At 51.1% G+C, this 63,597-nt stretch overlaps 4 protein-coding genes across 4 annotated transcripts; 1 reads left to right on the forward strand and 3 right to left on the reverse strand.

The window, feature by feature from the left end:
- Positions 1-12,112: 12,112 nt before the first annotated feature.
- Positions 12,113-13,435, reverse strand: LOC135666216 (uncharacterized). Its single transcript, XM_065177785.1, has one exon. It carries the CDS (start codon positions 13,433-13,435, stop codon positions 12,113-12,115), a length of 1,323 nt encoding a protein of 440 aa, XP_065033857.1.
- A 10,934-nt stretch (positions 13,436-24,369) lies between these two features.
- LOC135666217 (probable leucine-rich repeat receptor-like protein kinase At1g35710) lies at positions 24,370-26,468 on the reverse strand. The gene has a single exon (XM_065177786.1). The coding sequence runs from the start codon at positions 26,466-26,468 to the stop codon at positions 24,498-24,500; it is 1,971 nt and encodes a 656-aa protein (XP_065033858.1). The 3' UTR covers positions 24,370-24,497.
- Positions 26,469-29,243: 2,775 nt separating this feature from the next.
- On the forward strand, positions 29,244-30,212 carry LOC135666218 (uncharacterized). Its single transcript, XM_065177787.1, has 2 exons — positions 29,244-29,444; positions 29,513-30,212. The coding sequence occupies exons 1-2, from the start codon at positions 29,244-29,246 to the stop codon at positions 30,179-30,181; spliced, it is 870 nt and encodes a 289-aa protein (XP_065033859.1). The 3' UTR covers positions 30,182-30,212.
- A 6,759-nt stretch (positions 30,213-36,971) lies between these two features.
- LOC135666219 (uncharacterized) lies at positions 36,972-58,185 on the reverse strand. Its single transcript, XM_065177788.1, has 2 exons — positions 56,880-58,185; positions 36,972-37,156 (listed from the first exon to the last, which is right to left on the reverse strand). Exons 1-2 carry the CDS (start codon positions 58,183-58,185, stop codon positions 36,972-36,974), a joined length of 1,491 nt encoding a protein of 496 aa, XP_065033860.1.
- Positions 58,186-63,597: the final 5,412 nt, after the last annotated feature.

The following is a 63,597-nucleotide window of genomic DNA, read 5'->3' on the forward strand; positions in this document are numbered from 1 at the left end:
TAGGCGATGGATTGTCCTAGAGCGATGCTTCAACTAAGTGTGACCTAAGAGCGGGTGGATGAAGGTCGATTGTCAAAAGAGCGAACAAAACGAAAGTGGAGACCCTGCGATGTATTGGCAGAGGCTACACATAGAGGGTTCACAATTCAAGTTCATCCCACAATGATCAGAATGCATTGGAGATGTCACCAGGAGGCGACATGGTGCAGCGGATCGTGGTGGAAGCAGTTCGTGGCAATGCGATTCACACGACACAGTCCCGTGAGGGACTTTATCATATGGAGGTATGATCGGGAGCTACTGGGAGCTCCACTTCGGTGAACAACACGACGGTAAGAAGAGCGAGTTCCTACCTTATCGGTGCGCTACCTTAGTAGTTGTCGTTCTTGTTTCTTTAGTCCCTTCAGTAGTTCCTATACCTGTCATGTTTCTTGGATTATTTACAAGTGGTATTCAAGCTCTTATTTTTGCAACGTTAGCTGCGGCTTATATAGGTGAATCCATGGAGGGTCATCATTGACTAGCTTTCAAAATAGTCTTTTTATTATTACAAAATAGTCTTATTATTATTATTATTAAGTAAGTTTATCCCAATTCATGCATGGTTCAAGATAATCCAATTGGTTGGGGAACATAATAACGTATTACTATATGACTTAGAGTTTTAGGAGAAAAGATGGACGGTATTACAGAATTGTAAAAAAAAAAAGAAGGGTTGGGGAGGTTATACTAGATGTATGTAATGTCTATAAGCTCAGACCCGTCTATGTTTCTAGGAATGATTCTAGAATCCGATTTAATCTAAAAAAAATACGGGTGATTTACGTTATGGAAGAAACAAATATATATGTTATATTAGAATGACATTAGATATTCATTAGTTATATAAGGCTATCCCTATCATCCTATATAACATCACTATATTACATAATTACATGCTATTACTTAATTACATACTATTACTATTTTTTATAATCATAACTTCTACTCTGTAATCATAATATAATCCTATACATAATATAAAATATAATCCTATACATAATATAATCCTATAATGATAATATAATATAATAATAATATTAATATAATAATAATATAATAAATAATAATAATATAATAATAATATAATAAATAATAATAATATAATAATAATATAATAAATATAAGTAAATAAATATAAGTAATAAAATAAGTATTAGTTAACATTAATAATTAGTTTAATAGTTAATATTAATATAAGTATTAATATTCATATGTAAAATATCTAAGTATCAATTAAGTATTAGTTAATATAATCATTTATAATTATATTATCGATAATTATTAGTATTAATTATTACTATATATTGATATTGGTACTACTTCATACTTTTATATTACTACATATTGATATATTGATATTGATTTGTATTGGTATTAATTTGATTGATATGGATTGCAGCTCACACTGCATTTAGTCACACTCCATGAGCGGGGCCTTGCTGGAGGAACTCCGGGCGCGCTATAGCATCTCGGAGGACCATATCCTCAGTGCTCCCGAACCGGGCCAACGGGCGTATGACCCAGTCCAAAAGGGCTTCGCCTTGACCCTCGACGCCCTGGAGGCGGGCTTGCGTTTTCCTCTTCACCCCCTCATAGCATCCTGCCTGTCTCTCTGGCGGATTTCGCCATCTCAGGTGGCGCCAAACTCTTGGCGTTACCTGGTGGTATTCCTGGGGGAATGCCATTATGCCAACATCACCCCCACTCTTAACCTCTTTCTTTCCTGCTACCGCCTCTGCAGGGGTTCGTGGGGCTATTTTTTGTCAGCCCGGACGGGTTTTCGAGTCGGTGGTGCCCCTTCCAGTAACAAGGGATGGAATGGGAGGTTTTTTTATGTCAGCCGTGCGCAGGACTGGGGTTTCGAGGTTCGGTGGTCCGCGAGGGCGATCGATAACACCACCCCATGTTTGGGCGAGGCAGAGCGCCAAGCTCTGGTGAGGCTCAAGGAGATTCTCCCTAGGTCGCAGGCCATCCGTACCATGACCAAGCAATGGCTGGTCGAGGCGGGCCTCAGCCCGACGCCTATGGGTATGTTTGGTTACGTTTTGTCCGGGCGTTTTGCGTGGTTGGCTCCGGGTACTAACTTCTTTTGTTTTTCGTAGATATGGTGAACCTGCGCTCGCTCCTGGGGGGTCAGGGTTCGGAGCCCCCCCTTCCAGCTTCGCCAACCGATCCGCAACCTCCTACTCCCGCTCCGTTGACCGACCCGCTACCCGGCTCGGCGGGCGCCCCGCTGGAGGTCGAGGCTGGGCGCCCTTCGAAGAAGGCGAAGACAACCCCGTCGAAGGGGCCCGAGGCGAGCTCTCATCGTGGAGGGGCAGTCCCCAGTCGTCGGATGGCCGGGAAGGGTCTTCGCTCTGTCTCCGTGCGCGACCTCTGCCGGCTTCCTGCCAGAGACGGGGAGCCGTACCTGACGCGGCTAGCGAGCGAGATCCTACCCGGTGAGCTCAGCGACCCTCTGGTTCCCCGCTGGGAGGGTTTGTCCCGAGGGTCTAAGGTGTGGGCCGGAGGGGATCCCTCCGCGACGTTCCTCCGAGGCGCGCTCCATCCCGATATGGCTCGGGACTTGTATGTCCTGCCCTCGGAGGCGTTGCTCAACAAGTCGGCCCAGTCACTGACCTGGGTAAGCGTGCTCCTGCTTTGCCGGTTCATTTGTCCGATGCCGGCCTCCTTGACCTGTTTCCTTCTATGCAGGGTCTCCACTACGCGGTGGCCCTGATGGACAGGGTGCGCGACGCCGGCCGGGTCATCGGGGGCCTGGCCAGCCGCAACGCTGAACTCGTCCTGCCAGGTTGAAGAGGTTCGAGCCGGAGCTGGTCCAGAGGCCGTGGTGGCTGCCGAGCAGCGTGCGTTGGACCTGGAGGCAGAGGCGGCGTGCCTCCGGTCGGGGCTCGAGGCCTCTAAGAAGGCGAATGAGGGACTCCAGAAGACAATAAGGGTGGAGCGGACTGAGCTCCGCCTGGTGAAGACGGAGGCGAGCGCCCTCAGCAAAAAGCTGGAGGAAGCGAAGGTTGAGGCGAAGACGGCCTCGGAGGCGCTGGCGGAGGAGGCCCGTCTCCGACCCGCGAGGGACAAGGAGCTCCTCGAGGCCTACAAGAGGTCGGAGGGGTTCGAGCTCGGGCTGACGCGGACGGGGCGGGTATCCTTTGAATATGGATACCGTATCGCTACGTCCCGTTTCTGTGCTCGTCACCCGGGTCTCGAGGTGGAGGAGGACCCTTTTACCCCTCACCCCGAGGACCGGGGGGTGGATATGTTAGGATCGAGAGCACTAAGAGGGGGGGGGGGTGAATTAGTGCAGCGGATATCTTTCTGTGATTAAAAACGAAAGCTGCGTTTGTTCGATAAAAACGATTTCGATGTAAAAGCTGATTCTAAGATTACTTAAGATCAAGCGCAGTTTACGTCTAAACACAGTTTACGTTTAAACTCAGTTTGCGTCTAAATACAGTTTGCGTATAAACGCAGTTTTGTGTCTAAACGTAGTTTTACGTCTAAACGCAATTTTGCGTCTAAACTCAGTTTACGTCTAAACGCAGTTTTACGTCTAAACGCAGTTTGCGTTTAAAAGTAGTTTTACGTCTAAAACACAGTTTTACACAGTTTACGTCTAAACGCAGTTTTACGTCTAAACGCAGTTTGCGTCTAAACGCAGTTTTACGTTTAACGCAGTTTGCGTCTAAAAGTAGTTTTACGTCTAAAACACAGTTTTACGTTTAAACACAGTTTCAAAGAGATCTGATTTTAGAAACTCGTTCGTAAAAGCGCAGAAGACAGTTTTGCAGAATCAAAACGTAAATGTAAATTGATCGTACGAAAAACAGAGATTTACGTCTGAATGCAGATTCGAAAAGATCAGCACTTAGAACTTGTTCGTAAAGGCGCAGAGAGCAGTAGTTATGTAGGAGGTTTGCAGCAATGATAAGGAACTCAAAAATAAACGCAAACCAGATATTTAGAGTGGTTCGGTCAGTCTTGACCTACTCCACTTTTGGCTTCCTCTACCGACGAGGTCACCGACGTCAACTAGCTGCCTTCCTTCAATGGGCGAAGGCCAACTGCCCTTTTACAGTTTCACTCCTTTTGACGGGCTCAGGAGACAACCCTTACAGATCCTTTCTCTCCTCTCTTTACAACTCAAGACTTGAAGAACAGAAAGAGGAGAACTTTTGGACTTTACACAAGTTTGAGCTCTTAGAATCACAGAAAAGATCAAGAATTCGTAGTGGATCTATATGCTTTCTATGCTGAATGGGTGGGGTATTTATAGGCCCCAACCCAGTTCAAACTTCGAGCTCAAACCGATCAAATCCCGGAATTCCGGGATCAGGCGGTTGCACCTCTTGACTGGAGAGGTTGCACCGCCTGGCAGAGCTCGAAGTCTGAGCTCAGGCGGTTGCACCTCTTGACTGGAGAGGTTGCACCGCCTGGCAGAGCTTGAAGACTGAGCCCAGGCGGATGCACCTTCTCTATCAGGGGTGGTTGCACCTCTCTGCCAGAGCTCGAAGACTGAGCTCAGGCGGTGCATCTCCTGATCAGAGAGGTTTCACCTCTCTGCCAGAGGTGGTTGCACCTCTCTGCCATAGGTGGTTGCACCTCTCTGCCAGAGCTCGAAGACCGAGCTCAGGTGGTGCATCTCCTGGCCAGAGAGGTTGCACCTCTCTTCCAGAGCTCGAAGACCGAGCTCGGTGATTGCATCACCTAGCAGAGCTCGAAACTTGAGCTCTGGCGGTGCTACCTCTTGACAGAGGAGGTTGCACCGCCCAGTCTCGTTTGGAGACTAAGTCCTGGGCGGTTGCACCTCTTGGCTGGAGCGGTTGCACCGCCCAGTCTCGTTTGGAGACTAAGCCCTGGGCGGTTGCACCTCTTGGCTGGAGCGGTTGCACCGCCCAGTCTCGCTGGGAGACTTAGCCTGGGCGGTGCTACCTCCCTGCCTGGGCGGTTGCACCTCCCACAGCTTCTTGGGTCCGAATGGGTTGAACCATTCGACCCAACATGAGTTCTTCAGGGGCCCAATTGCCCCAGGATTAAGCTAATGGGATCACCTCCCATTTCTAACTTAATCACCGTGCTAACTACGATTAAATTTAAGACAATTTCTGCAGCTTTGCTTCGGTACGTCAATCGCTTCTTCCGGCGAGTTTCCGGCGAACTTCCGTCGATCATCCGATGAACCCTCGGTGATGCTTCTGCGGACTTCCGGCAAACTCCTGGACTTTGCGACGATCCACTTGGCGAGTTCCAACGAGCTTCGCTTGGCAAGCTTCCGGACTTCTCGGATCTGTTCTCGCAGAACCTCCGACGACCGTCCGAACTTCCGTCGAACTCTCGAACTCCCAACGTGATCATGATCTTGACTCTGGAGCAACTCCTGCTGCTTGTCTATCTTTCATCGTAGTTAATCCTGCACACTTATCTCAACACACAGATTAAACAACAAATGACAATTGACTTCATCATCAAAATCCGAGATTCAACAGGATATGCCCGAGGAAGTCCCCTTCGACGATCGCCTAGAGGTCCCCCAAAAATAAAGGGTTTTTGAATTTGTTTTTGTTGGTCGGGTTTTGTAAGTCGGGTCCTGTATTTTGGTTTGCTGTCTTCAATAAAAGGAAAGACTTTTCTCCATCCGCTTTATTGTTCCCTTCTTCGTTTCCTAGGCAAAAGCTTCTTCCTTCGGGAGAGAGTTCTTCTTCTTTAAACGGAAAAGGTTTCTTCGTTTCAGACGAAAAAAGGTTTCTTCGTTCCAAGGAGAGAGTTCCTTGGATTCATTGTGCACGAGAGAGGAATCGATGCCAACCTGGAGAAGGTTCAAGCGATAATCAATATGCAGTCTCCCCGGATGGTCAAAGACCTACAGCGACTTAACGGGAGACTTGTCGCCCTGTCTCGCTTCCTCGCCCGATTGGGCGATCGCTGCCTCCCGTTCTTCAAAGCGCTCAAAAGCCCGAAGAACTTCCAGTGGACATCAGAATGCGAGGAGGCTTTCAAACAAATGAAACAGCACTTGGCCAGCCTTCCCCGGCTCGCCTCCGTCTCTCCGGGCGAGAGGCTGGGCCTCTACTTGGCGGCTTCCCAGCATGCGGTCAGCTTTGTCCTGGTCAAGGAAAGCTCCGGCCAACAACTCCCGATCTACTACGTCAGCCACGTCCTGAGTGGACCTGAGGAGCGTTACCCGCCGATAGAGAAGCTCGCGCTCGCCCTAGTGCTCTCAGCTCGGAAGTTGCGCCCCTACTTCCAAGAACACCCGGTGGAGGTCGTCACCGACCAACCCCTTCAACAGGTCTTAACGAAATTTGATGTTGCGGGACGGCTCCTCAAATGGGCGGTGGAGCTCGGCGAACATGACATAAGATCTCAAGCGGGCCCCCGAAGCTTGGACCCTACACGTCGACGGCTCGGCCAACTCAAAGGGCGCAGGCACAGGGCTGGTCCTCCTCGCCCCTGACGGACGCTCGTTCGAGCGATCCCTTCGCTTCGGGTTCAAAGCCACCAACAACGAGGCGGAGTACGAGGCACTCTTAGCGGGACTAAGGCTGGCCCTTGAAATGCAGGTGGCCGTGATACGCGTCCTCATCGACTCACAACTTGTGGCCGAGCAGCTCAATGGCGGATACAGAGCTCGGGACGCGACCATGGCGAAATACCTGGCACGGGTAAGGGACCTGACCCCCAAAGTTTCGCTACTTTACCTTATCCAATGTTCCGAGGAAGAAAAACGAACGAGCCGATGTCCTAGCTAAGCTGGTGTCAAAACCGACCTCCAAGGCACGGCCAGAGGTTGAGGAGCTCCCTGCTCGCGCCATTGAAGTGGCGACTACGGCCTCAGGCAACGCCCCGATCACGTGGGTGCAGGAGCTACTACGCTTCAAGCGGGACGGAACCCTTCCCCTCGACGAAGCCGCGACTCGGCGCCTGCGTCGCACACACGTATGGTACACCGAGGAGAGCGGCCGACTTTACAAACGGTCCTTCACCTATCCCCTCCTGCGATGCTTGGAGCCTGACGAAGCCCAGGCGGTCCTAGCCGAAACCCACGAAAGGGTTTGCGGCGAGCACATCGGCGGGCGAACCTTGGCGCACAAAATACTTCGCCAAGGCTACTACTAGCCGACCATGTGCCGAGACGCGAAAGCTTACGTACAGCGGTGCAGCTCGTGCCAACAGCACGCCCGCACTCCCCGACAACTCGCGGTCCCGCTCAGCCCCATCGACTGCGCATGGCCATTTGCGCAGTGGGGTTTGGACCTCCTCGGACCTTTCCCACCGGCTTTTGGACAGCGGAAGTACATAATTATAGGAGTGGACTACTTCACAAAGTGGGTTGAGGCTGAGCCGCTGGCGACGATCACGGAACATCAAATGGAGAAGTTCGTGTGGAAGAACCTGGTAACTCGGTTCGGGTTGCCCAAGGCCATTATCACGGACAACGGACCTCAGTTCGCCGGCAGAAGGTTCCAGGAATTCTGCGCCAATCATGGCATTCAACTGAGGTTCAGCTCCGTGGCTCAACCCCAGACGAATGGGCTGGCAGAGGTAACCAACCGATCCATCTTGGACGGAGTCAAAAGAAGAGTGTCCGCAGCCCGGTCGGCCTGGATAGACGAGCTCCCCAGCGTACTATGGTCACTGCGCACCACTCCTAAGGCCGCGACCAGAGAATCCCCGTACAGTTTGACGTTCGGGACCGAAGCCGTCTTGCCACCCGAGATGGCTGTCGCCACCCTTCGGACAAAGAGCTATGACGAGGAAGTCTCGAACGAAGGACTTCGTGCCAGCCTCGACGTGCTCGAGGAGCGACGCGCTGACGCGCACCTGAAAGCCCTCTCTTACCAGAGAGCCGTTGCGAGGGTCTACAATAAAAAGGTATGACCCCGACCGATCAAGTTAGGCGATCTAGTCCTACGAAGGGTCGAGGTTAGCGACCCGACCCGAGCAAGGGGAAAGCTGGCCCCCAAGTGGGAGGGACCTTATCGGGTCATCAAGGTAGTCCGACCGGGTGCTTACCACCTCACGTCGATGGACGGTTCTCCTTTGCCGAGAACCTGGAACGTCGGAAACCTTAAGAAGCGAAGGGATACGAGGCACTCTTAGTCCCGCTAAGAGTGCCTCGTACTCCGCCTCGTTGTTGGTGGCTTTGAACCCGAAGCGAAGGGATCGCTCGAACGAGCGTCCGTCAGGGGCGAGGAGGACCAGCCCTGTGCCTGCGCCCTTTGAGTTGGCCGAGCCGTCGACGTGTAGGGTCCAAGCTTCGGGGGCCCGCTTGAGATCTTATGTCATGTTCGCCGAGCTCCACCGCCCATTTGAGGAGCCGTCCCGCAACATCAAATTTCGTTAAGACCTGTTGAAGGGGTTGGTCGGTGACGACCTCCACCGGGTGTTCTTGGAAGTAGGGGCGCAACTTCCGAGCTGAGAGCACTAGGGCGAGCGCGAGCTTCTCTATCGGCGGGTAACGCTCCTCAGGTCCACTCAGGACGTGGCTGACGTAGTAGATCGGGAGTTGTTGGCCGGAGCTTTCCTTGACCAGGACAAAGCTGACCGCATGCTGGGAAGCCGCCAAGTAGAGGCCCAGCCTCTCGCCCGGAGAGACGGAGGCGAGCCGGGGAAGGCTGGCCAAGTGCTGTTTCATTTGTTTGAAAGCCTCCTCGCATTCTGATGTCCACTGGAAGTTCTTCGGGCTTTTGAGCGCTTTGAAGAACGGGAGGCAGCGATCGCCCAATCGGGCGAGGAAGCGAGACAGGGCGACAAGTCTCCCGTTAAGTCGCTGTAGGTCTTTGACCATCCGGGGAGACTGCATATTGATTATCGCTTGAACCTTCTCCAGGTTGGCATCGATTCCTCTCTCGTGCACAATGAATCCAAGGAACTTCCCGGAGGGGACGCCGAAGGCGCACTTCGCGGGGTTGAGCCGCATGCCGAACTTGCGTAGCGTGGAGAAGGCCTCGGCTAGGTCGGCGAGGTGTGCTCCGGCCTCCTGGCTCTTCACGATCATGTCGTCCACGTAGACTTCCATGTTCCTTCCGATTTGATGGGCGAACATCTTGTTTACCGTCCTCTGGTATGTGGCCCCGGCATTTTTTAACCCGAACGGCATGACTTTGTAGAAGTACACGCCTCGATCAGTGAGGAAGCCTGTGTGCTCTCTGTCGCCGGGTGCCATCCTGATCTGGTTATACCCTGAGTAGGCATCCATGAAAGAGAGTCGCGCGTGACCGGCTGTTGCGTCGACCAGCTGGTCGATCTTTGGGAGGGGGTAGCAGTCTTTAGGGCATGCATCGTTGAGACTGGTGTAGTCAACACACATCCTCCAGCTTCCATTGTGTTTCTTCATGAGGACTACATTGGACAGCCACTGAGGATATTTGGCTTCTTCTATGAAGCCCGCGGCCAGGAGCCGGTCCACCTCCTCTTGTATCGCACGTTGTCGATCAGGGGCCTGGCGCCGGGCCTTTTGTTTCACCGGGCGGGCGTCAGGTGGGATGTTGAGATGGTGCTCTGCGACCTCAGGGTCGACGCCCTGTTAGGATCGAGAGCACTAAGAGGGGGGGGGTGAATTAGTGCAGCGGAAATCTTACAGCGATTAAAAACCAAAAGCTGCGTTCGTTCAATGAAAACTATTATGATGCAAAAGCTAATTCTCAGTTTGTATCTAAGTGCAGTTTGCGTCTAAGCGCAGATTGCGTCTAAGCGCAGTTTGCGTCTAAACACAGTTTGCGTCTAAGCGCAGTTTGCGTCTAAGCGCAGTTTGCGTCTAAACTCAGATTTACGTCTAAACGCAATTTTACGTCTAAACGCAGATTTACGTCTAAACGCAGTTTTACGTCTAAACGCAGATTTACGTCTAAACTCAGATTTACGTCTAAACTTTGAAACTCGTTTGTATACTCGCAGAAGACAGTATGCAGTTGAAATCAAGACGTAAACGTGAACTGAGAACTAATGATTGTGAGAGGAAAGCCGATTTACGTCTAAATGCAGTTTTACGTCTGAATGTTGAAACTCGTTCGTAAAATTGTAGAGGACAGTTTGCAGTTATCAATAGGATCAAAATGTAAGTGTAAACTGCAAAGAAACTCTTTCGTAAAAGCACGGAAGACAGTTCTGCAGAATCAAACGTAAACGTAAACTGTAATGTACGAAAATACGAATTTACGTCTGAATGCAGATTCGGAAGAACAGCACTTAGAACTTGTTCGTGAAAGCGCAGAGAGCAGTAGTATTGAAGGAGGTTTGCAGTAATGATAAAGTGCTCAAAGATAAACGCAAACCAGAGATTTAGAGTGGTTCGGTCAGCCTTGACCTACTCCACTTTTGGCTTCCTCCACCGACGAGGTTGCCGACGTCAACTAGCTGCCTTCCTTCAATGGGCGAAGGCCAAACTGCCCTTTTACAGTTTCTCTCCTTTTGACAGGCTCAGGAGACAACCTTTACAGACCTTTCTCTCCTCACTTTACAACTGAAAACTTGAAGAACAGAAGGAGGAGACTTAAAGGCTTTACAACACTTTTGAGCTCTTAGAATCACAGAAAAGATCAAGATTTCGGTGTTGGTCTGTGTCTTTTCAGTGCTGAATGGGTGGGGTATTTATAGGCCCCAACCCAATTCAAATTTCGAGCTCAAAACGATCAAATCCCGGAATTCCGGGATCAGGCGGTTGCACCTCTTGACTGGAGAGGTGGCACCGCTTGGCAGAGCTCGAAGTCTGAGCTCAGGCGGTTGCACCTCTCGACTGGAGAGGTGGCACCGCCTGGCAGAGCTCGAAGACTGAGCTCGGACGGTTCCACCTTCTCTGTCAGGGGTGGTTGCACCTTCCTGCCAGAGCTCGAAGACCGAGCTCAGGCGGTGCATCTCCTGACCAGAGAAGTTTCTCTTCTCTGCCAGAGGTGATCGCACCTTTCTGCCAGAGGTGGTTGCACCTCTCTGCCAGAGGTGGTAGCACCACTCTGCTAGAGCTCGAAGACCGAGCTTAGGCTGTGCATCTCCTGGCCAGAGAGGTTGCAGCTCTCTGCTAGAGCTCGAAGACCGAGCTCGGTGGTTGCATCGCCTGCCAGAGCTCGGAACTTGAGCTCTGGCGGTGCTACCTCTCGACGGAGGAGGTTGCACCGCCCAGTCTCGCTTGGAGACTTACCCCTGGGCGGTTGCACCTCTTAGCTGGGGCGGTTGCACCGCCCAGTCTCGCTGGGAGACTTAGCCTGGGCGGTGGCACCTCCCTGCCTGGGCGGTTGCACCTCCCACAGCTACTTGGGTTCGAATGGGTTGAACCATTCGACCCAACTTGAGTTCTTCAGGGGCCCAATTGCCCCAGGATTAAGCTAATGGGATCACCTCCCATTTCTAACTTAATCACCGTGCTAACTACGATTAAATCTAAGACAATTTCTGCAGCTTTGCTTCGGTACGTCAATCGCTTCTTCCGGCGAGTTTCTGGCGAACTTCCGTCGATCATCCGATGAACCCTCGGTGATGCTTCTGCGGACTTCCGGCAAACTCCTGGACTTTGCGACGATCCACTTGGCGAGTTCCGACGAGCTTCGCTTGGCAAGCTTCTGGACTTCTCGGATCTGTTCCCGCAGAACCTCCGACGACCGTCCGTACTTCCGTCGAGCTCTCGAACTCCCAACGTGATCATGAACTTGACTCCGGCGCAACTCCTGCTGCTTGTCTATCTTTCATCGTAGTTAATCCTGCACACTTAAAACAAAACTTCGATCGAGACAATTAATCCTAAGCAATTAACCAAGTTGTCCGGCATGTCATTGGTCCCTCGACGCTTCGTCTGATTCTTCGGCGCATCGTCCTCTCCTGCGGCCTATTGCCCAATCGGCCAGTTGACTCCGCAACTCCGATATCCTTGGCACAATACCCGCTCTTCTTGGCCCGATGCCCGAGTCCACGGCCCGAAGCCTTCTGTCGATACGTCGACCGATCCACCAGCTCGACATCCAATCTTCTGACATGTTCCTCCGGCACAACATGATTTTCCTGCTTTAATTGTCTCATCCTGATCAAAGAATCCTGCGTCACTCAAAACGCAGATTAAATCATAAACATATATCAAGTAGTTTCATCATCAAAATACGAGATTCAACACGCCCGTCATGTCCGATGGGGACCATGCGAAGACGTCGGCATTTTCCCGTAGGAGACCGACGAGCTGCTCTCGTTCCCGCTCTGGTAGTTCCGATCCGATCTTCACGGTCTGGTCCGACCGAGCTTCTTGCAAAGGAATGTCAACGGTGGACCCCGTCGGCTCGGGATGGGGAGTCAATTTCTTCTTTTCCCGCGGATCTTCCAGGGGCGATTTGGTCCTGGCTCTCTTGCCCAATGATACGGCGGTAAGGTAGCACCGCCTGGATTCTCGGGGGCTTCCCGTAGCTTCCCCGACTCCAGCGTGAGTTGGGAATTTAATGGTCTGGTAGTAGGTCGAGACGACCGCTCTAACCTTGTTGAGGGTCGGCCGACCGAGTATGGCATTGTAGGCGGTAGGAAGGTCGACCACCAGAAAAGTGGCCATCACAGTCTTTGACTTCGGTGGGGTCCCCAAAGTCAGGGGCAAAGTAATGGCCCCCAGGGGTGATATTGAATCTCCCGTGAAACCGGTGAGCGCCGAGCACATCGGGCTCAGATTCTCCCTGACCAAGCCCAGCTTTTGAAAGGCGTCGAAGTAGAGTACGTCGGCCGAGCTCCCCGTGTCAACCATGATCCTCCTCATCTGTGCGTTGGCTACCCTGGCTGATATTACCAAAGCGTCGTCGTGGTCGGGTCGCTCAGTAGCTCCGGTTGGGAAGGTGATCTCGGGCTCCGGCTCGTGCCCCGAGGCTTCGTCAGGCGCGGCTCGGGCATACGCCTTCCTGCCCGACATGGAACCTCCCCCTGATGCGAGGCCCCCGGCTATCACATCGATGTGCTGCTCGACGGGACCTTCTGGGCGAGGCGACTGCTCTTTGTTCGGCCGGAGGTACCGGCCAAGGTGACCTCTGAGGATAAGCTCCTCGATTTGCCTCTTCAGCTCGTAGCATTGCTCAGTGTTGTGCCCGTGCTGCCGATGAAATCGATAATATCTTGATCGGTCCACGAGCTCCCGCGGGTTCCTCATCGGGCGAGGGTCCTTGAGCAGTCCCTTCCCCTTTTCGTGTAGAAATATTTCAGTCCGGGACGAATTCAAGGCGGGAAGAGGAGGCCTCGGGTCGGGTCTGTCCAACTTTCGCCGAGAGGCGGCGGGTTGTTGCTGTCGGGGCGGTTCTGTCTTGACCTTTTTGTGTTCCTCCCGCCTTCCAGACATCCAAGTCTCCGCGGCGATGAACTGACTGGCACGTTGGAGCATCTCGGGGACCGCGACGGGGGGTCGCTCTACGAGCGACCAAAAGAACTTGGAGGGGCGCAGGCCTGTCATGAACGCCTTCATCAAGAAAGAGGGGTGAGCATCCAACAATCCACGGATTTGGGTTGTAAATCGGTTCACAAAGTGGGAGAGGGGCTCGTCCTCTCTCTGGTTGAGCCCGAGGAGTAATTGCTAGTCATAGGTGCCCAGCAAGCCAATCACGTGAGTGATGGCACGTGTGACTTGATACATAATCTTTTTGCTTATTATATTTTGGCGTATATCACTTTATAACTATTGCATAAATGCATATATATTGTGATGTCCTTGGATTTGTGCAATGGGAATCGGATCGTGATGAGATCACGATAATGAGATCGATTCACCTTTAAACACATATCCTAAATAATCCCGGTCATAGGTTACTCGAGAGGGACATCGTGATAACCGGATAGACTGGTGTGCTGTATACCCGTCCATATGATGGATGCAGCTGGTCTCATAGCTGCTCGTGTAGGGACACTAGGGATACAGTACAGGTGCTCATTGGAGAATGAGTTCACTGATTGATCCGCTTATGGAATGCTGGATGGTTGATGATGCCTTATTGTTAGACAATGATTCCGTAGTCCTAGTGGTGTATCTGGTCCTTAGACTTGAGACACCAAGGATGTCCTGTATGAGTGCTCCACTCTTTGATACCAGACTTATAGGTTTGGCTGTTCCCAGATCTAGTACAGCTGGTCATTGGGAGTGGTAGTCGACCTTACGAGGGCTATTGAGTGTCGACAGAGGATCATCCACTCTCGGCATCATGAGAGGAATATCTCATGTGTTCTTGCTCAGACAAATCCCTGGCCAGGGTCATTCGGGTTGAGAGAGAAAGAGTTCTCCGGGAGAATCCGATTAGAGCGAGACTCGAGTAAAAACCGTATGGGTCTGACAGCACCATGCTCGATATACGGTCTCTGGGATATTAGATGGATGAGGGACTATAGGTACATGGTAACTGAGGACAGACAGGTCCAATGGATTGGATTCCCCTGTATCGTCTGGGGACTACGGCGTAGTGGCCTAGTACGTCCGTAGTCGATGAGTCAAGTGAATTATTATAGAGATAATAATTCACTCAGTCAGAAGGAGTTCTGACAGGTATGACTCACGGCCAGCTCGATATTGGGCCTAGAGGGTCACACACATATGGTAGGCATTGCGATGAGTAGAGGTTCGGATATGAGATATCTGACAGAGCCCTTGTCTTATTGGATGCAGATCCAATACCCACTAGGGAAGGACCCATTAGGGTTTGACACGGGATCTCTATAAATAGGAGGGATTCACAGCCTCATAGGCTAGAGTATTTGCTTGCCCTTCCTATTCTCCTCTCCCTCTCCACCTCAGAGCAGGCCTGGAGTTTTTGAGGAGCGTCGTCGCAACCCTGCTGTGTGGATCACCGCTAGAGAGGAGGACGCTTGACCTCCTTCACCCTCTCCTAAGGATCTGTAAGGAAACAGGGATATACGATCTCCCTAGGTAACACAATCTCTATACGCAGTTTTGTGTTTTGCGGATTTTTGCGCACCAATCTTCGCACGACGACGAACATCTTTTTGGGAATCGGGGATTTTTGTTTTCTTGTTCTTCCGCTACGCATATGATGTCGCCCCCCATGATTTCCCAATAGTGGTATCAGAGCCAGGTTGTTCGTGCGAATGATTGATTTTTGAACTGCGTGTGTTGTGTTTAGAAAGAATATTGACGTCAAAATCGTTGACGCAAAAGCGAGGAAGGGCAGCAACAGTTGCTGCCCTCGATCTGCATACCTGCAGCCACCTGCAGCGGCAGCCGCAGCCGCACCCAGGCAGCACAGCGCCGGCGCATGCGCAAGCGCTGTGCCTGCAGCAGCCGACCGGCGGTCTGCTTGCAGCAGGCTTGCTGCTGGCGGGGCTGGCAGCCCACGGGCAGAGGCGCCGCAGGGCAGCGGCGCCTGCCGCCGCTTCTCCCGCGGGCGAAACCCCCCCACAGGGGCGGCCGCCCGGCGGTACAGCACCGCCTGCGGAGGCGGCGGCGCCCACCCGCAGCGGCATCGCCGCCAGCGGGCGTGCCGCCTGCAGGCGAGGGCAGTGCCCTCGCCCCGCCGCACAGGCCGCCGCCGGCAGGGTGGCGACGGCGGCAGCAGCGAAAGGGGGAAAGGGTATTAGGGTTTTCTGGGCAAAAGACAGTTTTGCCCCTCGGAATTTGAGAAATTCCAGTTTCTGTCTTTTGTCCAAATTACGAAAATACCCTTAGGAATTGAGAAATTCCCTACATGTCCCTTATTTCAGAAAAATATTAATTAATTAAAAAGTTTAGTTGATTATTATTTTTATTATTATCTAATAGTCCTACATGATGATTATTTATACATAAGATGTATGATGTGTGGACGGATGATCATGGACCGTGTGATGTGTGTACTTGTGATTATTATTATTGAGGTCTGCGAACCTCCATTATATTTCTCGTTTATTGTCGGGCCTGCGTGCCTATGATTGAGTTGTAATCATATGAGGAGGTGCAGCGGGAGCGTGGATGCGATAGCGGGACCCACGAGACGGACGATCGTGATGCATGGAGATGCATCAAGATGTCGTCGGAACCGACGAGGACGAGATGAACGATCATAGGGCATGGAGATGCACCGTTGCACACATAGATCTTGATGTGAGTGATTAGGCCTACTGGCTCGGGCCTAATCATATTAGGTTGTGGTCCATGATCATCTGATGTGATTGCTTATACATATACTAGATATGTATATATATTTGCATGCGATGTAGATATATATTAAATATGTATATGTGTGACATGTCATATTAGGAGACCAAATTATAGAAACATCTCTCGATAATATTAAGTCGATAAACGTGAGGCAATTAGATTGACTCACGTGGCCTTCCATCGTTATGAGTAGGAACCGATTCCCGGTGTAGGTTGAGTTGGTCGAGTCCCTCGAGACTCACCTATATCGCGATTCGCTATCTTGCTTACGACATAGAGATGTCACCGGTGACCTGAGGGCATGGTATGCTTGGTCGAGTCCCTCGAGGGTATATCATCAAATCAGACTCATCTTGTAACGAAGGTGTTGACTTAACCGAGCATCATGGTTGGTCGAGTCCCTCGAGGCCATGGTGATTCGGAGGCCAAACAGGACGGGAATCACAAGGAGTTGTGATCTGCAAGAGTTGCCTACCTTTTAGGCTTAGTGTGATTGGTCAAGTCCCTCGAGGTTACACTAAGACGCTGATTGGATCTTGATCCCCACTAGAAGTCTGCCGGAGACTTCCGTTTCACGTGCTGAGGGTGTCGCGTGACTCGTTAGTAAAATAGTGGGAGCATATTAAGATAGAAGTCCATATCTTGATAGTTTATTTCTTGCAAAATCTGCATGTTATTCATTTTTGCTACATCTTTATTTTCAGAAAATGTCGTTTTCAAATCCCTTACGTGGCATACTTGATGTCAACCGCCTCACTGGTCCAAATTATACGGATTGGCTCCGTAACTTGAGAATTGTTCTCACAGCGGAAAAAATCGTGTACGTCCTTGATACAATGATGCCTACGCCCGAAGAAGGGGCAAGCGAGGATGAGATCGCTCGCTACGTGAAGTACATTGATGACTCCACTCTTGCTCAGTGCTATATGTTGGGCTCTATGACTCCAGAGTTACAGAGACAACATGAAAAGATGGATGCCAGATCCATTCTCCTACATGTCCGCAAATTGTTTGAGGAACAGGGAAGGACTCAACGATATGAGATATCCAAGAGCCTTTTCCGCGCTAGGATGACTGAGGGGACACCGGTTCAGAACCATGTCCTAAAGATGATTGAGTGGATAGAGAAACTCACAGGTCTAGGAATGGTCCTAGAGGATAACTTTTGTGTGGACATTGTGCTTCAGTCCCTACCAGATTCCTTTTCACAGTTCATAATGAATTTTAATATGAACAAGCTTGAGGTGACTCTCCTAGAGCTCCTCAATATGTTGAGGGAGGCAGAGAGTACTATTAAGAAAGAGAAGCCAGTTCTCTACACTAGTGAGACCAGAAAGAAAAGGAAAGCAGAAAGGTCCCTTAAGAAGGGAAAGGGCAAGGGCAAACGAGGTAAAGCAAAGGTTGCTAAGAAAGACCCAGCAAAGAACAAAGGCCAGTGCTTCCACTGTGGTAAAGATGGGCATTGGAAGAGAAACTGCAAAGAGTACATTGCAGAAAGGGCGAAACAAAAGCTTGATGAAGCTTCAGGTACATTCATGATCAGTCTCCATTTGTCAGACTCTTATGATAACACATGGGTATTGGATACCGGTAGTGCTTATCATATATGCAATTCATTGCAGGTTCTGGCAAGGCCTAGGAGACTAGAGAGAGGCGAGATGGACCTCAAGATGGGTAATGGAGCAAAAGTTGCTGTATTAGCTGTTGGCGAGGTCGCCCTACATCTGCCTAGTGGAGCTTTTATTGCATTAGATGCATGTTATTTTGTTCCTTCTATTATCAAAAACATTATTTCCATTTCATGTTTAACAGTTAGTGGATATAAATTTGTTTTTGAGAACAATGGTTGTTCGATATTATTAGATGATAAGATCATCACGAAAGGAACATTGCATAATGGTTTATTTATGTTAGACACCACTCCACATATCATGAATGTAAATGTGTCTAAAAGGAAACGAGATGAGTTGAACAGTGCATACCTGTGGCATTGTAGGCTAGGTCACATCCATGAAAGAAGGATTCAAAAGTTGCTAAATGATGGATATCTAGATCCATTCGACTATGTGTCATATGCAACTTGTGAGCCTTGCATTCGTGGAAAACTGACCAACTCTCCATTTAGTGGAACTGGAGAGAGAGCCACTGAGTTGTTGGAACTCATACATAGTGATGTATGTGGACCCATGTCAACTCATGCCATTGGAGGTTACTCCTACTTCATTACATTTACTGATGATTTCTCAAGGTATGGATATGTGTACTTAATGAAGTACAAGTCCGAGGCTTTTGAGAAATTCAGAGAGTATAAGAATGAGGTGGAGAACCAGACTGGAAAGAGTATCAAAACTCTTCGATCAGATCGAGGAGGTGAGTACTTAAGTACAGAGTTTACTCACTTCCTCAAGGACCATGGGATATTATCCCAATGGACACCTCCTTATACACCTCAGCTCAATGGTGTCTCTGAAAGGAGAAATCGTACATTATTAGATATTGTACGGTCCATGATGAGTTTCGCTGACCTACCCATCTCATTCTGGGGATATGCCCTAGAAACCGCAGCTTACCTTCTGAACAGAGTTCCAACTAAGTCGGTAGTGTCTACACCATATGAGATATGGAAAGGGAAGAAGTCTGATCTTAAGGTTGTTAAGATTTGGGGCTGCCCTGCCCATGTTAAAAGACACAACCCCGATAAGTTAGAATTAAGGACAGAGCGATGTAAATTTGTGGGATACCCCAAGGAAACTTGTGGGTATTACTTCTATCATCTCGAGGACCAAAAGGTCTTTGTAGCTAAGAGAGCAGTGTTCCTTGAGAAGGAACACATTCTTGACGGAGACAGTGGGAGAATGATAGAATTGAGCGAGGTTGGAGAACCAAGCTCAAGCACCACTCTACAGCTCGAGTCTGTTCAGGTACCTAATACACAAGTATCAACTTTACGCAGGTCTGATAGAGTATCCCATCCTCCTGAGAGATATGTGGGACATATTAGAGCAGAGGATGTAGAGGATATTGATCCTCAGACCTACGAGGAGGCTATTATGAGTATAGACTCCGGGAAGTGGAAAGAAGCCATGAATTCTGAGATGGATTCTATGTACTCCAATAAGGTTTTGAACCTAGTTGATGCACCCGAAGGTATTGTACCCATCGGTTGCAAGTGGATCTTTAAGAAAAAGATCGGAGTAGATGGAAAGGTAGAGACCTATAAAGCAAGGCTAGTGGCTAAGGGGTATCGTCAAAGGCAAGGTGTTGACTACGACGAAACTTTCTCACCCGTAGCAATGCTAAAATCCATCAGAATTCTATTGGCTATTGCAGCACACTATGATTATGAGATCTGACAGATGGATGTGAAAACCGCATTCCTCAACGGGAACCTCGAGGAGGAGGTGTATATGATGCAACCTGAGGGATTCGTGTCCAAGAACTGCCCAGATAAGGTGTGTAGGTTGCTTAGATCCATTTATGGACTAAAGCAAGCTTCCCGAAGTTGGAACATAAGATTTGATGAGGCAATCAGATCTTATGACTTCGTTAAGAATGAAGATGAGCCTTGTGTATACAGAAAGGTAAGTGGGAGCGCTATTACCTTTTTGGTGTTATATGTGGATGACATCCTCATCATTGGGAATGACATAGGAATGCTATCCACAGTAAAGGCTTAGTTATCTAGACACTTCTCCATGAAGGACTTAGGAGAAGCATCTTATATCTTGGGGATTAGAATCTATAGAGATAGATCCAAGAGGATGCTTGGCTTGTCCCAGTCCAGGTACATAGAAACTATTGTCAAAAGGTTTGGCATGGAAAATTCCAAGAGAGGTCTCATACCGATGAGACATGGGATATCGCTTTCTACGAGTATGTCCCCAAAGACTCCAGAAGAAAGGGCGAACATGGATATGATACCTTATGCCTCAGCAATAGGGTCTATCATGTATGCCATGCTATGTACTAGGCCTGATATAGCGCATGCTCTGAGTGTCACGAGCAGGTATCAGACGGATCCAGGCTTGGAGCACTGGAAAGCAGTAAAGTGTATCCTTAAGTACTTGAGAAGGACTAAGGATCTTTTACTAGTATATGGAGGTAATAGCCTTAAGGTTGAAGGCTACACTGACTCAAGTTTTTAGTCTGATGTCGATGATAGCAAGTCGAATTCAGGGTATGTGTACACCTTGAATGGAGGAGCAGTGTGCTGGAAGAGTTCCAAGCAAGATACCACTGCTGACTCGACCACAGAGGCGGAGTACATTGATGCATCAGATGCAGCAAAGGAGGGAGTCTGGTTGAAGAAGTTCATCACAGATTTGGGAGTCGTGCCGGGTAGCGAGGAGCCGATCTCCTTATATTGCGACAACTATGGGGTGATTACTCAAATAAGGGAACCCGGGTCTCATCAGAAGTGTTCTGAGGAGGTTCCAGCTTATAAGAGAGATCGTAACCCGAGGAGATGTAGCAGTGGAAAAAGTTCCATCCGAAGATAACATTGCAGATCCACTGACAAAGCCGTTGTCTCAGATTGTCTTTGAACGTCACAGGGGTCTGATGGGGATCAGACACATAGGTGATTGGCTTTAGGTCAAGTGGGAGATTGCTAGTCATAGGTGCCCAGCAAGCCAATCACGTGAGTGATGGCACGTGTGACTTGATACATAATCTTTTTGCTTATTATATTTTGGCGTATATCACTTTATAACTATTGCATAAATGCATATATATTGTGATGTCCTTGGATTTGTGCAATGGGAATCGGATCGTGATGAGATCACGATAATGAGATCGATTCACCTTTAAACACATATCCTAAATAATCCCGGTCATAGGTTACTCGAGAGGGACATCGTGATAACCGGATAGACTGGTGTGCTGTATACCCGTCCATATGATGGATGCAGCTGGTCTCATAGCTGCTCGTGTAGGGACACTAGGGATACAGTACAGGTGCTCATTGGAGAATGAGTTCACTGATTGATCCGCTTACGGAATGCTGGATGGTTGATGATGCCTTATTGTCAAACAATGATTCCGTAGTCCTAGTGGTGTATCTGGTCCTTAGACTTGAGACACCAAGGATGTCCTGTATGAGTGCTCCACTCTTTGATACCAGACTTATAGGTTTGGCTATTCCCAGATCTAGTACAGTTGGTCATTGGGAGTGGTAGTCGACCTTACGAGGGCTATTGAGTGTCGACAGAGGATCATCCACTCTCGGCATCATGAGAGGAATATCCCATGTGTTCTTGCTCAGACAAATCCCTGGCCAGGGTCATTCGGGTTGAGAGAGAAAGAGTTCTCCGGGAGAATCCGATTAGAGCGAGACTCGAGTAAAAACCGTATGGGTCTGACAGCACCATGCTCGATATACGGTCTCTGGGATATTAGATGGATGATGGACTATAGGTACATGGTAACTGAGGACAGACAGGTCCAATGGATTGGATTCCCCTGTATCGTCTGGGGACTACGGCGTAGTGGCCTAGTACGTCCGTAGTCGATGAGTCAAGTGAATTATTATAGAGATAATAATTTACTCAGTCAGAAGGAGTTCTGACAGGTATGACTCACGGCCAGCTCGATATTGGGCCTAGAGGGTCACACACATATGGTAGGCATTGCGATGAGTAGAGGTTCGGATATGAGATATCCGACGGAGCCCTTGTCTTATTGGATGCAGATCCAATACCCACTAGGGAAGGACCCATTAGGGTTTGACACGGGATCTCTATAAATAGGAGGGATTCACAGCCTCATAGGCTAGAGTCTTTGCTTGCCCTTCCTATTCTCCTCTCCCTCTCCACCTCAGAGCAGGCCTGGAGTTTTTGAGGAGCGTCGTCGTAACCCTGCTGTGTGGATCACCGCTAGAGAGGAGGACGCTTGACCTCCTTCACCCTCTCCTAAGGATCTGTAAGGAAACAGGGATATACGATCTCCCTAGGTAACACAATCTCTATACGCAGTTTTGTGTTTTGCGGATTTTTGCGCACCAATCTTCGCACGACGACGAACATCTTTTTGGGAATCGGGGATTTTTGTTTTCTTGTTCTTCCGCTGCGCATATGATGTCACCCCCCATGATTTCCCAACAGTAATGCCATGGACGGTTTAGGTCGGGCGTACGCCAGGAAGTTAAGCTCGAAATCCTTGGCGAGCTGGTCGAAGGAGGCGATGGTCCCAGGCATCAGGCCGTCGTACCACGTGCGGGCCGGCCCGCGCAGAGTCGTTGGGAATGCCCTGCACATCAGGGCGTCGGAAGTGCCGAATAGCGCCATCTGGGCGCGGAAAGCGGCCACGTGGTCTGCCGGGTCGGTGGCGCCGTCATACGCATCCAGAGAGGGGAGGCGGAAGTGCGGCGGGATCGCCTGGTTTTGTATCTCGGGGGTGAACGGAGATCCTTGGCGTCCGTCTGCCCCGAGCTCTCCCTTTGACTTGCGGACTTCCTGTTGTACCTCGTTAAGCCTTTGACTGACAAGGCGTAGCTGAGCCCGTAGGGCATTAGTCGAGTCGGCGGTCGGAACCTCGGGCTTGGGTCGGCTTGCCGCGTCTTCTGCTTCTCAGCTCCCGGGCCGAGCTGCGGGGTTTTGAGGTGAGATGGGGAGCTCAGGAAGTGGTACGTGAGTCTGGATAGGGGTCTCCCGTTGTGGCGAGGGCCGGGTCGCGTGCGGAGGGGTCCGTTGGGAGACGATCGGGATGATGGTCTGGACCATGCTTGTCAGGGTTCGGACTTGGTGGGCGAGGTCGTGAAAAGCCTCGGGTGATACCGACGACGGGCCGACAGGCGCGCCGTCGGGGGGTGATAAGCTTGGGTCATTGAATAGTCGCCAGTAGCGCTCCGATACCGCCGCGGGGCGGTCGTCGTGGATTTCATTATGCGGGGGATGCTCCCCCAAGGCGGGGAGCTCGGTAGTTGAGGATCCACCGAGGCGGATTCGCTGATCGCCTGACATTTGGACGGCCCCTCCTTCTAGCGCCAATCTGTTACGGTAAGTAACCTTTTTTAGCCGTGACCTCTGTGTCGACGCGGCTGGTTCAGGGCTCCAAATGGTTGGGATCAGACGTGGCTTCCCCGGGGGTGCTGTGGTGACTGATGTAGGGGATCTGACTGGAAAGTTCCACGGCGTCAAGTGGGTTCGGCAGCGGTCGAGTACCTGCACACAGGTCGGGTTGGTGGTTCGGCCCGACCCCTCCGACGATCAAGTCAGTGATGGTGGAGAGGAGTTTTTTGGATGAGATCATCCCCCTTACCTGCTAGGAGCCAGAGGGTATTTATAAGTGGGTTTGATGTTACCTGATGTGCCATCCTGTCGGGGCAGGGTCGTACCCCTGATGGCGTCTGTCGTCGTGGTCGTTGCGTGGAAGGCCGAGCTACCGCAGGGTATGGGTGGTGTCAGTCAGCGCCTTCCCCTGCCTCGGCCGGCCATGAGGGGTCAGCCGAGGAGGTTGTTTGGGTATGGCGAGTGTGGGTGCGCGTCGTGTCGTTGTTAATGCACGTTCTGGGGCAGTGTGCCGCACAGGGTGTCCGACGTGGGGGTACATTACGTCAAATCCGGGGTGTTATGTCAAATCAATTTTTTACCCCTATCAATAAATATTTTGAGTCGATGTAGACCATGATATATGATTTTGACTATTAAACGGTTCTTCTTAACAATCTCATGACTTCTGCCACTCTTAAACATCGGTTGGAGATCGGAGATTAGTGCAAAACCTAATCAAATTTACTTGTGATGAAAATAAAAACATAAAGAATATTCATTTTATCGAGGTCCTCTTATATAATCATAGATTTAGATTTGGTACACATATTTGTAAATATATTATTAGAAAAATATTGTGCAAGCCATAAATGGTAGAGGTTGTTCAAATTGAACCTAACCAAGATTTCAGTTCGGATCAATTGAATTGAACTAATTTATTTTATATATATATATATATAATTATTTTAATTATAAACTGATTAATTGAATCGAATTAATCGAATCGATTAAATAAATTTGAATCGATTACGATTCAAACTATCTTATTTTAATCAAATCTAACTGAAAACGGTTTGAACCAGATTTTATTACGTCGACTGACACAACACATGGATATTGTTCGATTGGAGGAGCTCAAGTATATAGATATATTCATCAATCTCTATAAATTATGTAAGTATGTAGCCTTATATTATATTATATAGTTTGATATATTAAGATTCCTCACCTTAATAGACAATTGGACTCCAAAAAACGAAAAAGAAAAAAGTGCAAGCCGTTCTTACGTTTCCATGAATTGTCAAACAAGAAAGTTTTGTTTTGTTCTCCGTCACCTTGACATCGGGAAATTAAATCTGAGACTCCTTCCTGTGTACTTTGGCTCGTTACCACAGCTTGCATGGCGGGAGAGGCGCGCTGCAGAGCCCCGTGTTTCCTCTGAAGCCCTCCGCCGTCAAGGGAGCCCGATGGCGCGGTATCCGACCGCTGAGCCTGTTATCTGACACATCGAACTCGGTCAGTCGCGCGAGGTCCAGCACGCCCTCAGGTATGATCCCGGAGAGCCCGTTCCCCGCCATCCTCACCTCCTTCAGCGCCGCCAGCCTCGCCATGGACGCCGGTATCCCGCCGCCAAGCTCTGGGTTGTGCGACACCACTAGCCTCTCTACTGTGTCCATCGCGGCCAGCTCCCCCACGCCCTCGTCAAGCCCCCCGGTGAACCGGTTGCGTGACAGATCCAGCGTCCGGTAGTGCCCCAAGGGGTCCTGCGTCCCCTTCGCCAGCACTGGCCGCAGCCGGCCGTACAGCTCGTTGGAGTGCAGGTCCAGGTCCATCAGCAGCGTCAGGTTCTTGAACCCCTCCGGGATCCCCGAATGCAGAGTGTTGTTGGAGAGGTTGAGCAACGAGAGCCCGGTCATGTTGCCGATCCACGGCGGGAGATCCCCCACCAGTCCGTTGCTGGAAAGGTCGAGGATCGAGATGGACGACGCCGACGACAGCCAGTCAGACAGCGGACCGGAGATCCCTGTGTCCGCCAGGACAAGCTTGAATATGTTCATCTGGCCGAGCCAGCTCGGCGGCCTGCCCAAGTGCATCAGGGAGTTGAAGGAGAGATCCAGCTCTTGGAGGTTCCGCAGCCGGGAGAGCTCGGCGGGGATTGGACCACCGAGGCGGTTCCGCGACAGGTCTAACGTCTGCAGATTGGCCAGGTTGGCGAAGCTGGAAGGGATCCTGCCGGTAAATCGGTTGTTGGAGAAGAAGATGTCCGTGAGCGTGGCGAGGCGTCCTATAGCGGCGGGCAGCTGACCGGTGAGCTTGTTGTTCTCCAGTATCAGTCTCTCGATGCTAGGTAGGCCGCCGATCGAATCCGGGATGCTCCCGGTGAGCTGGTTCTCCGACATCCTACAGAACTGCAGCGAGACCATACCGGCGATGGAAGGCGGAATGCTTCCCGTGATGCGGTTCTGGTTCAAGTAGAGAACCACCAGGTTTTTGAGCTTGCCTATGGAGCTGGGGATGCCGCCGGAGATCTTGTTCTCTGAAAGATCAAGAACAGTGAGCCTTCGCAGCAATCCGATCTCCATGGGGATGGAGCCGGTGAGGTGGTTGCCATGGAGGTCTAGTGCCTCCATTGCAGGTACCCGCCCGATGGATGCCGGGATGCCGCCGGTTAGCCTGTTGTTGGAAAGAGAGACCACGGAAAGAAATGGAGAGGTGAACATGGAAGGGGGAAGCGATCCGGAGAGGCGGTTGTTGCCGAGGGAGAGCTTCCGGAGTCGGGTGAGGTTTGCGAAGGCGGAGGGGATGCAGCCGGTGAGTTGGTTGGAGTCGAGGAGGAGGTGTTCAAGGCGGGAGAGGCGGCCGAGGGCGGGTGGAACGGGGCCGGCGAGCTGCTTGAGGTTGCTGAGATCGAGCAACCGGAGGGAGAAGAGGTCGCCGAGGGCAGGCGAGAGACTCCCGGCAATGGAGGCGTCGGAGATGAAGTCGGGCCCGGGGGAGAGGCCAGGGCGGGAGACGTTGACGACGCGGCCAGTGGCAGTGTTACGGTAAATAACGTTCTGGCCGCGACTTTGGGGTTGACGCGGCTGGTTCAGGGCCCCAAATGCCTGGGATCGGTCGTGTCTCCCTTTGTAGGGCTTGAGATGGCGGATGCAGAGGGTCTTGCTTGAGAGCTCCGCCTTGACGAACCGGGTTGACGATGGTCGGGTACCTGCACATAGGTCGGGTCGGTATCTCGACCCGACCCCTCCGACGATCAAGTTAGTGGGAAGGAGTATTGTATTGGGTTCAAGATCCCCCTTGTGCTGGGAGCCGGGGGGGGTATTTATAAGGGGGGTTGATGTTACCTGATGGGCCATCCTGCCAGAGCATGACCGTACCTCTGACGGCGTCTGTCGCCGCCGTGGGCGTTGCGTGGAGAGCCGAGCTGCCGCAGGGTATGGGGGGTGTCAGCTGGCACCTTTGACTGCCTCGGCCGGCCGTGATGGGTCAGCCGAGGAGGTCGTTCGGGTACGGCGGGTATGGGTGCGTGTCGTGTCGTCGTTAATGCTATTTCTGGGGCAGCGCGTCGTACTGGGCGTCCGACGTGGGGGGGTGTATTACGTCAAATCCGGGAGTTATGTCAAGTCAGTTTTTTACCCTTATCATATGCCCCACCCGAAAGGAGCTATGCATCGGCTTTACGCGTAAGGAGTTCGATGCATGGTTCCCTGCTTCAACGTGCTGTTCAGGTGGGTCTGAGAGGCGTGCCGTAGTTGGATCGGTCGCGCGAGTACTTCCCGAGCAGAGCTTAGCCGGGATACGCAACTTGGTCGGGAGGCTGAGCGGGGTCGGCCTAGGGGCCATTAGGGTCGATGAGGGTCGAGAGGCACTATGCAGGTGGTGCGATCGTGCAGGCATGACTGGGGAGATGCGAAGTTGAGGGTCGAGGAACACAACGCAAGCGGGGTGACCGCATAGGTGTGACTCGGGGCGGTGCAGAGCCGGAGAGCCGAGGAGCACAACGCAGGCGGGGTGACCGCGCAGGTGTGACTCGGGGTGGCGCAGAGCCGGAGAGCCGAGGAGCACAACAGGCGGGGTGACCGCGCAGGTGTGACTCGGGGTGGCGCAGAGCCGGAGAGCCGAGGAGCACAACAGGCGGGGTGACCGCGCAGGTGTGGCTCGGGGTGGCGCAGAGCCGGAGAGCCGAGGAGCACAACAGGCGGGGTGACCGCGCAGGTGTGGCTCGGGGTGGCGCAGAGCCGGAGAGCCGAGGAGCACAACAGGCGGGGTGACCGCGCAGGTGTGGCTCGAGGTGGCGTAGAGCCGGAGAGCCGAGGAGCACAACAGGCGGGTTGACCGCGCAGGTGTGGCTCGGGGTGGCACAGAGCCGGAGAGCCGAGGAGCACAACAGGCGGGGTGACCGCGCAGGTGTGGCTCGGGGTGGCGCAGAGCCGGAGAGCCGAGGAGCACAACGCAGGCGGGGTGACCGTGCAGGTGTGACTCGGGGTAGATTGACCGAGGCGCTCGGTGCGGGTGGGCCGCGACCGAGGTGGTGGGTTCGGGCGTAACATGACCGAAGCGATACTTGACTTTCGATTAGCGTTAGGTCGTTTTGACCGTTGTGCGGGCACGGGCGGCCGGGTCGCCTTTTGCCTGGGAAAGGTCAAAGGGCCGTGCCTTTCGGGCGTCGTCGGTTTTCGAGGTTGATATGATTAGGGGCTCCGTACTTCATACCGCACCGCATTTAAGAGCCGCACCGGCCGAAGTTATGGCGATGCGACCTTTGCGTCTTCGCAGCGCGGCTCAGGAGGGGAAAGGTCGTCGTTTCGGCGGGAAACAGGCTATAAGTATCGCTCCGTCGGTCCCTTTCACTTCTTGGTACCTGCTTTTGCTTCAATCCCTCCTTTGGGTGTCCTAGTCCGGCACTTCTTCAGCCGCCCTTCCTTCCCAAAAGCTCGGTAAGGATGGCTTCCCCTCCTTCATCCCTTCCTTCTCCGCCTCCTCTTCCCGGTGCCGCCGGTGAGGGGGTGGCGTTGGCGAGCTCCCGCTCGTCGTCCAAGGAAAGGGCCACCAAAGCCCTCGAATCGCTTATGTGGCCGCACGACCTCGACTCCACCGTGAGCGAGTCGTCGCTCGGCCTCCTCCGGGACCGTTACGGTATCCCGGCGGAGTTCACGCTCATTGCTCCTGAGCCGGGGCAGCGAGCGTATGACCCTATACCCAAGGGCTTTGCCCTAACAGTAGACGCCTTTGAGGCCGGGCTGCACCTTCCGTTCCACCCCGTCATTACCGCCTGCGTCTCGTGGTGGCGCATTTCCCCTTCCCAGATGGCGCCGAATTCTTGGCGCTATCTGGTGGCGTTCCTTGGGGAATGCTATTATGCCCAGATCGCCCCGAGCCGGTCCCTTTTCCTCTCCTGTTTCCGTCTATCCAGAGGGTCGGGGGGCTATTATTTGTTCGCCCGACCGGGTTTCCGTGTCAGTGGGGCTCCTTCCAGCAACAAGGGGTGGAAGGAGCGCTTCTTCTACGTTTGTCATCCGAGGAGTTGGAGCTTCGGGCTCCGGTGGGCGGCGCGCGCAGTCGATAATACTGCCCCGGCCTTGGACGAGGGGGAGCTCCGAGCCCTTCGAAGATTGAAGGAGATCCTCCCTTCTTCTCGAGTCATCCGAAAGATGACCGAGGCGTGGCTGGTCGAGGCGGGCTTGAGCCCAGTACCTCGAGGTATGCCCTGAGAAGGTGGCGGTGGGCCTTCCAATTTTGCTTTTCTTTTTTGGAATACTAACCGAGGTCGTTGTGTTTGTGCAGGGATGGTGAAACTTGCCGTGGTGCGTGGATGACGCATTTCGTCCGCCGCATCTCCGCGGTGCCAGGTCGGCCCGAGCGCTGACACTAGAGAGGCGCCGGTGGATCTCGAGGATGCCCGTCCTCGAAAGAAGGCAAAGGTCGTAGCTCCGAAGAAACCGACTCCCCCAAGGGCTCAGGAGAGCGCAGAGGCGGCGGAGTCGGGCTCACACGATAGGCGAGGAGGGCGAGGTCGAGGCGAGGCAGGCCCGAGCAACGTGGTCACAGGAAAGGCGCCTCGGGATCCCTCGATCCGGGACTTGTGTCGTCTTCCGGCGGGCCCGCCGAACGACTTCTATCATGCACGCTTGATGGGCGAACTTTCTGAGGGCCAACCTTCTGACCGGTTGGTAGCTTGGTGGGCGGGGCTGACCTGCGGGACCCGGGTCTGGGCCGACGGGGAGACCGCGGCCGCGTTTGTCCGAGGGGGGCTGCACCCTGATCTGGCCCGCGAGATGTACACTCTGCCGTCCGACGTCCTGTTCGGGAAGTCGGTGAAGTCGCTGTTGTGGGTAAGTGTTCCGCTACCAGCTTCCTGCTTGTGGTGCTCCCGAGGGTCGTTCTGACTTTCTTCTTGCAGGGCCAGCACTACGCGATGGCACTGGCAGACCGGGTTCGCGACGCGGGTCGGGCCCTTGGAATTCTGTGCGACCGCAACGCCGAGCTGCGCAAACAGCTCGAGGAGGTGCGGGCCGGGGCGGCTCCGGAGGTGGTTGCGGCGGCCGAGCAGCGTTCCTCGGAGCTCGAGGAGGAGGCGATGCATCTCCGAGCTGAGGCAAGGGCGGCCGACAAGCGTGCGTTGGCGCTGGAGGCCGAGGTCCTTCGCTTAAGGTCCGAGGCGAAGGCGGCCGAGGAGGAGAAAGGCAATCTCCGGGGACTCCTGGAGGGAGCACAGTCAGAGACTCGTCTGGCCCGAGACGAGGCAGCCGTCCTGACCCAGCGGCTGGAGGGCGCACTAGCTGACGTGAAGGGGGCTTCAGAAGCCCTGGCGGCCGAGCGGGAGCGGCGGCCGGAGAAAGAGGAGGTAATCGAGGCTTATAAACAGTCCCCGGGCTTCCAGCTCGGGCTGGCTCGGTCGGGGCAGGTTACCTACGAGTACGGGTACCGAATCGCCCTTGGCCGGTTCCAGACGAGCCATCCCGGGCTGGAAGTGGAGGCGGATCCGTTTGTCTCGCATCCTGAGGATTTGGATGTGGACATGCCGGAGGAAGTTCCCTTTGATGATGGCGTGGGAGGATCTGACGGTTAGGGCGGTCTGGAGGTCAGCTCAGCCGAGCAGCTTCCGTATTTTGTAATTTTCGTGACCTTCGGATCTGGTTGCGGTTGTAGCCCCTTGCTTTGTAAAGAAAACTTCCTCCCAGTACGTCTTTCTGCTTCGAAAGTTGGGCCTTGTAATCCCATGCTTCATGAATAAAAGAATCTTTTTCCAGTGTCTTTTAAGCTCCGAAAATTGCACAACTTCAATCTTGGGAGCTGGGGCATTGGCCTCAGACGAAGAACTTTCTAAGGTTCTGGACGTTCCATGTCCTCGGCAGGGAGGAATCGTCCATTGTTGTGAGTCGATAAGTACCTGGTCGAACCACGCTGGTAACCCGGTAAGGTCCCTCCCACTTGGGGGCCAGCTTCCCCCTCGTTCGGGTTGGGTCGCTGACTTCGGCCCTTCGTAGGACCAGATCGCCTAACCTGATTGGCCTGGGTCGCACCTTTCTGTTGTAGACCCTTGCGACGGCTCTCTGGTGAGAGAGGGCCTTCAGGTGTGCATCGGCGCGTCGCTCCTCGAGCACGTCGAGGTTGGCGCGAAGTCCCTGGTTCGAGGCCTCCTAGTCATAGCTCCTCGTCCGAAGCGTAGCGACAGTCATCTCGGGCGGTAGGACGGCCTCGGTTCCGAAAGTCAGGCTATAGGGGGATTCTCCAGTCGCAGCCTTGGGGGTGGTGCGCAGTGACCACAGCACGCTGGGGAGCTCGTCCGTCCAGGTCGATCGAGCCGCGGACACTCTTCTTCTGAGGCCATCCAGGATGGATCGGTTGGTTACCTCGGCCAACCCGTTCGTCTGAGGGTGGGCCACCGAACTGAACCTCAGTTGAATGCCATGACCGGCGCAGAATTCCCGGAACCTCGTGCCGGCGAACTGAGGTCCGTTGTCGGTGACAATGGCTCTGGGCAACCCGAATCGGGTCACAAGGTTTTTCCAAACGAATTTCTCCATCTGGTGTTCCGTCGTCGTGGCCAGTGGCTCGGCCTCGACCCACTTTGTGAAGTAGTCTACTCCCACGATTATATACTTCCACTGCCCAGAGGCCGGTGGAAAGGGGCCGAGGAGGTCTAGTCCCCACTGGGCGAACGACCATGCGCAGTCGATGGGACTAAGGGAGACCGCAGGCTGTCGGGGCGCGCGGGTGTGTTGCTGGCACGAGCTGCACCGCTGCACGTAAGCTTTTGCGTCTCGACACATGGTTGGCCAGTAGTAGCCTTGGCGTAGTATCTTGTGCGCCAGGGTCCGCCCGCCAATGTGTTCGCCGCAGATCCCCTCGTGAGTTTCAGCCAGGACGGTCTGGGCTTCGTCAGGCTCCAAACACCTCAGTAGGGGGTAGGTGAAGGATCGTCTGTAAAGCCGGCCACTTTCCTCGGTGTACCACGCGTGTGTGCGGCGCAGACGCCGAGCCGCGACTTCGTCGAGAGGGAGGGTTCCATCTCGCTTGAAGCTCAGCAGCTCTTGCACCCACGTGGTCGGCGCGCCGCCTGGGGCCGTGGTTGCTACCTCAATGGCGCGAGCGGGAAGCTCCTCTATCTCCGGCCATGCTTCGGGGGTTCGCCTTGACGCCAGCTTAGCGAGCGCGTCGGCTCGTCCGTTTTCCTCCCTCGGAACATTAGATAATGTGAAGTAAGGGAATTTCGCGGTTAGATCCCTTACCCGCGCCAGATATTTGGCCATGGTCGCGTCACGAGCTTCGTATCCACCGCTGAGTTGTTCGGCCACGAGTTGCGAGTCAGTGAGGACGTGTATTGCGGCCACCTGCATCTCGAGGGCCAGCCTTAATCCGGCTAGGAGCGCTTCGTACTCCGCCTCGTTGTTGGTGGCTTTAAACCCGAAGCGGAGGGAACGTTCGAATGAGCGTCCGTCGGGAGCGAGAAGGACCAGCCCAGCTCCGGCACCCTTTGAGCTGGTCGAGCCGTCCACGTGTAGGGTCCAAGCCTCAGGAGTTCGCTCGAGGTCTTTGTCCACCCGAGTCAATTACACGATGAAGTCGGCTACCGCCTGAGCCTTGATGGCGGTTCTGGGCACGTAGCTGATATCATGTTCTCCGAGCTCCACCGCCCATCTGAGGAGCCGACCTGCAACATCAAACTTTGTTAAGATCTGCCGAAGAGGCTGGTCGGTGACGACTTCCACCGAGTGCGCCTGGAAGTAGGGGTGCAACTTCCGAGCCGAGAGCACCAGGGCGAGTGCGAGATTTTCTATCGGCGTGTAACGCTCCTCAGGTCCTTTCAGGACGTGGCTGACGTAGTAGATCGGGAGTTGTGTGCCGGAGCTTTCCTTGACGAGGACAGAGCTAACTGCGTGCGGGGAGGCCGCCAGATAGAGTCCCAGCTTCTCGCCGGGAATGACGGAAGCGAGTCGAGGGAGGCTGGCCAAGTGCCGCTTCATCTGTTTGAAAACCTCCTCGCATTCCGATGTCCATTGGAAGTTCTTCGGGTCTTTGAGCGCCTTGAAGAAAGGGAGGCAACGATCGCCCGATCGGGCGAGGAAGCGAGACAGGGCGACAAGTCTACCGTTGAGTCGCTGCAGGTCTTTAACTGTCCGGGGGGACTGCATATCGATTATTGCCTGTACTTTCTCTGGGTTGGCATCGATTCCTCTCTGGTGTACAATGAACCCTAGGAACTTCCCGAAGGTGACGCCGAAAGCGCACTTTGTGGGGTTGAGCCGCATGCCGAATTTGCGTAGCGTGGCGAAGGTCTCGGCCAGGTCGGCAAGGTGTGTTCCGGCTTCTCTGCTTTTCACAATCATGTCATCCACATAGACTTCCATGTTCCTCCCGATTTGGGGGGCAAACATTTTGTTTACCGTCCTCTGGTATGTGGCTCCGGCGTTTTTCAACCCGAACGACATGACCTTGTAGAAGTATATCCCTTGATCGGTGAGGAAAGCCGTGTGTTCCCTATCTTCGGGTGCCATCCTGATCTGGTTGTATCCTGAATAGGCGTCCATGAAAGAGAGGCGCGCGTGCCCTGCTGTCGCGTCGACCAGCTGGTCGATCTTCGGGAGGGGGTAGCAGTCTTTAGGACACGCATCATTGAGACTGGTGTAGTCAACGCATATCCTCCAGCTTCCATTGTGTTTTTTCACGAGAACTACATTGGACAACCACTGAGGATACTTGGCCTCTTCTATGAAGCTTGCCGCCAAGAGTCGGTCCACCTCTTCTTGTATGACACGTTGTCGGTCAGGTGCGTGGCGCCGGGGCTTTTGCTTTACTGGACGGACGTCATGTGGGATATTGAGATGATGCTCCGCGACCTTGGGATCGACTCCCTTCATGTCCGATGGAGACCAGGCGAAGATGTCGGCATTCTCCCGCAGAAGACCGACGAGCTGTTCCCGTTCCCACTCGGGCAGCTCTGATCCGACCTTGACCGTCTGATCCGGCCGTGCTTCCCGTAAGGGGATGTCAACAGTGGACCCCCTCGGCTCTGGGTGAGGGGCCGGCTTTTTTGCCTCCCGGGGATCTTCTAGAGGCGCCTCTCCCCTGGTCCTTTTGCCCAATGAGACGGAGGTAAGGTAGCAGCGCCTGGACTCTTGGGGGCTTCCGGTGACTTCCCCGACTCCCTCCCGTGTCGGGAATTTGACGGTCCGGTAGTAGGTCGAGACGACGGCTCTGACCTTGTTGAGGGTCGGCCGACCAAGTATGGCGTTATAAGCGGTGGGAAGGTCGACCACTAGAAAAGTGGTCATGGCAGTCTTTGATTTCGGCGGGGTCCCCAGAGTCAGAGGTAGGGTAATGGCTCCCAGAGGTGATATCGAATCTCCCGTGAAGCCGGTGAGCGCCGAGCACATCGGGCTTAAATTTTCCCTGGCTAGGCCCAGCTTCTGGAAGGCGCCAAAGTAGAGTATGTCGGCCGAGCTCCCCGTGTCGACCATGATTCTTCTCACTCGCGCGTTGGCTACCCTGGCCGATATCACCAGGGCGTCGTCGTGGTGGGGCCGCTCAGTGGCTCCGGCTGGGAAGGTGATCTCGGGCTCAAGCTTGCTAGTCATAGGTGCCCAGCAAGCCAATCACGTGAGTGATGACACGTGTGACTTGATACAGAATCTTTTTGCTTATTATATTTTGGCGTATATCACTTTATAACAATTGCATAAATGCATATATATTGTGATATCCTTGGATTTGTGCAATGGGAATCGGATCGTGATGAGATCACGATAATGAGATCGATTCACCTTTAAACACATATCCTAAATAATCCCGGTCATAGGTTACTCGAGAGGGACATCGTGATAACCGAATAGACTGGTGTGCTGTATACCCGTCCATATGATGGATGCAGCTGGTCTCATAGCTGCTCGTGTAGGGACACTAGGGATACAGTACAGGTGCTCATTGGAGAATGAGTTCACTGATTGATCCGCTTACGGAATGCTGGATGGTTGATGATGCCTTATTGTCAGACAGCGATTCCGTAGTCCTAGTGGTGTATCTGGTCCTTAGACTTGAGACACCAAGGATGTCCTGTATGAGTGCTCCACTCTTTGATACCAGACTTATAGGTTTGGTTGTTCCCAGATCTAGTACAGCTGGTCATTGGGAGTGGTAGTCGACCTTACGAGGGCTATTGAGTGTCGACAGAGGATCATCCACTCTCAGCATCATGAGAGGAATATCCCATGTGTTCATGCTTAGATAAATCCCTGGCCAGGGTCATTCGGGTTGAGAGAGAAAGAGTTCTCCGAGAGAATCCGATTAGAGCGAGACTCGAGTAGAAACCGTATGGGTCTGACAACACCATGCTCGATATACGGTCTCTAGGATATTAGATGGATGAGGGACTATAGGTATATGGTAACTGAGGACAGACAGGTCCAATGGATTGGATTCCCCTGTATCGTCTGGGGACTACGGCGTAGTGGCCTAGTACGTCCGTAGTCGATGAGTCAAGTGAATTATTACAGAGATAATAATTCACTCAGTCAGAAGGAGTTCTGACAGGTATGACTCACTGCCAGCTCGATATTGGGCCTAGAGGGTCACACACATATGGTAGGCATTGCGATGAGTAGAGGTTCGGATATGAGGTTCGGATATGAGATATCCGACGGAGCCCTTGTCTTATTGGATGCAGATCCAATACCCACTAGGGAAGGACCCATTAGGGTTTGACACGGGATCTCTATAAATAGGAGGGATTCACAGCCTCATAGGCTAGAGTCTTTGCTTGCCCTTTCTATTCTCCTCTCCCTCTCCACCTCAGAATAGGCCTGGAGTTTTGAGGAGGGTCGTCGCTCCTCTCCCTCTCCACCTCAGAGTAGGCCTGGAGTTTTGAGGAGGGTCGTCGCTAGAGAGGAGGAACGCTTGACCTCCTTCACCCTCTCCTAAGGATCTGCAAGGAAACAGGGATATACGATCTCCCTAGGTAACACAATCTCTATACGCAGTTTTGTGTTTTGTGGATTTTTGCGCACCAATCTTCGCACGACGACGAACATCTTTTTGGGAATCGGGGATTTTTGTTTTCTTGTTCTTCCGCTGCGCATGTGATGTCGCCCCCAATAATTTCCCAACAGTGGTATCAGAGCCAGGTTGTTCGTGCGAATGATTGGCTTTGAACTGCGTGTGTTGTGTTTAGGAAGAATATTGACGTCAAAATCGTTGACGCAAAAGCGAGGAAGGGCAGCAACAGTTGCTGCCCTCGATCTGCATGCCTGCAGCCACCTGCAGCGGTAGCCGCAGCCGCAGCCAGGCAGCACAGCGCCGACGCATGCGCAAGCGCTGTGCCTGCAGCAGCCGGACGGCGGTCTGCTTGCAGCAGGCTTGCTGCTGGCGGGGCTGGCAGCCCACGGGCAGAGGCGCCGCCGCTGCTCCCGCGGGCGAAACCCCCCCACAGGGGCGGCCGCCCGGCGGTACAGCACCGCCTGCGGAGGCAGCGGCATCGCCGCCAGTGGGCGTGCCGCCTGCAGGCGAGGGCAGTGCCCTCGCCCCGCCGCACAGGCTGCCGCCGGCAGGGTGGCGGCGGCGGCAGCAGCGAAAGGGGTAAAGGGTATTAGGGTTTTCTGGGCAAAAGATAGTTTTGCCCCTCGGAATTTGAGAAATTCCAGTTTCTGTCTTTTCCAAATTATGAAAATACCCTTAGGAATTGAGAAATTCCCTACATGTCCCTGATTTCAGAAAAATATTAATTAATTAAAAGGTTTAGTTGATTATTATTTTTATTATTATCTAGTAGTCTTACATGATGATGATTATTTATATATGTGATGTATGATGTGTGTACTTGTGATTATTATTATTGAGGTCTGCGAACCTCCATTATATTTCTCGTTTATTGTCGGGCCTGTGTGCCTATGATTAAGTTGTAATCACATGAGGAGGCGCAGCGGGAGCGTGGATGCGATAGCGGGACCCACGAGACGGACGATCGTGATGCATGGAGATGCATCAAGATGTCGACGGAACCGACGAGGACGAGATGGACGATCACAGGGCATGGAGATGCACCATTGCACACATAGATCTTGATGTGAGTGATTAGGCCTACTGGCTCGGGCCTAATCATATTAGGTTGTGGTCCATGATCATCTGGTGTGATTGCTTATACACATACTAGATATGTATATATATTTGCATGCGATGTAGATATATATTAAATATGTATATGTGTGACATGTCATATTAGGAGACCAAATTATAGAAACATCGCTCGATAATATTAAGTCGATAAACGTGAGGCAATTAGATTGACCCACGTGGCCTTCCATCGTTATGAGTAGGAACCTGTTAAGGGAAAAAATGACAAACAGTCTCAGCTGCTCCAAATGACATCATGCACCTCGGAATTGATCAAAACGCTGACCGAGGCACACTAATATCCTGCAAAAGCCAGGTCCAACACGCTGACCGAGGTACATCCTGTAAAAGCCAGGCCGAACACGCTGACCGAGGTCCAACACGCTGATCGAGGTACATCCTGCAAAAGGCAGGCCGAACACGCTGACCGAGGTGCATCCTGCAGAATACTCCCCTATAAATACCCTCTCATCCATTAGGAGAGGAGGAGGACACACTCACAAACCACACTTGTATGGAGGCATTTCGTCCTCCAAAACCCCCTCCACATCTTCCTCTAACTTGTTCGTCGGAGGGGTCGGGCCGAGCTTCCGACCCGACCTGTGTGCAGGAACGAAGACGAAGTGACCTCTTCCTGGCGCTGCTGCGGAGCTGCCGACCCGATCTACCGCCCGAACGACCGATCCCGACCGGGAGACCCCGAGGGAGCTAAGCCCGAGATCCCCGACATTCCGAGCCCCAGAACCGAGCCGCGTCGGCCCCGAGGCCACGGCTTAAAAAGTTACTCACCGTAACATTTTGGCGCTAGAAGGAGGGCCCGGAATGACGGTACGTTAGCTTTCTCTTTGGTTGCTCCGCTGCAACCGACCTGCACCAGAAGCAGCGAGGGCTGGTCTCTGCCTGCGCCGAGCTGCCTCGGCCCCACGCGCGCGGCCAGCCCGCCCAAGTCGGCACCCCGCGCGCGAACAGCCCGCCCGCGTCGGCGCCCCGCGCGCGACCAGCCAGCGCAGCTTGCTGCCTCGGCCCCTCGCGCCTGGACCCCTCGGTCCCACGCGCGCGGCCGAACCGCCCGCGTCGGCCCCACGCGCGCGACCAGCCCGCCCGCGTCGACACCCCGCGCGCGAACAACCCGCCCACGTCGGCGCCCCGCGCGCGACCAGCCAGCGCAGCTTGCTGCCTCGGCCCCTCGAGCCTGGACCCCTCGGTCCCACGCGCACGGCCGAACCGCCCGCGTCGGCCCCACGCGCGCGACCAGCCCGCCCGCGTCGGCACCCCGCGCGCGAACAGCCCGCCCGCTTCCGCGCCCCGCGCGCGACCAGCCAGCGCAGCTTGCTGCCTCGGCCCCACGCTACCTCGGCCTCTCGGCGCCGCTCGGCCCTTCGGCCCCGTGCGCAGCCAATACGCTGCCTCGGCCCCTCTGCTCCGTGCGCGGCAACACGCTGCCTCAGCTCCTCGGCTGACGGCGCAACCTGCTGCCTCGGTCCCATGCGCGGCCAGCCCGCGCTAGCAGCCTGCTGCCTCGGCGCCTCGGCCCCGTGCGCAGCAACACGCTTCCTCGGCCCCTCGGCCCCAAGCGCAGCAAGCAGCCCGCTGCCTTGGCCCCTCGGCCACATGCGCAGCCAACACGCTGCACGCTGCCTCGGCCTTCGGCCCCAAGCACGGTCCGCCCGCCTGCGCCGAGCTTCTCGGCCATACGCTGTCGAGTTCACCTCAGAGCGGCCTGCCACCTCGGTCGCATAATGCCCGAGGCGCACTTGCGCGGTATGCCCGAGAGCTCCTCGGCTGACACACGCGCGGCCATCCCGCCCGGGTCGGCACCCCGCGCGCGAATAGCCCGCCCGGGTCGGCACCCCGCGCGCGAACAGCCCGCCCGCGTCGGCACCCCGCGCGCCTCGGTTCCTCGACCCCTCGGCCCCACGCGCGCGACCAACCCGCCCGCGTCGGCCCCACGCGCGTGACCAACCCGCGCGCCTCTGCTCCTCGGCCCCAGCTTGCCCGCCTGAGTAACCTCTCGGCCCGAGACTTCCTCGGCCACAGCCTGTCCGAGACCTCCTCTACCCGAGCCGACCTCATGCGCTGCCTCGGCTCCTCGGCCTCATGCGCAGCAAGCAGCCCGCTGCCTCGGCCCCTCGGCCCCGTGCGCAGCAACACGCTGCCTCGGCCCCTCGGCACCATGCGCAGCAAACACGCTGCACGCTGCCTCGGCTCCTCGGCCCCTTGCGCAGCTTGCCCGCCTGAGTAACCTCTCGGCCCGAGACTCCCTCGGCCAAAGCCTGTCCGAGACCTCCTCTACCCGAGCCGACCTCATGCGCTGCCTCGGCCCCTCGGCCCCTTGCGCATTTTGCCCGCCTGAGTAACCTCTCGGCCCGAGACTCCCTCGGCCACAGCCTGTCCAAGACCTCCTCTACCCGAGCCGACCTCATGCGCTGCCTCGGCTCCTCGGCCTCATGCGTGGCCAGCCCGCGTCAGCTGCTCGGCTGACGGTGCAGCCCGCTGCCTTGACCCTTGGGCCCCATGCGCGACAGCACGCCTCAGCTGCTCGCCTGACAGCGCAGCTTACTGCCTCTGCCCCATGCGCGGCCAGCCCGCGCCAGCTCCTCGGCTGACGGCGCAACCTGCTACCTCGGCCCCATGCGCGGCTTGCCCGCCTGAGTAATCTCTCGGCCCGAGACTTCCTCGGCCACGGCCTGTCCGAGACCTCATCGGCCGGAGCCGACCTCATCGGTTGCATAATGCCCGAGACGCACTTGCGTGGTCTGTCCCCCTGCACCGTGTCACTCGTCCGCATGGCCCTCGCGACCACACCTGCGCGATCAGCTCGACGCACGTCGTGCTACTCGGCCGCATGGCCCTCGCGACCACGCCTGCGCGGTCTGCCCGCTTGCGTCGTGCTCCTCGGCTCTTTGGCTTTACGCCACCCGAGACCACACCTGCGCGGCTCCAGCCCGCCTGCGCCGTGTTCCTTGGCCCCATGTTCCCGAGACAGACCTGCGCGGTCTGCCCGCCTGCGTCGTGCTCCCTGGCCCCATGTTCCCGAGACACGCTTGCGCGGTCGACACTCCTGCGCCGAGCCCCTCGGCCATGCACTATCAAGTCCACCTCAGCACGGCTTGCCCGACTGAGTTGTCGCTCGACCCCAGCCTACCTCCACGGCTTGCGTCATGCTACTCGGCTGCATGGCCCTCGTGACCACGCCTGCGCGATTAGCCCGACGCACGTAGTGCTACTCGGCCGCATGGCCCTCGCGAACACGCCTGCGCGGCCTGCCCGCCTGCGTCGTGCTCCTCGACTCTTCGGCTTTACGCCACCCGAGACCACACCTGCGCGGCCCTAGCCCGCCTGCGTCGTGTTCCTTGGCCCCATGTTCCCGAGACAGACCTGCGCGGCCTGCCCGCCTGCGTCGTGTTCCTTGGCCCCATGTTCCAGAGACACGCTTGCACGGTCGGCCCTTCTGCGTCGAACCCCTCGGCCACACTCTCCCGAGCTCCCCTCAGAGCGGCCTGCCCCTCTGAGCGGTGTCACTCGGCTGCAGCCTACCTGCGCCGAGCTTCTCGGCCCTTCGCCGTCGAGTTCACCTCAGCGCGACCTCCCCGCTTAAGTTGTCTCTCGGCCGAGCCTATCACCTCGTCCGGCGCCGTGTCACTCGGCCGCATGGCCCTCGCAACCACGCCTGCGCGGTCTGCCCGCATGCGTCGTGCTCCTCGGCTCTTCGGCTTTACGCCTCCCGAGACCACGCCTGCGCGGCCTGCCCGCCTGCGTCGTGCTCCTCGGCTTTACGCCACCCGAGACCACACCTGCGCGGCCTGCCTGCCCGCGTCGTGCTCCTCGGCTCTTCGGCTTTACGCCACCCGAGACCACGCCTGCGCGGCCTGCCCGCCTGCGTCGTGCTCCTCGGCTTTACGCCACCCGAGACCACGCCTGCGCGGCCTGCCTGCCTGCGTCATGCTCCTCGGCTCTTCGGCTTTACGCCACCCGAGACCATGCCTGCGCGGCCTGCCTGCCTGCGTCGTGCTCTTCGGCTTTACGCCACCCAAGACATACCTCGCCGCTCCTCGGCCCTTCGGCTTTACGCCACCCAAGACATGCTCGGCCGTTCCTCGGCCCTTCGGCTTTACGCCACCCAAGACATACCTGGCTGCTCCTCGGCTCTTCGGCTTTACGCCACCCAAGACATGCTCGGCCGCTCTTCGGCTCTTCGGCTTTACGCCACCCAAGACACACCTCACCACTCCTCGGCTCTTCGGCTTTACGCCACCCAAGACGTGCTCGGCCGTTCCTCGGCCCTTCGGCTTTACGCCACCCAAGACATGCTCGGCCGTTCCTCGGCCCTTCGGCTTTACGCCACCCAAGACACACCTCGCCGCTCCTCGGCTCTTTGGCTTTACGCCACCCAAGACACACCCGGCCACTCCTCGGCTCGACGGCTTTACGCCACCCAAGACACACCTGCGCGGTTTTCCCGCATGCGTCGTGTTCCTCGACCTCCAGCTCTCAGGACACACCCACGCGGTTCACCCGCCTGCGTCGTGCTCCTCGACCTCCAGCTCTCAGGACACACCCGCGCGGTTCACCCACCTGCGTCGTGCTCCTCGACCTCCAGCTCCCCGGGACTGCGCCCACGCGGCCAACCCGCCTAAAGCTGAAGCTATGCCTCGGACTCCCGTTACAATGACCGACGCATAGCTTCTTTCCGAGGGGGAATATGTTAAGGGAAAAAATGGCAAACAGTCTCAGCTGCTCCAAATGACATCATGCACCTCGGAATTGATCAAAACGCTGACCGAGGCACACTAATATCCTGCAAAAGCCAGGTCCAACACGCTGACCGAGGTACATCCTGCAAAAGCCAGGCCGAACACGCTGACCGAGGTCCAACACGCTGATCGAGGTACATCCTGCAAAAGGCAGGCCGAACATGCTGACCGAGGTGCATCCTGCAGAATACTCCCCTATAAATACCCTCTCATCCATTAGGAGAGGAGGAGGACAGACTCACAAACCACACTTGTATGGAGGCATTTCGTCCTCCAAAACCCCCTCCACATCTTCCTCTAACTTGTTCGTCGGAGGGGTCGGGCCGAGCTTCCGACCCGACCTGTGTGCAGGAACGAAGACGAAGTGACCTCTTCCTGGCGCTGCTACGGAGCTGCCGACCCGATCTACCGCCCCGAACGACCGATCCCGACCGGGAGACCCCGAGGGAGCTAAGCCCGAGATCCCCGACATTCCGAGCCCCAGAACCGAGCCGCGTCGGCCCCGAGGCCACGGCTTAAAAAGTTACTCACCGTAACAGAACCGATTCCCGGTGTAGGTTTAGTTGGTCGAGTCTCTCGAGACTCACCTATATCGCGATTCGCTATCTTGCTTACAACATAGAGATGTCACCGGTGACCTGAGGGCATGGTATGCTTGGTCGAGTCCCTCGAGGGTATATCATCAAATCAGACTCATCTTGTAACGAAGGTGTTGACTTAACCGAGCATCATGGTTGGTCGAGTCCCTCGAGGCCATGGTGATTCGGAGGCCGAACAGGACGGGAATCACAAGGAGTTGTGATCGGCAAGAGTTGCCTACCTTTTAGGCTTAGTGTGATTGGTCGAGTCCCTCGAGGTTACACTAAGACGCTGATTGGATCCTGATCCTCATTAGAAGTATGCCGGAGACTTCCGTTTCACGTGCTTAGGGTGTCGCGTGACTCGTTAGTAAAATAGTGGGAGCATATTAAGATAGAAGTCCATATCTTGATAGTTTATTTCTTGCAAAATCTGCATGTTATTCATTTTTGCTACATCTTTATTTTCAGAAAATGTCGCTTTCAAATCCCTTACGTGGCATACTTGATGTCAACCGCCTCACTGGTCCAAATTATACGGATTGGCTCCATAACTTGAGAATTGTTCTCACAGCGGAGAAAATCGTGTACGTCCTTGATACAGTGATGCCTACGCCCGAAGAAGGGGCAAGCGAGGATGAGATCGCTCGCTACGTGAAGTACATTGATGACTCCACTCTTGCTCAGTGCTATATGTTGGGCTCTATGACTCCAGAGTTACAGAGACAACATGAAAAGATGGATGCCAGATCCATTCTCCTACATGTCCGCAAATTATTTGAGGAACAGGGAAGGACTCAGCGATATGAGATATCCAAGAGCCTCTTCCGCGCTAGGATGACTGAGGGGACATCGGTTCAGAACCATGTCCTAAAGATGATTGAGTGGATAGAGAAACTCACAGGTCTAGGAATGGTCCTAGAGGATAACTTGTGTGTGAACATTGTGCTTCAGTCCCTACCAGATTCCTTTTCACAGTTCATAATGAATTTTAATATGAACAAGCTTGAGGTGACTCTCCCAGAGCTCCTCAATATGTTGAGGGAGGCAGAGAGTACTATTAAGAAAGAGAAGCCAGTTCTCTACACTGGTGAGACCAAAAAGAAAAGGAAAGCAGAAAGGTCCCTTAAGAAGAGAAAGGGCAAGGGCAAACCAGGTAAAGCAAAGGTTGCTAAGAAAGACCCAACAAAGGACAAAGGCCAGTGATTCTACAGTGGTAAAGATGGGCACTGGAAGAGAAACTGCAAAGAGTACCTTGCAGAAAGGGCGAAACAAAAGCTTGATAAAGCTTCAGGTACATTCATGATCAGTCTCCATTTGTCAGACTCTTATGATAACACATGGGTATTGGATACCGGTAGTGCTTATCATATATGCAATTCGTTGCAGGTTCTGGCAAGGCCTAGGAGACTAGAGAGAGGCGAGATGGACCTCAAGATGGGTAATGGAGCAAAAGTTGCTGTATTAGCTGTTGGCGAGGTCGCCCTACATCTGCCTAGTGGAGCTTTTATTGCATTAGATGCATGTTATTTTGTTCCTTCTATTATCAAAAACATTATCTCCATTTCATGTTTAACAGTTAGTGGATATAAATTTATTTTTGAGAATAATGGTTGTTCGATATTATTAGATGATAAGATCATCACGAAAGGAACATTGCATAATGGTTTATTTATGTTAGACACCACTCCACATATCATGAATGTAAATGTGTCCAAAAGGAAACGAGATGAGTTGAACAGTGCATACCTGTGGCATTGTAGGCTAGGTCACATCCATGAAAAAATGATTCAAAAGTTGCTAAATGATGGATATCTAGATCCATTCTGTTGAATCTCGTATTTTGATGATGAAACTACTTGATATATGTTTATGATTTAATCTGCGGTTTGAGTGACGCAGGATGCTTCGATCAGGATGAGACAATTAAAGCAGGAAAATCATGTTGTGCCGAAGGAACATGTCAGAAGATTGGACGTCGGGCCGGTGGATCGGTCGACGTATCGACAGAAGGCTTCGGGCCATGGAATCGGGCATCAGGCCAAGAAGAGCGGGTATTGTGCCAAGGATATCGGAGTTGCGGAATCAACTGGCCGATTGGGCAATAGGCTGCAGGAGAGGACGATGCGCCGAAGAATCGGACGAAGCGTCGAGGGACCAATGACATGTCGGACAACTTGGTTAATTGCTTAGGATTAATTGTCTCGATCGAAGTTTTTGTTTTGTTGTGCAGGATTAACTATGATAACGATGAAGACATAAAGCGAAACAAAGTGTCGGAGTCAAGCACGAAGGATTTGTTGCGAGTTCGAGAGTTCGACGGAAGTCCGAAGGTTCGTCGGGAATGCTACCGGAACTAGCCGAGGATGAGTTGGGAGCTTGCCGAAGGGTTTTTCGGAAGCTCGCCAGAAGGTTCGTTGGAAGTTCGCGAAGCTCGCCGAGAAAGATCAGAGCTTGCCGAAGAAGCTCGTTGGAACTCGCTAAGAACAAATCGTGAAGTCTAGGAGCTTGCCGGGAGTCCGCAGAATGGTTTCCGAGAGTTCATCGGAAGACCGTCGGAAGTTTGCCGGAAGCTCGCCAGAAGAAGTCTTGACTTGCGGACTTTGTAATAGCTTAGAAAATGTCTTTAAAATCATAGTTAGCACGTTAATTAGGGTTAGGATTAGGTGTTAATCCTATGACCCAAGTAGGGGCCAATTAGGCTCAAGTTCGGATTGGTTTGGGCCAAGTTTGGAGCCAAACCAAGTGAGCTGAAATAGTGAAAGAGGTGCAACCGCCCCAGCCAAGAGGTGCAACCGCCCAGGGCTCAGTCTCCAAGCGAGACTGGGCGGTGCAACCTCCTCTGTCAAGAGGTAGCACCGCCAGAGCTCAAGTTTCGAGCTCTGCCAGGCGATGCAACCACCGAGCTCGATCTTCGAGCTCTGGCAGAGAGATGCAACCTCTCTGGTCAGGAGATGCACCGCCTGAGCTCGGTCTTCGAGCTCTGGCAGAGAGGTGCAACCACCTCTGGCAGAGAGGTGCAACCACCTCTGGCAGAGAGGTGCAACCACCTCTGGAAGAGAGGTGAAACCTCTCTGGTCAGGAGATGCACCGCCTGAGCTCGGTCTTCGAGCTCTGGCAGAGAGGTGCAACCACCCCTGACAGAGAAGGTGCAACCGCCTGAGCTCAGTCTTCGAGCTCTGCCAGGCGGTGCAACCTCTCCAGTCAAGGGGTGCAACCGCCTGAGCTCAGACTTCTAGCTCTGCCAGGCGGTGCAACCTCTCCAGTCAAGAGGTGCAACCGCCTGATCCCGGAATTCCGGGATTTGATCGTTTTGAGCTCCAAGTTTGAACTGGGTTGGGGCCTATAAATACCCCACCCATTCAGCACAGAAAGTATACAGATCCACTACGAATTCTTGATCTTTTCTGTGATTCTAAGAGCTCAAACTTGTGTAAAGTCCAAAAGTTCTCCTCTTTCTGTTCTTCAAGTCTTGAGTTGTAAAGAGAGGAGAGAAAGGATCTGTAAGGGTTGTCTCCTGAGCCCATCAAAAGGAGTGAAACTGTAAAAGGGCAGTTGGCCTTCGCCCATTGAAGGAAGGCAGCTAGTTGACGTCGGTGACCTCGTCGGTAGAGGAAGCCAAAAGTGGAGTAGGTCAAGACTGACCGAACCACTCTAAATCTCTGGTTTGCGTTTATTTTTGAGTTCCTTATCATTGCTGCAAACCTCCTACATAACTACTGCTCTCTGCGCCTTTACGAACAAGTTCTAAGTGCTGATCTTTTCGAATCTGCATTCGGACGTAAATCTGTGTTTTTCGTACGATCAGCTTACGTTTGTGTTTTGATTCTGCAAAACTGTCTTCTGCGCTTTTATGAACTAGCTTCTGAGTTTAGATCCCTTTGAAACTGTTTTAGACGCAAACTACGTTTAGACGTAAAACTATGTTTAGACGTAAAACTACGTTTAGACGTAAAACTGCGTTTAGACGTAAAATTGCTAAATTGCTAAAAGATTTTAAATTGCTAAAAGATTTCCGCTGCACTAATTCACCCCCCCCCCTCTTAGTGCTCTCGATCCTAACAATTGGTATCAGAGCAGGGTTTTTCTCATTTCGGATTTACACCCGAGAGAAATGGCTCTTCATGGCTTTCAAGAGAGCTTTTCGGTCTTTCGTCCACCGTTGTTTAACGGATTGGACTACACTTATTGGAAAACTCGAATGAGAGTTTTCTTGATTTCTACGAACTTGGATTTATGGAATATCATTGAAAACGGTTTTCAACTTCCCTCTAAACCGACGAACGAATGGTCGGATTTGGAGAAGAAGTATTTTTCTTTAAACGCAAAGGCTATGAATGCCTTATTTTGCGCTTTGGACAAAAATGAGTTCAATCGGATTTCTACGTGCGAAACGGCTTTTGACATTTGGCGAACACTTGAAATCACGCACGAGGGAACTAGTAGAGTCAAAGACTCGAAAGTTCACTTTTTATTGCATGATTTTGAGCTTTTTCGAATGCAACCAAGCGAGACTATAGGCGACATGTACACCCGTTTCACGGATGTCGTCAATAGTTTAAGAGCTCTTGGAAAATGTTTTTCGGATTTTGAACTCGTAAACAAGATTTTGCGTTCTCTTTCTAAGAAGTGGAATTCAAAAGTAACTGCAATACAAGAAGCTAAAAACCTAAACAACTTACCACTTGAAGAACTAATTGGTTCGTTGATGACATACGAAATGGTGCACAATGAACATGATGAACATGTTGAACACAATCACCTTCCAAAGAACAGGAAGGATTTGGAACTCCGGACAAATGAATGCCACTTGAGCGATGACTCAAGTGATGAGGACAATGATGAACAAAACAACCTTCCAAAGAACAGGAAGGATTTGGGACATAGAACATTTGAAGACCACTCGAGCATAAGCTCAAGTGATGGTGAACTTAAACTACAAATGAAACGAAAATTAAAAAGCAAAAAGAATGGAACTACTTGCTTTAAACGCAAGAAGAAGAACAAAAATTGGGATGAATCGAGCTCCTCCGAAGACGAAGAAAAAATCAACAAAAGCGAGGTGGCAAACTACGCCTTAACAGCCTACGACGTTGAGGTAATTAGAATGCCTTTGATTTATTTTGAAATTACTTGACGCTTTCATGATGTATTTTCTTTTTAGTTTAGAATTAATTTTCTTGAAAATTACATGATCATGCTAGTAATTTCGAAAATGATAATATTGCATATTCTATAATAAATAAATAAAATGATCTTGATTGAAAATATGAAATCATGGTTAAGAAGTAAAAATGTGTATTACGTTGATTTCCATTGTTATTTCTCGACTTTAATTAAAGATCATGTTTGATTTGAAGAAATGCATAATGATGAAATTAAATATTTTGATTAACAATTTTATGCATGAGGTTTTAAGCCGATGATAAGCATGTGTTATTCTCATGAGTATATTTGAAAAACTATGGCAAAAATGTGCTCGAATGCATGAACGTGTTAAGATTATTTTTCGGACATTCTTGATTCAATGTTCAAATCACTTAATTGCCATGATGATTTTACACTATAACATGTTGGAAATTATATGTTTTGGATACATAAATTTTTATGATCATGAGCATGTTTTATCTTCATAATTGAACTTGAAAATCTATAGCAAAATCTTATCCGAATGCATGAAAGTACTAATTTCATTTTCGGATTCACTTAACAATTGGTATCCTAACAATCGGATTTTCTCATACACTTATGAAAAATATTTTTCTAAAATGGATTTGATGAAATGATTCCTGCTTATAAATTCCATCTTGAAATATGAATGATAGTGTCTTTGCTTGCAAAGATTTGTTTCACATACATATCTCCTATGATTCATGTGCAGAAAAAGAATTTATAAATCATAATACAATGAGAATTCTTATGCAAAAATAAAGTGCTTTTGTGATTCTTTGCTAAAGAGAATAATTATTAAAATCATGATCTTGATAATTATAACATGAAGCTCTTTATAAATCAAGATCGTTTATTATGCTCCCTACATTTATCAAAAAGGAGTTCTTCAAATGAAATGCAACTTGTCTTTTGATTTCATGATATTTTGTGAATCTCGAAATTAATTTTAATGACTTGATTATGAATTGATTTGAATAAGTTTTATTTAAATCATAATCTTGATCTTGCAAAATTGAAGTCACAAATAATATCTTGTGGTATTCATGAATTGATACTCACAATATGAAAGCATTGATATTCATGACTTGGATTGGATTGAAACATTGTATGCTTAAATTAATCATTCTCCTATGTTTCAAAAATTCCTTAAATGCCTTATGTGATGATTGAAAACTAACTTGCTTTATGATGAATCACGAATCATGACTTGATCTATGATATAAATGCCTTGAAATATTTAACACTTTTATGCTCTTCCCCCTACTTCCTTCTTGTTTTCAATGATAAAATGGGGAGAAGTTTTGATCATGCATGGTAGGATATAATTTGACAAAATTGATACCATCAAGATATGAAACATTTATGATATGCAATTATACATGCAATACTTGTGCCCTCTAATTATGATGCTTTGGTGATTATGCATGTTCTAAAATGTTATAAAATTCACTAGCTTGCATGATGTAGAACTTAGCTATATTGAACATCACCAAGGAATGCTATCTTGCCTATCTCAAGAAGCAAAAAGTTAACTTGCACATCTAGCAAAACTTATATTTCAAGAAGAAAGAGTTGCTTTCTTGAACATCTCAAAATTGCTAGCTTGCGGGCCTTAAAATGTAGAAATTTTTTGCTAGCTTGTATATGGTAAACTTGCTATCATACTACCATGATGATGAGCAATGTCTTATCTTTATTATTGTAATTGAATATCTATAGCAAAACCTTGTCCGAATGGAAGAAAGAGTCAAATTTCATTTTCGGATTCTCTTGAATCTAACATATCAAGTTCACTCTCTTCTTAACAAGCATATGTCATATCAAGTTTAGTTCATATCATTGAATTTTGACATATGTAATCAACTAGCAAATACATCTCTCATACACATATCATGTGAAAAATATTTTTTGAGAAATGGATTTGATAAATATGGATGAAAGTGTTTTTACTTGCAAGGATTTATTTCACATACATAACAACAAGCATATGTCATATCAAGTTTAGTTCATATCATTGAATTTTGACATATGTAATCAACTAGCAAATACATCTCTCATACACATATCATGTGAAAAATATTTTTTGAGAAATGGATTTAATGAATATGGATGAAAGTGTTTTTACTTGCAAGGATTTATTTCACATACATAACAACAAGCACTTATGCTTAAAATTTGCTTATATCATTCTCCGTTTTGTTGATGACAAAGGGGGAGAAATATATGAATTGATGCTATGAACACTGATGCTATGCTTGCATCATCAAAAGACATGAATTGATATGATTGCCATATTTGCAATGCTTGCATCATTAAGAAATATATGAATTAATGCTATGAACACTGATGCTATGCTTGCATCATCAAGAGACATATGAATTGATATGATTGCCATATTTGCAATGCTTGCATCATTAAGAGATATATGAATTGATGCTATGATTGCCAAACTTGCATTTTGCCATGTTTGCATCATGCGTTAAGATATCAAGAACTTGTATCGTAATTTTACGCGTTGATATCTTACCATGTGATGAAATGCTACAATTGATAAACACTTGAAATGTTTGCGTTATGATATCAAAAGCTTACATCGCAATTTTTCATGTTGATATTTGATATTAGCAAACTTGCATGATGATAAAACTTGATATTATGATTTTCATGCAATGAGTTGAACCAATACCACACACACTTGATTGTGGTACTTCTCCTTTTTGTTGATGACAAAGGGGGAGAAGTATGTTGAAGACATGACATGTGATGCATAAGTTTATGCATATGTTCATGTTGACGTGTTGCAAGTATTCATGATGAATATTGCAATGACTTGAATTCAGTTTGAATTCAAGGTTCTATCAATATGGCATATTGATAGGGGGAGTTTGTTTAAACTCCGGGAGTTAAGTTTAACTCCGTCATCAAGTGGTTGTCATCATCAAAAAGGGGGAGATTGTTGAATCTCGTATTTTGATGATGAAACTACTTGATATATGTTTATGATTTAATCTGCGGTTTGAGTGACGCAGGATGCTTCGATCAGGATGAGACAATTAAAGCAGGAAAATCATGTTGTGCCGAAGGAACATGTCAGAAGATTGGACGTCGGGCCGGTGGATCGGTCGACGTATCGACAGAAGGCTTCGGGCCATGGAATCGGGCATCAGGCCAAGAAGAGCGGGTATTGTGCCAAGGATATCGGAGTTGCGGAATCAACTGGCCGATTGGGCAATAGGCTGCAGGAGAGGACGATGCGCCGAAGAATCGGACGAAGCGTCGAGGGACCAATGACATGTCGGACAACTTGGTTAATTGCTTAGGATTAATTGTCTCGATCGAAGTTTTTGTTTTGTTGTGCAGGATTAACTATGATAACGATGAAGACATAAAGCGAAACAAAGTGTCGGAGTCAAGCACGAAGGATTTGTTGCGAGTTCGAGAGTTCGACGGAAGTCCGAAGGTTCGTCGGGAATGCTACCGGAACTAGCCGAGGATGAGTTGGGAGCTTGCCGAAGGGTTTTTCGGAAGCTCGCCAGAAGGTTCGTTGGAAGTTCGCGGAGCTCGCCGAGAAAGATCAGAGCTTGCCGAAGAAGCTCGTTGGAACTCGCTAAGAACAAATCGTGAAGTCTAGGAGCTTGCCGGGAGTCCGCAGAATGGTTTCCGAGAGTTCATCGGAAGACCGTCGGAAGTTTGCCGGAAGCTCGCCAGAAGAAGTCTTGACTTGCGGACTTTGTAATAGCTTAGAAAATGTCTTTAAAATCATAGTTAGCACGTTAATTAGGGTTAGGATTAGGTGTTAATCCTATGACCCAAGTAGGGGCCAATTAGGCTCAAGTTCGGATTGGTTTGGGCCAAGTTTGGAGCCAAACCAAGTGAGCTGAAATAGTGAAAGAGGTGCAACCGCCCCAGCCAAGAGGTGCAACCGCCCAGGGCTCAGTCTCCAAGCGAGACTGGGCGGTGCAACCTCCTCTGTCAAGAGGTAGCACCGCCAGAGCTCAAGTTTCGAGCTCTGCCAGGTGATGCAACCACCGAGCTCGATCTTCGAGCTCTGGCAGAGAGATGCAACCTCTCTGGTCAGGAGATGCACCGCCTGAGCTCGGTCTTCGAGCTCTGGCAGAGAGGTGCAACCACCTCTGGCAGAGAGGTGCAACCACCTCTGGAAGAGAGGTGAAACCTCTCTGGTCAGGAGATGCACCGCCTGAGCTCGGTCTTCGAGCTCTGGCAGAGAGGTGCAACCACCCCTGACAGAGAAGGTGCAACCGCCTGAGCTCAGTCTTCGAGCTCTGCCAGGCGGTGCAACCTCTCCAGTCAAGGGGTGCAACCGCCTGAGCTCAGACTTCTAGCTCTGCCAGGCGGTGCAACCTCTCCAGTCAAGAGGTGCAACCGCCTGATCCCGGAATTCCGGGATTTGATCGTTTTGAGCTCCAAGTTTGAACTGGGTTGGGGCCTATAAATACCCCACCCATTCAGCACAGAAAGTATACAGATCCACTACGAATTCTTGATCTTTTATGTGATTCTAAGAGCTCAAACTTGTGTAAAGTCCAAAAGTTCTCCTCTTTCTATTCTTCAAGTCTTGAGTTGTAAAGAGAGGAGAGAAAGGATCTGTAAGGGTTGTCTCCTGAGCCCGTCAAAAGGAGTGAAACTGTAAAAGGGCAGTTGGCCTTCGCCCATTGAAGGAAGGCAGCTAGTTGACGTCGGTGACCTCGTCGGTAGAGGAAGCCAAAAGTGGAGTAGGTCAAGACTGACCGAACCACTCTAAATCTCTGGTTTGCGTTTATTTTTGAGTTCCTTATCATTGCTGCAAACCTCCTACATAACTATTGCTCTCTGCGCCTTTACGAACAAGTTCTAAGTGCTGATCTTTTCGAATCTGCATTCGGACGTAAATCTGTGTTTTTCGTACGATCAGCTTACGTTTGTGTTTTGATTCTGCAAAACTGTCTTCTGCGCTTTTATGAACTAGCTTCTGAGTTTAGATCCCTTTGAAACTGTTTTAGACGCAAACTACGTTTAGACGTAAAACTACGTTTAGACGTAAAACTACGTTTAGACGTAAAACTGCGTTTAGACGTAAAACTGTGTTTAGACGCAAACTGCGTTTAGACGTAAAACTGCGTTTAAACGTAAACTGCTCAAACTGTGTTTAAACATAAAACTGTGTTTTAGACGTAAACCTCTTTTAAACGTAAAACTACGTTTAGACGTAAAACTGCGTTTAGACGCAAACTGCGTTTAGACGTAAAACTGCGTTTAGACGTAAACTGAGTTTAGACGCAAAACTGTGTTTATACGCAAACTGCGCAAACTGTGTTTAGACATAAAACTGTGTTTTAGACAAACTACTTTTAGACGCAAACTGCGTTTAGACATAAAACTGCGTTTAAGACGTAAACTGAGTTTAGACGCAAAACTGCGTTTAGACGTAAAACTGTGTTTAGACGCAAAACTGCGTTTAGACGCAAACTGTATTTAGACGCAAACTGAGTTTAGACATAAACTGCGCTTAGACGTAAACTGCGCTTAATCTTAAGTAATCTTAGAATCGGCTTTTACATCGAAATCGTTTCTATCGGACGAACGCAGCTTTCATTTTTAAATTGCTAAAAGATTTCCGCTGCACTAATTCACCCCCCCCCCCCCCCCCCCCCCTCTTAGTGCTCTCGATCCTAACACATTCGACTATGTGTCTTATGCAACTTGTGAGCCTTGCATTCGTGGAAAACTGACCAAATCTCCATTTAGTAGAACTGGAGAGAGAGCCAATGAGTTGTTGGAACTCATACATAGTGATGTATGTGGACCCATGTCAACTCATTCCATTGGAGGTTACTCCTACTTCATTACATTTACTGATGATTTCTCAAGGTATGGATATGTGTACTTAATAAAGTACAAGTCCGAGGCTTTTGAGAAATTCAGAGAGTATAAGAATGAGGTGGAGAACCAGACTGGAAAGAATATCAAAACTCTTCGATCAGATCGAGGAGGTGAATACTTAAGTACAGAGTTTACTCAGTTCCTCAAGGACCATGGGATATTATCCCAATGGACACCTCCTTATACACCTCAGCTCAATGGTGTCTCTGAAAGGAAAAATCGTACGCTATTAGATATGGTACGGTCCATGATGAGTTTCGCTGACCTACCCATCTTATTCTGGGGATATGCCCTAGAAACCGCATCTTACCTTCTGAACAGAGTTCTAACTAAGTCGGTAGTGTCTACACCATATGAGATATGGAAAGGGAAGAAGCCTGATCATAAGGTTGTTAAGATTTGGGGCTGCCCTGCCCACGTTAAAAGACACAACCCCGATAAGTTAGAATCAAGGACAGAGCGATGCATATTTGTGGGATACCCCAAGGAAACTTGTGGGTATTACTTCTATCATCTCGAGGACCAAAAGGTCTTTGTAGCTAAGAGAGCAGTGTTCCTTAAGAAGGAACACATTCTTGGCGGAGACAATGGGAGAATGATAGAGTTGAGCGAAGTTAGAGAACCAAGCTCAAGCACCACTCTACAGCCCGAGTCTGTTCAGGTACCTAATACACAAGTTTCAACTTTACGCAGGTCTGATAGAGTATCCCATCCTCCTGAGAGATATGTGGGACATATTAGAGCAGAGGATGTAGAGGATATTGATCCTCAGACCTATGAGGAGGCTATTATGAGTATAGACTCCGGGAAGTGGCAAGAAGCCATGAATTCTGAGATGGATTCTATGTACTCCAATAAGGTTTGGAACCTAGTTGATGCGCCCGAAGGTATTGTACCCATCGGTTGCAAATGGATCTTTAAGAAAAAGATCGGAGTAGATGGAAAGGTAGAGACCTATAAAGAAAGGCTAGTGGCTAAAGGGTATCGTCAAAAGGCAAGGTGTTGACTACGACGAAACCTTCTCACCCGTAGCAATGCTAAAATCCATCAGAATTCTATTGGCTATTGCAGCACACTATGATTATGAGATCTGGCAGATGGATGTGAAAACCGCATTCCTCAACGGGAACCTCGAGGAGGAGGTGTATATGATGCAACCTGAGGGATACGTGTCCAAGAACTGCCCAGATAAGGTGTGTAGGTTGCTTAGATCCATTTATGGACTAAAGCAAGCTTCCCGAAGTTGGAACATAAGATTTGATGAGGCAATCAGATCTTATGACTTCGTTAAGAACGAAGATGAGCCTTGTGTATACAGAAAGGTAAGTGGGAGCGCTATCACTTTTTTGGTGTTATATGTGGATGACATCCTCATCATTGGGAATGACATAGGAATGCTATCCACAGTAAATGCTTGGTTATCTAGAGACTTCTCCTTGAAGGACTTAGGGGAAGCATCATATATCTTGGGGATTAGAATCTATAGAGATAGATCCAAGAGGATGCTTGGCTTGTCCCAGTCCAGGTACATAGAAACCATTGTCAAAAGGTTTGGCATGGAAATTTCCAAAGGGCAAACATGAATATGATACCTTTTGCCTCAGCAATAGGGTCTATCATGTATGCCATGCTATGTACTAGGCCTGATATAGCGCATGCTCTGAGTGTCACGAGCAGGTATCAGGCGGATCCAGGCTTGGAGCACTGGAAAGCAGTAAAGTGTATCCTTAAGTACTTGAGAAGGACTAAGGATCTTTTACTAGTATATGGAGGTAATAGCCTTAAGGTTGAAGGCTTCACTGACTCAAGTTTTCAGTTTGATGTCGATGATAGCAAGTCGAATTCAGGGTATGTGTACACCTTGAATGGAGGAGCAGTGTGCTGGAAGAGTTCCAAGCAAGATACCACTGCTGACTCGACAACAGAGGCGGAGTACATTGCTGCATCGGATGCAACAAAAGAGGGAGTCTGGGTGAAGATGTTCATCACAGATTTGGGAGTCGTTACGAATAGCGAGAACTCGACTTCCTTATATTGCGACAACTATGGGACGATTACTCAAATAAGGGAACCCGGATCTCATCAGAAATGTTCTGAGGAGGTTCTAGCTTATAAGAGAGATCGTAACCCGAGGAGATGTAGCAGTGGAAAGAGTTCCATCCGAAGATAACATTGCAGATCCACTGACAAAGCCGTTGTCTCAGATTGTCTTTGAGCGTCACAGGGGTCTGATGGGGATCAGACACATAGGTGATTGGCTTTAGGTCAAGTGGGAGATTGCTAGTCATAGGTGCCCAGCAAGCCAATCACGTGAGTGATGGCACGTGTGACTTGATACAGAATCTTTTTGCTTATTATATTTTGGCGTATATCACTTTATAACTATTGCATAAATGCATATATATTGTGATATCATTGGATTTGTGCAATGGGAATCGGATCGTGATGAGATCACGATAATGAGATCGATTCACCTTTAAACACATATCCTAAATAATCCCGGTCATAGGTTACTCGAGAGGGACATCATGATAACCGGATAGACTGGTGTGCTGTATACCCGTCCATATGATGGATGCAGCTAGTCTCATAGCTGCTCGTATAGGGACACTAGGGATACAGTACAGGTGCTCATTGGAGAATGAGTTCACTGATTGATCCGCTTACGGAATGCTGGATGGTTGATGATGCCTTATTGTCAGACAGCGATTCCGTAGTTCTAGTGGTGTATCTGGTCCTTAGACTTGAGACACCAAGGATGTCCTATATGAGTGCTCCACTCTTTGATACCAGACTTATAGGTTTGGCTGTTCCCAGATCTAGTACAGCTGGTCATTGAGAGTGGTAGTCGACCTTACGAGGGCTATTGAGTGTCGACAGAGGATCATCCACTCTCGGCATCATGAGAGGAATATCCCATGTGTTCTTGCTCAGATAAATCCCTGGCCAGGGTCATTCGGGTTGAGAGAGAAAGAGTTCTCCGGGAGAATCCGATTAGAGAGAGACTCGAGTAGAAACCGTATGGGTCTGACAGCACCATGCTCGATATACGGTCTCTGGGATATTAGATGGATGAGGGACTATAGGTATATGGTAACTGAGGATAGACAGGTCCAATGGATTGGATTCCCCTGTATCGTCTGGGGACTACAGCGTAGTGGCCTAGTACGTCCGTAGTCGATGAGTCAAGTGAATTATTACAGAGATAATAATTCACTCAGTCAGAAGGAGTTCTGACAGGTATGACTCACGGCCAGCTCGATATTGGGCCTAGAGGGTCACACACATATGGTAGGCATTGCGATGAGTAGAGGTTCGGATATGAGATATCCGATGGAGCCCTTGTCTTATTGGATGCAGATCCAATACCCACTAGGGAAGGACCCATTAGGGTTTGACACGGGATCTCTATAAATAGGAGGGATTCACAGCCTCATAGGCTAGAGTCTTTACTTGCCCTTCCTATTCTCCTCTCCCTCTCCACCTCAGAGTAGGCCTGGAGTTTTGAGGAGGGTCGTCACAACCCTGCTGTGTGGATCACCGCTAGAGAGGAGGACGCTTGACCTCCTTCACCCTCTCCTAAGGATCTGCAAGGAAACAGGGATATACGATCTCCCTATGTAACACAATCTCTATACGCAGTTTTGTGTTTTGTGGATTTTTGCGCACCAATCTTCGCACGACGACGAACATCTTTTTGGGAATCGGGGATTTTTGTTTTCTTGTTCTTCCGCTGCGCATGTGATGTCGTCCCCAATAATTTCCCAACAAGGCTCACGCCCCGAGGCTTCGTCGGGGGCGGTCCGGGCATAGGCCTTCCTGCCCGACATAGAACTTCCTCCGGATGCGGGGCCCCCGGCTATGACATCGATGTGTCGCTCAACAGGGCCCTCCGGACGAGGAGACTGCTCTTTGCTCGACCGGAGGTACTGGCCGAGATGGCCTTTGAGGATGAGCTCCTCGATTTGTCTTTTTAGCTCGTAACACTGCTCCGTGTCGTGCCCGTGCTGTCGATGAAATCGGCAGTACTTTGAGCGGTCTGCGAGCTCCCGCGGGTTCTTCATCGGGTGGGGGTCCCTGAGCAGCCCCTTCCCCCTTTCGTGTAGGAATATCTCCGTCCGGGAGGAGTTCAAGGCGGGAAGAGGAGGCCTTGGGTCAGGCCTGTCCAACTTTCGCCGGGAGGTGGTGGGTTGCTGGTGTCGGGGCGGCTCCGACTTGACCTTTCTGTGCTCTTCTCGCTTTCCCACCATCCAGGTTTCTGCGGCGATGAACTGGCTGGCCCGTTGGAGCATCTCAGGGACCGCGACGGGGGGCCTTTCCACGAGCGACCAGAAGAACCTGGAGGGCCGTAGGCCGGTCATGAAGGCCTGCATCAAGAGAGAGGGGTGAGCATCCGATAGTCCACGGATTTGCGTCGTAAACCGGTTCACAAAGTGAGAAAGGGGCTCGTCCTCCTTCTGGTTGAGCCCCAAGAGCAACGCCATAGATGGCTTCGGTCGGGAGTATGCTAGGAAGTTAAGCTCAAAATCCTTGGCGAGCTGGTCGAAGGAGGCGATGGTCCCTGGCTTCAGGCCGCTATACCATGCGCGGGCTGGTCCTCGCAAGGTCGTCGGGAACGCCCGGCACATCAGGGCGTCTGAAGTCCCGAACAGCGCCATCTGGGCCCGAAAAGCGGCCACATGGTCCGCGGGGTCGGTTGCGCCGTCATACGCGTCCAGGGCAGGGAGGCAGAAGTGCGGCGGGATCGCCTGATCCTGTATCTCGGGGGTGAACGGAGATCCTTGGTGTCCGTCCGTCCCGGGTTCTCCTTTTGACTTACGAACCTCCTGTTGTACCTCGTCCAGCCTTTGACTGACGAGGCGCAGTTGGGCCCGTAGGGCGTTCGTCGAGTCAGCAGTCGGGGCCTCGGGCTCGGGGTGGCTCACCGTGTCCTCAGCTTCCCTGCTCCCCGGTCGGGTTGTGGGGTTTCGAGGCGAGCCCGGAAGTTCTGGGGGTGGTGCGTGGGTCCGGGCGAGAGTCTCCTGTTGCTGCGAGGGCCTCGCCGCACGCGGAGGGGTTCGTTGGGAGATAATGGTCTGCACCATGCTTGTCAGAGTTCGGACTGTTGAATCTCGTATTTTGATGATGAAACTACTTGATATATGTTTATGATTTAATCTACGTTTTGAGTGACGCAGGATGCTTTGATCAGGATGAGACAATTAAAGCAGGAAAATCATGTTGTGCCGGAGGAACATGTCAGAAGATTGGACGTCGGGCCGGTGGATCGGTCGACGTATCGATAGAAGGCTTCGGGCCGTGGACTCGGGCATCGGGCCAAGAAGAGCGGGTATTGTGCCAAGGATATCGGAGTTGCGGAGTCAACTGGCCGATTGGGCAATAGGCCGCAGGAGAGGACGATGCACCGAAGAATCAGACGAAGCGTCGAGGGACCAATGACATGCCGGACAACTTGGTTAATTGCTTAGGATTAATTGTCTCGATCGAAGTTTTGTTTTAAGTGTGCAGGATTAACTACGATGAAAGATAGACAAGCAGAAGGAGTTGCGCCAGAGTCAAGTTCATGATCACGTTGGGAGTTCGAGAGTTCGACGGAAGTACGAACGGTCGTCGGAGGTTCTGCGAGAACAGATCCGAGAAGTCCAGAAGCTTGCCAAGCGAAGCTCGTCGGAACTCGCCAAGTGGATCGTCGCAAAGTCCAGGAGTTTGCCGGAAGTCCGCAGAAGCATCACCGAGGGTTCATCGGATGATCGACGGAAGTTCGCCGGAAACTCGTCGGAAGAAGCGATTGACGTACCGAAGCAAAGCTGCAGAAATTGTCTTAGATTTAATCGTAGTTAGCACGGTGATTAAGTTAGAAATGGGAGGTGATCCCATTAGCTTAATCCTGGGGCAATTGGGCCCCTGAAGAACTCAAGTTGGGTCGAATGGTTCAACCCATTCGAACCCAAGTAGCTGTGGGAGGTGCAACCGCCCAGGCAGGGAGGTGCCACCGCCCAGGCTAAGTCTCCCAGCGAGACTGGGCGGTGCAACCGCCCCAGCCAAGAGGTGCAACCGCCCAGGGCTCAGTCTCCAAGCGAGACTAGGCGGTGCAACCTCCTCTGTCAAGCGGTAGCACCGCCTGAGCTCAAGTTTCGAGCTCTGCCTGGTGATGCAATCACCGAGCTCAGTCTTCGAGCTCTGGAAGAGAAGTACGACCTCTCTGGCCAGGAGATGCACCGCCTAAGCTCGGTCTTCGAGCTCTGGCAGAGAGGTGCAACCACCTCTGGCAGAGAGGTGCAACCACCTCTGGCAGAGAGGTGCAACCACCTCTGGCAGAGAGGTGAAACCTCTCTGATCAGGAGATGCACCGCCTGAGCTCGGTCTTCGAGCTCTGGCAGAGAGGCGCAACCACCTCTGACAGAGAAGGTGCATTCGCCTGAGCTCAGTCTTCGAGCTCTGCCAGGCGGTGCAACCTCTCCAGTCAGGAGGTGCAACCGCCTGAGCTCAGACTTCGAGCTCTGCCAGGCGGTGCTACCTCTCCAGTCAAGAGGTGCAACCGCCTGATCCCGGAATTCCGGGATTTGATCGTTTTGAGCTCCAAATTTGAATGGGGTTGGGGCCTATAAATACCCCACCCATTCAACACTGAAAGGATACAGACCTACACCGAAATCTTGATCTTTTCTGTGATTCTAAGAGCTCAAAAGTGTTGTAAAGCCTTTAAGTCTCCTCCTTCTGTTCTTCAAGTTTTCAGTTGTAAAGTGAGGAGAGAAAGGTCTGTAAAGGTTGTCTCCTGAGCCTGTCAAAAGGAGAGAAACTGTAAAAGGGCAGTTTGGCCTTCGCCTATTGAAGGAAGGCCCCTAGTTGACGTCAGCAACCTCGTCGGTGGAGGAAGCCAAAAGTGGAGTAGGTCAAGACTGACCGAACCACTCTAAATCTCTGGTTTGCGTTTATTCTTGAGCACTTTATCATTACTGCAAACCTCCTTCATTACTACTGCTCTCTGCGCTTTCACGAACAAGTTCTAAGTGCTGTTCTTTCGAATCTGCATTCAGACGTAAATCGGCTTTCCTCGCACAATCATCAGATCTCAGTTCATGTTTACGTCTTGATTTCAACTGCATAACTGCCTTCTGCGAGTATACAAACGAGTTTCAAAGTTTAGACGTAAAACTGTGTTTAGACGTAAATCTGAGTTTAGACGAAAACTGCGCTTAGACGCAAAACTGCGCTTAGACGCAAACTGTGTTTAGACGCAAACTGCGCTTAGACGCAAACTGTGTTTAGACGCAAACTGCGCTTAGACGCAATCTGCGCTTAGACGCAAACTGCACTTAGATATAAACTGAGAATTAGCTTTTGCATCATAATAGTTTTTATTGAACGAACGCAGCTTTCGTTTTTTAATCGCTGTAAGATTTCCGCTGCACTAATTCACCCCCCCCCTCTTAGTGCTCTCGATCCTAACACGGACCTGGTGGGCGAGGTCATGAAAGGCCTCGGGCGACACTTGCGAGGAGTTGGCGGGTGCGCCGCCAGGGGGTGACAAGCCCGGGTTGTTGAACAGTCGCCAGTAGCGTTCTGACACCGCTGCGGGGCGTTCGTCGTGGGTCTCGTCACGCCGTTCCCCTAAGGCGGGGAGCTCCGCATTTGAGGATCCGCCGGGGTAAATTTGCTGATCGCTTGACATTTGGACGCCGGCCCTCCTTCTAGCGCCAATCTGTTACGGTAAATAACGTTCTGGCCGCGACTTTGGGGTTGACGCGGCTGGTTCAGGGCCCCAAATGCCTGGGATCGGTCGTGTCTCCCTTTGTAGGGCTTGAGATGGCGGATGCAGAGGGTCTTGCTTGAGAGCTCCGCCTTGACGAATCGGGTTGACGGTGGTCGGGTACCTGCACACAGGTCGGGTCGGTATCTCGGCCCGACCCCTCCGACGATCAAGTTAGTGGGAAGGAGTATTGTATTGGGTTCGAGATCCCCCTTGTGCTGGGAGCCGGGGGGGGTATTTATAAGGGGGGTTGATGTTACCTGATGGGCCATCCTGCCAGAGCATGACCGTACCTCTGACGGCGTCTGTCGCCGCCGTGGGCGTTGCGTGGAGAGCCGAGCTGCCGTAGGGTATGGGGGGTGTCAGCTGGCGCCTTTGACTGCCTCGGTCGGTCGTGATGGGTCAGCCGAGGAGGTCGTTCGGGTACGGCGGGTATGAGTGCGTGTCGTGTTGTCGTTAATGCTATTTCTGGGGCAGCGCGTCGTACTGGGCGTCCGACGTGGGGGGGGTGTATTACGTCAAATCCGGGGGTTATGTCAAGTCAGTTTTTTACCCTTATCAGGCAGCGTCGCAGGCCACGCCGTCCCACGCGGAGCAACAGTCCGTGGCCGAGTCCCAGGAGCGGAGGAGGCCGGAGGGGTCGGCGGTGATGCCGGCCTTGAAGGTGAGAAGGGCCGAACGGTCGTGGGGGTGACATCCCTGCGACCACTGCAGCAACAGGGTGGAGCAGAGGAAGAGGAAGACGAGGCACAGCGGCTGCATGTTATCCATCTCTTACGTGAAAGAATCGACGAGGGTCGACAGATGTTCTCCCCAGTCGAAGAACTTGTGCAATGAAAAGGCGGTGAATCAAACTGGAGTAAAAAAGCATTCGTTACTGCCATGAAAGTGGCAGCAGAGGGTCTCTTAAGAGACCATTTCCTCGCAGTTTCTACTTTCTTTAATGGGCTCTCAGGTCGGCAGAAATGTGGAGATGCAGCAGCAAATTAGGCGTGGAAATGGAGTCTGCTGCTGCAGTCATGAACGGTCTCCAAGGAAACTGGGGTGAGGCCCCATGAAGCTTGCCTGGGTTCAGACGCCCCATGATGGAAGTGGCGCTGCTGACTTTAATGGGACCAGAGAAGAAAGAATAGGGGCGTCTCTCTGTCCCAATGGAGTATTTTATATCTCCTTCCTTCTCACCTAATGAGCTGTCGGAGTCGATGGGCTTCACTTGCCTTCGCCTGCCTTTCCAGGGTGTGTACTTGTGATGGCGCACGAGGCTGTCAACCACTCACCACAGCAAACTGCAGGTTGGGGGAACCTCAACTCATTGTATCATCTGGCTGTTTCTACAAGGCTTTGATACTGATTAGATATCGTTGCACACAGGCATTTAGGAAGCGAACGATTTCTTCTGTTACAAGGCAAAGGAGAGGAATGGCAGACGGCTAGCGCCCACAGGTCAGAGGCTAGATGCAGAAATCAAGGTAATGCGTGCTTTGAGATGCACGAAAGCAATTCAATTCGAGTGATATGAACTATAAATATGGTTGGTCATTTGACAGTGATCCTCTCTTTGACCGAATAGATACCCTGTGCCATCTCAGTAACACTGATCTATTATTTCTCGATTGCGCCAGTTCTATAATGCCTGTCATCATGGAACTGCGTTTCTAGGGATTCACTTGTAAGATATCAAGTAGATACTACACTACATTCTGAGCCACACGCACACCAACCAGCTTAGCATTCAGTGGATGAATTCTTCGACAAGAAAGTATTTAGTTTTAATTCTATTCATACATATTCCATGTCCAACTCTGAGTAAAGAAATGCTGAAAGTTTTGTCAATGTGTAGGTTTAGAAAGAATGCTAGGGTGGTGGCCTCAGGTGTAGCTACGAACCTGAACAAAGTGGGGAACTAAATAAAGGAAAACATTGATGATATTTTGTATCCTTCTCGCAAGCCACCCAAGTAAAACCTTCTATTGACTAACAACTCAGGTGCGATTGTTTGAACTTTGTTTCTTTCTATTCCATCTTTAATAAGCTCAATTCTACCTAGATGCTGCATATGAGTTTGGCCATTGCTGATAGTAACCACAAGGCCAATGTAAGCAGCGCTGGAGCACTTAGCACTCGAGTTTAAAGTTTTGTCATCTGTTGCATGTATTTTACTTTTCTAGTGATAACATGTAAAGTTTATCCATTGAAACTTCTTTATAATATGGACTTTATTAATGAGCATTATAAATTGGTGATAAGTTTAGAAATTTTAGGTCTGACACAAGAATAAATGTATTATGTACATTATCAGGGTTAAAATATTATTATGGATCTTGTCATAGGGATATATTCTGACATATTCTAAAATAATTTCTTATCAACACTAATAACAATAAAATTGTTTGTCGCAACAAAAATAATTCTTTATGATTATGTAAATTTAGATTTGTACTCTTGTTATATTTCTGCTTATCAATGATAATTTTTTATATTAAAAATATTTTTATATAAAATAATATCATTCAATAGTTTTTTTTAATCTAAGATATTGATTTAATAGTGGTATACAGGATTCACCTCAGAATCTTATTATATTTTTGAAGCTGCCCTCTTATTAGAAAAGTTAGAAAAGAAAAAAATATTTTCATTTGCCAATATTTAATAAAATATAAAATAGGTATATTTAAGATAATATAAATATGTGTGAATAATTAGGAGAGAATCGGTGCCTATTATTGGGAAAGTTAGAAAAGAGAAA

The sequence above is a fragment of the Musa acuminata genome, unplaced genomic scaffold (assembly GCF_036884655.1).
Source record: "Musa acuminata AAA Group cultivar baxijiao unplaced genomic scaffold, Cavendish_Baxijiao_AAA HiC_scaffold_1077, whole genome shotgun sequence".
NCBI classification, from domain to species: domain Eukaryota; kingdom Viridiplantae; phylum Streptophyta; class Magnoliopsida; order Zingiberales; family Musaceae; genus Musa; species Musa acuminata.

What these genes read in the sequence shown, in the direction of transcription:
- LOC135666216 (XM_065177785.1), bottom strand. Translation starts at nt 13,435, where the DNA reads ATGACAGGCCTGCGCCCCTCCAAGTTCTTTTGGTCGCTCGTAGAGCGA.
- LOC135666217 (XM_065177786.1), bottom strand. Translation starts at nt 26,468, where the DNA reads ATGGCCCATCAGGTAACATCAACCCCCCTTATAAATACCCCCCCCGGC.
- LOC135666218 (XM_065177787.1), top strand. Translation starts at nt 29,244, where the DNA reads ATGGGCGAACTTTCTGAGGGCCAACCTTCTGACCGGTTGGTAGCTTGG. An exon ending in CGGTGAAGTCGCTGTTGTGG is followed by an intron (nt 29,445 to 29,512) that starts GTAAGTGTTCCG and finishes TTCTTCTTGCAG; the next exon opens with GGCCAGCACTACGCGATGGC.
- LOC135666219 (XM_065177788.1), bottom strand. Translation starts at nt 58,185, where the DNA reads ATGGTGCAGACCATTATCTCCCAACGAACCCCTCCGCGTGCGGCGAGG. An exon ending in CCCCGACGAAGCCTCGGGGC is followed by an intron (nt 37,157 to 56,879) that starts GTGAGCCTTGTT and finishes AGTATTCTGCAG; the next exon opens with GATGCACCTCGGTCAGCGTG.